The sequence below is a fragment of the Tiliqua scincoides genome, chromosome 2, assembly GCF_035046505.1.
Source record: "Tiliqua scincoides isolate rTilSci1 chromosome 2, rTilSci1.hap2, whole genome shotgun sequence".
NCBI classification, from domain to species: Eukaryota; Metazoa; Chordata; class Lepidosauria; order Squamata; family Scincidae; genus Tiliqua; species Tiliqua scincoides.
The window spans coordinates 166858674-166930762 of NC_089822.1; the positions used below are offsets into that span (position 1 = coordinate 166858674).

Consider the following 72089-nt stretch of genomic DNA (forward strand, 5'->3'; position numbering starts at 1 on the left):
TGATCTTTAAAAGAGGAGCATAATGCCATCAAGGACAGGTTGAACACTATTTCCCAGACTGGCTCTACAATTTGCAGATCAAGTATGATCTCAAGTAGCTGCCTTGAGTCCCTTCAGGGAGAAAGGCGGGGTAAAAATAAAGTATAATAATAATATGATTGCTGCATCTAAACTCTTTCCTGCTGCAAACAAGCAAATGTTGATTGCATATCCGCATCTTCAGCTGCCTAAACAGTGGTATTTAAATACCCCAAAAGGGGAAAACAGTAGTGTAATTCTGGTCTATATGCCGCAATCAAGTTTGCTGCATAAAGCTTGAAGAGAGCCTCAAACACCTCTCATCATAGGTTTCAGAAACTTCATCTTGAAGAGCCTTTCCAACCTGTAACAATGGCAAAACAAAATGGTTTGGTTTGCACCACTCATCCTGCCGAAGGGAGGAGGAAAATGAATAGAACAAGGCCATGTGAACTTGTGAACTATGGTATTTTAAATCCCAAATAATTTCCTCCCTTGTAAAAGCAGAGTACTGCTTCAGCATGGGCTACCACCACACACCAGTAGCAGCTATGCCTATGTATCCCAGAGAAACAAAGTCACTTGCAATGTTTGACAACAGTGTGTACCCACATTGCATATTTCTTAAAATGGCTATTTTCAGCTCAACACTGTCAAAATCAGGTGAACAGAGAACTCCAACATACAGGGATTTCCAAATTAAATTAACAAGCCACTTCACAATTTACACCCATCTCAAGCACCTTTGCAAAAGAATTTTCTTGGAAAGGATTTCAAAACATGATTCTGATGTGTAGGGACTGCTGTGAGATCATTCTTTTTAAGAAATTGCCTAGGTTAAGTGTTTGTGTGCAGTACAAATTTTTGTTGTGCCTGGGAAACTGCATCTGTTACAGATTTTAAGATACAGTTTTGGAGAAGGCTATAAAAGTGATTGTTCAAACATTCAGGACCATGTTAATGGCAACATTAACCCTAAAGCCTTTAGAGTTTTTCTTCAATAAATAGCGGCAGGATTGAGTCAACTTGAAGCTTGGAACAAAGACAGGTGTATTCCTTGCAGGGGGCTTTAAATGTAGTTTGGCCCCAAATCCTGGGAGTGGCAAATTGGGATTTTGTTATTGAGATTTAATTGTTGACTGTGCCAAGGCTATACATAAGCGACACCATCTGGAGCATCATATTTGTAAACAAAATTATGCTTCCTCAATTGAGGCAGCATGAGGGAATGCACCAACCTGCTGCTTCAAAAGCCCATTTACAGCATTGGAATGAATAATTCTAAGGTGTCAAGCACACCCAGCTTGAACATATTAAACAAATTGTATAAGAAATAGTAGAAGAGTATCTAATAGTAAATTAGATATTTGGCAGCTTCCCCCATTAGAAGATAGCATAACAGGCAGAAGGGTTAGATTAGAACACTTTTCTCTCACATGACAATTTTCCATAGGCAGAGGTGTCTAGTGGATAGATGCCTTGTCTGAAGTGGTATAGTCCACTTCAGAAAGTAAAAGTAAAACATGACATTTCTCCTATTATTACATGTGTCTGTGTAAGGCTCAAGTGTTGCCTTGGAATACTTCATCTTGCCTGTCAACTTGAGTTTTATCACTGCCCAAGTACTATAGTTCAAATCTGATTTACACAACAGATAGTCTGCACAATCTTAAAATTTTTATGTTTTATTTTACAGGCTCTGAAATTTTTTAGCATATATAACTCTTCCAATGCAAAAGAACATACCATATAGTACTCAGTGCTCTTTTTAAATGTAGCAATACAACATAATTGTACAGTTGTTAGCACAACTGCAAGGCCCACTATGGCAGGTGTCCTAGTGATGGCCACTGTTCCACATTTTCCCAGAAAAGAATGTTGGGTGAATGATCCTGGATCTGTTCCTCAACCAACTAAAAAAAAAAAACAAAGACAAAAACCACCCCAAAAGTCTGTTCATTCAGTGGGTGGAGAGAGAATGCAGACCTTAGCCGAGCCCAGATATCTGCAAATACATATATGAAGGGGTCAAGGAAGTTTTTCTCTCAAAATCTCACCTAAGGAAGCAAATAACTGTACAGGCAAAGGGGAAAGAAGGGGATGCTTAGGCATCAGTTATGCAGCTCCCACTCTTCTCCCTGATTTGGAGAGGAGAGAAGAAAAAAAGGAGAGAATAAAGTGCAACCAGAAACCTCATCGCAGTAAGAGACAAGGAACTTGAAACAGGTGGTTGAACTCCTGTCTTCAGTCTGGGCATCAGACCAGGTCCTCTGATGTCAGGCTCAGTCATGAAAGCCGGCAGAAGGAATGACCAGGCTGAAGGAATGGCCTGTTTTAACAGGACTGAAGCAGACAGGTGCGTGAAAGGCAACATTGTGTGGAGAAAAACTTAATCTGAGCTGATAAATAGAGCTGCTGTCAGCAAGTCTCTTTGGGGTCAGGAGTTGTCTTAGGACTTCACTGGAGTCTGCTCAGTCAGATTGCGCACATCTTCCAGGAACTGCTTGGGAGTCAAGATGTGGGATGAGCCTGTACAGGAGAAAAGGTGGCAGAGTTACCAGAAGTTGGCAAGCCCAACATAACCCACACACAGAACAGCAATCTCTCTCCCACCCCTTAACAATCACAACCAAGAACGTGCTATACTGAAGTTCTGCAACAGGTCACACTGGCTATCCAATCATGGTCCCGCAGGCAAAACACTGCACCCCACCCTTGGTACTCAAGTTGCCAGTCACTAGTTAGTTCCCACATGTTGGGTTTCCCACTGAGAAATGCTCATCTCTCTAAAGCGTCCATCTGTGTAAACCAGTTCCTGCAGCCAAAACTTACAGATGGATCCAGTAAACAAGATTCTCAGATGAGCTCTAAGATAGTTTGGAGGAGAATTTAACCTAAGAGACCCCGGACAAAACAAGGGACCTAGTGATAGCCAGCAAAGCTGTATTCAGAAAGTTGATATATCAACATAGGTTGACCAAAAATTACAGACATTTTAAACCTGGCTACATACACTCGGTTAGCTTTCTGTCCCATCCCCCAGCAATAATATTGCCTCAGGCCATGAAGTTCACTTTGTAGAAGCGCTGCATCCTCACAGGTATGATGAGAAGGTATGCATTGTCTAATTCCAGACAACTCCACCTGAATTCATTTTCTGCCTCTGGAGCCTTGCCTTTTTGACCCCTCAACTCAGGTGATTGTTCCTCTCTAAGACATGCCATTAAGTAATCCATATTGTTATATATCCCTTCCTCCTCCAATTGGCATTGCTCACACCATTTATTCTTCTAATGGTTCCTACTCCAAAGAGTTGGCTATACCTTAGTCTTCCCACACCAGCTCACTTACCAATTAGCACCTCCCACTTCCCATCAGTGGCTTCTGTGACCTCATAGGCAGACCTCATCTCTGACATGGTAACGCCCCCCAGTACATACAGGATGAGGCGGGGTCCTGTCCGATACTCCGTTGCTGTTTTGGTCTTGTGCCAATGGCCAAAGCGGGCACTGTGGGAAAAAGATGCATTTGAGCACTGGAGACAACATCAAGGGATCTGATTTTTTCTAGGCTGCCTGTACTTAGCATTGCTATCCATGCTGGGTCTGTTGTTCCCAGCCAGACAGACTTCCCACATTCAGGCCTAAGAACAAGTAACACATTCTTCCTAGAAAACTGTATATGGAGAACTTTAAATATAGTACTAGTACAAGGCTTAAGTGTAAAAAGGAACCCCTTTGGTAGCCACCACGGTAGGGCAGTTGGGGTCAAGCAACAGTTTTATTATTCTGAACTCATGTTTTCAGCCTCCCCTGGATGGAATTACACTACGCAGTAAGGATAAGGTCCATAGCCTGCTAGATTCAACTTTGCTACTGGTTGCTCAGGTTGTATCTTGTAGTGCCCTTTAGCAGCTTTGGTTGGTGTGCCAGCTGCACCCCTTCCAAAAAAGAGATGAGCTGGCTAAAGTTATCTATGGCATAGTAACATCCACGCTAGAGCACTGTAATGCATTCTGAACAGGGCTGTCCTTGATGACTGTGTGGAAGCTACAGCTAGTTCAAAAACACAGTAGCCCAATTATTGCAATGATTCATGTGAATACATTATGCACGCAAATCAAGAGTCGCGTGTACATGACAGCAGTGAGGTTGGATGTGACCAAACCCACAAAACAGAATGAGAGCCATTCATCTACCTCCTGCTAACTGGGCAATGAGGAACTTTTAAAAGTGGTGCTTGTCTTGTTTTCAGCAGGGACAGCACAACTTTTCTCATGGCTGTTTGCTGGCGTTTCTTATGTATCTTTTTTAGACTGAGATAGCTTTGGGGTTTATTTAGCTCTGTAAACCACTTTGTGAATTTCCTTCCTTTTTTGAAAAGCAATACATAAATATTCTTAAAAATTGTACTAATAATCTAACAACCACCAGCACCCAACCTTACTGTACACTGTTATGCTTCAGAGACATTATCTGTTTCTCTAACTTCTTCATGCATATTGCCCAAGGATTCTGGATTTCACCATGACTGCTTTCCCCAGTGCCTCAAACACTGTCAGCTCCATTGCAGACTCTGCAGCATCTCATGACAGGACAACCATTTTTAATGTGCACACTTGGAAGAGACTGGAAGAGACATGGCTGTGCTCTCCCACAAGGCTTCAAAGGGTAAACTGTTTCACAAAAGTGATAGAGGACCGGAGACCAAACCTATCCAACTGCAATGCATCCCCTAGATAAGAAAACAAATGTTCCAATACCTTGAGGAGACTTCTGTGACTGCCTCCCCACTGCAGGATGCAGTGCACACCCATTGGCACGGCTACACTGGCACTGGAAAACTGGATAGGATTGGGCCCTAGGTTGCTTCTTGCTCACTTCTGCCTTACTTTAGATTTACTATGAACCTTGGTTCCAAAACAACCTGCATGTTATACAATGCTGGTCATCTGGATCCTTCTTTCTGTACCCCCCTCCCAAAAAGGGGATTTGAAACAAACAACAGAATGTAGATGCAAGCTCCCACCCCTAGCCACTCTAAGGCAAAGAAAGAGAGAGTCTGTTTCACACATGTTGCCACTTTCACTCACCTGACGGCAGCCTGGGAGCAGGGACCTGGGGCTGCGCAAGACACATAGGGCCACAGCTTCTTATCAAGTTTGTCCTCAATGGCATCCTGTGGAGACACATGAAATCCTGTGGAAACCCTTGCTAATTATTCAAAGAGGCATTCTCAAAAGGCTCTCTTATATATAGCATAGGGACAGCAACTGTCCCTATTTATCCCAGCACAGCGCCCCCGGTGACCAATTGCTGGTGTTCCCCTTGTGTTTCTTTTCAGATTACAAGCAGGAAACCATCTTCTTATTCTCTCTGCTGTATAAACTGCTTTGAGGACTTCTGATTTGAAAAAAGTGATCTATAAATGTTCTACATAAGCTACACAACAGAAAAATGAACAAACGGGGGTAGGGAAGAATCAGTTTCCTTTCCTCTTGCTCTGCTGGGGATAAATAAGCTGCATGGCTCATCACAGCCTCCAAAAGACCAAGGAATAAGGTAAGCCAGTCAGCAGTCTCCAGAGAAACATTCAAGGGTGGATTCCACCAGGGAAGTTCCCACACCTTCAGTAAACAGCACAGAGGAGCTGGTCTGACAGCACAGAAAGAGACAAGTGGTAAATAATGAAAGCTATTCTGAACTGGCAATGTTGATTCACCCAAATTTTCCAGAGTGAGGACAAACTCATTGGCTACTCCAAGATCCTTGGGTGGTTCTTTCAAGATTCCTCTGGGGTGAAAGTACAGTCAGAGCCTCTGGCCACCCTCCAAACACTGCTCATATCTGAACCCTGTTCTCACCCAATACACTGCTAGGCAACTCTCTGCTCAGTGGGATGCAGGCTGGTTGTACAACAGGCCTTCACTGAACTACAGCATGGTAATGCATCCTAATAGCAACTTGCAATTTAATCCTTTGTTGACTTTTTACAGTGGGAGCTTAATGCTTTGAGAAGTCCATCTCACAAAACTACATGGGAATTGATTGTGGAGGTGGATGGCTCCTTTGATTGGATTAACTATTGGATAGAAGTGGGTCAACTGACTGTCCCAAAATCCACAAAAGAGCATTACCAACATACATAGCCAGCAAGGGCAGCCTGCACCAAATTTTTTTTATAAAAAGAGTCATTGCACTTGGTTAAACAGGATCACAGAAGTGGGCAAAGAAAAGCCTGCAGCCCAAATCTGGCCCATAAAAGCCTCCAATCTGCAGCTCCCTTTTCATGCTTCTTCTCTCTTTGGGCATCAGTGAACACATGCTGCCTGCTGCCACCAACACAGACAGCATGCAAAGAAGAGTCCAGAGCAAAAACAAACCCAACCTCATGTAGGCCATTCACGCTGAACAGGGTGGCCATCAGAATCCTGGTATGGTGCTGCCCGATAGCTCTCTCCCTGTGTCACTTGCTTACTCATGTTTTGGACAGCTTGGAGGGGCCCCTCTCAGACAACCATCCAACCTCCAGAAGCAGACGAACTTATGAAGTTGCCTTCTGAGTCAGGCCATTGGTTTGGCTAGTTACCAAGAGGTGTCCTTCTCAGCCCTAGAGCTGGAGATGCCAGGGACTGAACCTGGAAGCTTCTGCATGCAATGCTTGTGCTGGACTACTGAGCTACAGTGCATCTCCATGCTCTCCTGCAGTAAGTCACCGAGGTCTTCTGCAGCAGGTGATGCAAGGGACAGCACTCCCTATCTTTACTGACCCCCTTCTCTTGGTTGCCCTCTGTGTACCTCCATGACATCCTTAATAACAGGGCTCCAACGGGAGAGCTGGTAGGTAGACTCCAGTCGCACTTTCCTCACAGGTTTCAGTTGCCCACTAGAATCCTACAAGAAGAGAAACCAGTAAAGAGTGAGGAGTACTAAATAAAGTCAGGGAAAGGGGAAGAGAAAAGGATTCAGGACAGGACTGTCAAAGTATGAAGGGAAATGTGGTGGCTTACCTAATTGGCTCCAGCTGATCATGCCAAATAGACAGGTAAGAAGCAAAGGAGAAAGAACACAGAATAGATTGAGCACAGCGTGAGAGAGAAAGACACACGCACAGCTCTCTCTTCCTCAGGAGAGCCACTTTCAACAGGAAATCCAGAAGTTGCTCCTTCTCATCACTCCCAAGAACTGCCATGACCCTCAGACTGCACTGGTGATAGTCACAGACTTAGATCCAGCAATAAAACAGTGTAAGCAAAACTACCAGCACACTGGGGCTATGACAAAGCATGGGGATGACGTACCTCTGGCATGATAGCTGCACCCAGGCAGTGCATATTGTAGAGGGTCTCTCTCTCCTGCTGTATGTTGGCGTGCTGGATGAGCTTGGTAAGGTTCTCCTCATTGATGCCTATGCCAAAAGAGTGCAGAAAGAGTGGCAATCAAGGACTTTGTATCTGACCCTGGATCAATGGGGGTATCTGCTACTTCCCCCTCCCCAAACAGGTATACATGCCCACCTACAAACGTGCAGCACATGAACACACAAAGTGTGACAAACATTTGGGAATGGGTGAGGGTAGAGAGCTATAATGACAGGCTGCAATGACTTAAAAAAGCCAGCACGCACGTAAGCTTTACTATCACAGTCTCCAACTTGAGGAACTCAAGTCAGGAAGAAGTCGGAGGAGGAAGGAGATGGGTGGCTGATGGAAGGAGGTGGGCGAGGAGAGTGGAGAAGGAAGAGAACTCTACTCTTCTTTTCCACCTTGGATTGGACCTTCACCCCAGCTCCTACAGCTGATGGAAGGTGAGAAAGCAGATAAGCAGTACCGTTCTGGAGGAAGATGCAGAGGAGGATGATGCGAATCTTATCAAACGCTTCCACATTAGGATCCAGGACAGTTGGGACAATAGTCTTCATGGGGTTTTTGACTTTCTCCCCTTCAACATCCGAGCCTGTGGCTAGGTCCTGGGGAAAGAACCACAAACACCCAGAATTCTGCTTGGGTGCTCTCCAAGAGCCACCATCACAACTCCAGATAACAGCATAATTTAACTGACAAAGAGTGGGTTGTACCACAGTACATATGCCTGACCCAAGCAGGGGCTCTGTGGTTTCCCAGACTTTGGCTATCACTCTCGCCTCCAAGGAAACTCTCCAAAGTGCTCACCTGCTCCACACCACACAATTTTTCCACAGTGCCCTTGAAGTGATTCATACAGTCCTCTGCCAAGTGCAGATGCGTGGAATACTACAGGATAAGAGAAGAAGGGTAATTAACAGGGCTTTGCTTATCAGACAGTTATATAGGCTACTTGAACTCCTTCCCTCTGAGTGTGACTCCAATGATCAAGCAGCCCTTTCTGGGGTTGAGTAAAGGGAAGGCAGCACTCTGAGGAACACCCCATAGGAGGCACAGGTACTTAGGTCAAGGCTGTACACTCTAGTCAAAGACCTTCATCCAGTATCCTGTCACCGTCTTTTTGCTCTGATTGCATCACGCCCTTCTGTAGATACCTAAACTAATGTCCTGCCTACTTCTGAGTCCAGCACAACTTCTTGGTCCTTACCTTTGCTGTTGAATCCCACTACACTCCTGCCTGTGACCTTTGCTCCTCTGGTTCCCTTTACCCTCAGCTGCTCAAAGATCCAATTTCCTCAAATGGCTCCAGCCCTTTGGCAGCCCCTTATGCCTGTTCTTTTCCAGAGTACCTGCAAGAGTACCTCTTACATCCTCCTTTTTTGTGAAGCTGTTGGCACCATTTCTTAGTTCCTTCTCTGTACTTGCAACTAAGACTATGTGTACCATGAAATGATTTCATTCTTCCCCGTTTATGCTGCCATCACTTCCTTTCTCTCCATTGCTCTAGCTTAGGAGCCCCTTGGGGCAAGGACCTGCCTTCTTTTCTATTACAAAGCACCAATGCATGCTGATGTTGCTCCAGAAATTAAAAAAAAAAAGTCTGCACCAATCAATGCAAGTGATGCAAATCCATTAAGGTTGCTTATATTAGCTTATTTTGCATAATTTATTCATTTGTCAGAGCTGGAGGCAAAGAACAATACAGGGAAATGAGGTCTCAGTCTCTGAAAATCCTTCTGAGCTTCTTTTATGCCTTTGGAAAATTCAACAGACACTGACTACATTCACTGAAGCCTATCAACACAGCCATGAAAGCAAAAAGCTTGGCCTCTGAAAGAAAGAAAGATTCTCTAGTTGCTGGATTCTGTACCCATATAAAATTATCTGAGGCTTCTGCTCTTGCATGCAATTATGCAGTATATAGCCCCCAAAGTATATAGCAGATTAGCGCTTGTACAAGAAAAGGAGGGCTGCCTGCATGAAACAGCACTGGCTCCACTTCTAACCAGAAAACCATTCAGCTGATGCATACTGATGCAACCACGCAAAGAAAGGCACATGGGACTGGAGGCCCTGCAGGATTAGCTGCCAAGTGCCTAGGGAAAAAACATGCCGCTGGGGTTGGAATGATGGTGAGGCTGCAAAAATTTGTTGCTGCTTGGCTTTATCATCATTATTCATGACTGATTTATTATTAACAGTATTTAATTGTTCTTATGTAAACTGCTTTATGAGGTTTTTTAGAAATCTAAGAAGCAGTATATGAAGACTGAAAATAAATAAAAGGCTCTTATTAGCCAGCATACTCTGAAGACCATACTGTACAGCAACATGGAGTACTCCCCACTTCTAGGCTCAATCGGCCTCTAGAGCCTGTGCTTCCACACACAGCTCCCAAAGGACAAGCAGTCACACCTCCTTGCAACTTTACCTTGTGAAGTTCTTTCTGATACTGGGGCATCTTCTTCAGGATCTGAGATAGGTCCTTGATATTGGCCTGGGGTGCAAACAGAAACAGAGAAATCAATAAGCAGAAGATACCTGACTCAAAAGGCAAATGCCACAAACAAGTGGTGTTGGAAATTTAGACTAAAAGGAATTGCTCTATACACCTTCATCTCTTGCCTAAAGATATGAAGGCTGCAAAATTCTACCCACAATCCTAGCTGCTGAAGTTCAAAGTCAACAAAGTAGCCAAAAATGCTAAGATGTGACATGAAACTGAATGCACAGAGGTTCCAAGGAATGGAAACACCACCTCACAGTGCTGAGCCAGTTGCCCCTATAGCATGCTTGCTTTCATGATCAACAGCAACTCATTTGCTTCTTATGCTGATGGTTGTCTCTTTTTTGCCCTGCCTAACCCTTTTGATTAAAGGCTTCTATTGTAGGGAAGTTTTTTCCTGCCCTGCCTAGAGGCTCTCCTTCCCAGTCTTTCACTTCTATTCCTTCTCCCTTAGCAGTCCCCCCCTTCCAATGTTCCCACCTCCCTCTCCTGCTTAAGTTCCTTGCCTCCGAAAGCAAATAAGTGTTGCTGCTTTGGGAAAGCTCATTCCTCTCACCTACCCTGAAAAGCCAGAGTAGCCTGAAGGCACACAGCACAATTCTACTGCTTGAGCTAAGTTGATTTGCTTCTGTAAGCTGCCTGGATGGGACACTGCCCAGGAAACACACATAAGCTACCCTGAATTTCACACAGTAAGAATGAATTATAAGGAAAAGATAGGTCTTGCAACCTCACCTTGTCAGTGGTAAGTCTCTTGCTCTCACAGAAGGTACGCAGGAGCTCAGTCACTTTCCTGTGAAAGGAAGTCACATCAAGGTCAGCTCTGAAGACCACCATCTGGGCAGGAGGTCTGGTCTAGAGGGTAGAGCCTCCATTAGCCTGAAGATAACATCACAAGGTCGCCAGTGCGACGACACCGGCAGCTCCCTGAACGGCTGAGAATGGTGAGACCTTGAAGCAGCTGACAGGCCGAGCTAAGTGATTCCACCTGCTCTTGGTGTGAGCAAGAAGCGTCTTGGCTGCCTCCACGTGAGATATGGAGCTGCTGTCAGCCTGCGTGGGAGAACTGGAGGCCAGAAGTGAGACCAAACCAGGAAGATCCATTTTGAAATGTTGTTGGTTCTTGAAAGAGAGAACCTCTATGATTGCAAAAATCCCCTTGAGGGATTTAGAAACACCTGCCTATGTAAACCGCCTTGAATAAAGTAAGGAGTAATCCGATGACCAGAAAGGCGGTATATAAATACCTAGTTATTATTAGTTATTATTATCTGGAGAGCTAGGGCCTAACACAGGGGTGCCCAAACCCTGGCCCTGGGGCCACTTGCGGCCCTTGATAACTCCCAATCCAGCCCTCAGGGAGCCCCCAGTCTCCAATGAGCCTCTGGCCTTCCAGAGACTTGCTGGAGCCTGCGCTTGTCTGATGCAACTACTTTCAGCATGATGGCCAACTATTTGACCTCTCATGCGAGCTGTGGGACGAGGCTCCCTCCACTGCTTGCTGTTTCACATCTGTGATGCAGCAGCAGCAGCAAAGAAAAGGCTGCCCTTGCTCTGTGCAAGGCCTTTTATAGGCCTTGAGCTATTGCAAGACCTTCATTCATTCATATAAATTCCATCTCTAATATATTCATTTACGTAAATTTATTTGAATTTGAAATATAACTTAATTCTTTTTTCCCCCGGCCCCCGATATTGTATCAGAGAGATGATGTGGCCCTCCTGCCAAAAGGTTTGGACACCCCTGGCCTAACAGAAGGCACTAACTCAACCAAGATGAAACCATAAGCCCTTGCACTAGAGAACAGTGCTCCATGCAGCCTGGAAGGGTGAGAGGCTTCCAGCAACTGAAGGGATGCCAACAAGGCCATGTTGTTTGCAGTTACTTCCTCTCTCTGCTAAGTTACAAACACTTGCTGCAACTCACTCTCACTTGCCAGGGACACCTATCAATACAATAAAGGCCAATTCAGACATATCAAGGAAACCGGAAGGTTGGGGGAAACGTAGGAGGGCAGGCTCTCACTTGGACACATCGGCAATGTGCATGTGGCGTAGGTGCACCCACAGGTCATCGTCCTCATCCAGCAGTACAACTTTTTCCCGTGAGTCACTGATGCCAGTAGATTCATATCTGGGAAAGTGAGGAAGGGCAAGAACTAAATGTTACCTGCCATCTCAGTGGGGAGGCAGCACCCTTCTGCATATAATGAGTCTCTCTTCCCCTTCCCTCACCTATAAGTGTCGTTCTCAATGTTGAGCAGGTCATAGGCCATAGCCTGGAAGGTGAGCTCATGCAGAAGCGGGGACACCAGGTCATAGCCCCGGTCCACTATCAGAAGCTGAGAGCGAGATTTGTCAGGGCCCTGAGGGTAGTGAGACAAGAAGACGGGGGGGGGGGGGGAAGGATAAACATTAGCCTTTCCTTACAAGGTTGTGCATTGAAAGTGCTGTTGCTTCCCCATGCTAAGTAATCCCTGGCATCTTGTGAATCCTACCCACACCACATACACTGCAGTCTTCTTAAGAAACCCACATGAACCATCACTACAAGCACTACTGCACAAAACCGAGTTAGCACCAGCAGCACTCGAGGAATCAAACATCAACAGAAGGGTGGCACGCTCCAGTCCCCCAGGCCCCTCTTCCTTCTCCTCTCTTCCGATCTGGCCTGCTGCATTAGCTGGCAGTTGCGTGCAACCTCTCTAGTATGCTCGGGTCAGGGGGCACAATCAGAAATGCAATTATTCAAATGCACAAAATCCCTTCCCAGTTGACAGACCACAATCCCATTAGGGCAGAGATGGCTCAGTGACTCAGACATGCTGCACTGCACAAGTTTCAGAGGAAAACAAACAACAGGCTCCTGTGAGCCATAGACGAGACTGTGTGTTCTCTGGGGTGGTGCCATTTTACAAAAGACCTTTTGGACTTGCTTTGACAGAGATAGCTATTTAATGGTCAGTTCATGAAAAGATTTTTTCTGTAACACCAGCAGGTTGAGAACAGGGGAGACTAGCCCCCTCACCCAGTTACTGCTCTTGTTCATAGTACTGAGCCTCACATCCCAACTATGCTCAAAGCTTGCCAGAATGAGCAAAGAAATGGCTCTTTGCACATCTGTGCAAAACTGCTCCCTTCAGCCAGCAGGTGGCAGTAAAAAAATCCTAGGCTCAGCTCACAACTGAGGTAAATTCAGCAGATCTGAGACAGAAAATGGGGGCATTTCTGGTCCCTCTGATGTGGCCAGGTCTTTGGCTGTGTCCCTATTTGCTGTGTATGGCCCAAGTCCCTTGCATAAATTACAGAAGACTAGAGGGAGTGTGGCCCGCTTTTGTGAGACATAGGGCGCAATCCTAACCCCTTATGTCAGTGCTTTCCACCACTGACATAAGAGCAATGCAGCTCTGAGGTAAGGGAACAAACATTCCCTTACTTTGAGGAGTGTTCCATGAGCGACATCCAACTGCAGGATGCAGCACATGTCCCATTGGCACTGCTATGCCAGTGTTGGACAGCACTGACATAAGGGGTCAGGATTGCGCCCATACTGTCCTTAAAAGGTGTACCGTATCTGGGGCCTTGATTTGGCTAAAATGGATAGTAATTAAGGACAGGGCTTGTGGATTTCATTAAGGGCCCTCAACCTTCCTGCCCCCACAATTCAAACACTGATTGTATAACATATCTGCCAGATATTACTGTTTTTGAAGAGGAATTTCTGCTAGTGAAGGAGTTGCATATTTTCCAAAATCAAGGTTACTCTCATTGTCTTCTCAGAGTAACCCATGAGAGAGGAAGCAAAATCTTAGGAAGCACCTCTCCTTGCATCTCTTGTCTGCAGGAGAATAACTGTTTCTTAACATGGCCAGTGTTAAACAGTGATTCCTCCTGCCCACATGAGTGCTTGTAGCATATCCTACGGCAGGGGTGTCAAACATAAGGCCTGGCGGCCAGATGTGGCCCACGGAAGGTTTTTAAATGGCCCTCGGGCTCTCAGCTGCTGAGTAGTGCTGTGGTGTCATTGCTGAAAGGGCAGTCTGCATAATAATTGGGCTCTCCTATATCTTGAAATATGATCAAGATTTGTGTATTTCCTTTTTTGCCATTTTCAGCTAATGTGTTCCTAAGTGGAAAAAAAAGCATTTCTGGTTATGACATAACTTCTTGCCTCATCATTTCCAGCCCTTAGCAGGTGTCAAATGCTATTCAGCCCGCTGCATGAAACGAGTTTGAGACCCCTGCCCTAGGGGGCAGGGAAGGGGTCTGTGTTGCATTATGGGAACATACTATGGCATCATCAGGGGTGAATCACAAATCCTTCCCATGCCCACCCATGCAATTTGGAAATCCTGCGGCGAATGCTGGCTTGGGTGAGTCAGCCTGGACAGCTTCCTCATTTTGACGTTGGTAACCTGCACATCCAGGAGAAAAGCTTGAGCTTAGATGAGTACTGGGCACATCAGAGAGGCTGGCACTAGCTGAAGAAAAGAACTGAGCCAGGCATAACCACCAGCTCACATCTGCTAAGTCCCATCTACCTGACCACAACTAAAGTAGCGTCCAAGGGGCTGATCCTGTATTTGGGCTAGCCAATCAGAAAGGGAAAACCTTAAAGCCCCCCAAATCCCACAAGAGGAGCTAATTAGCTTGAACCAGCACACATTCCATTCCTTCACTAGAAGATGCTACCTATACATTTCTTACTGCTCCTCTGCCCCCCCCCGGAGGTGAACAGAGGTACTGCAACTGAGTAACATTATAACCAGAATCTAGGTCCATATATCTGGGTTATCTGTATCTGGGTACTTGTGTTAGGATATAGTCGCCCCTCATCTTAGGTACAGTTGACTTGTGCAAATTCAACTTCATGCGGTTGGCAAACGGAAAAAAATAGCCGTTTATATAGTAGATGATTCAGCCCACTATTCCACTTACTAAATACATGCCTGGGAGCAAATGTAAGATCAGAGAATGAAGGTGTTGTCTCCTCCTTTGGTTTCAGTTCCTGCCTGCCTCTCATAATTTTTAAAGAGACAGTATGTATATTCTGGATGTAAGAAGTAAGTTTGAGTACAGGTGGAGCCTATTTATATGCATGAGTTTTGTTCCGTGACCCGGAACAAAACTGACCCGGCGTGATTAAGGAAAAAACACGTTGTGCTAAATTCCACAGACTTAAGCAAATACGCTGCAGCCTGACACTTGGGGCTGGAAGGAAACTAAGGCAGCTGTTATCAATCCCCTCCCCTTTGCCTCCCCCTCCTCCGCTCCATACTCAGCCCTCCCCGTTGCCAGCTATCCCCACTTCTTTCACAGATGGGATGCTGAGCTTTTAAGAGTCCAGTCCTATGCATTTCTACTCAGAAGTAAGTTCCATTCTAGTCAATGGGGCTTACTCCCAGGAAAGTGTGGATCGGATTGTAGCCTAAATCTCATGCTTTGCTTGCTGGGAAGACTTGCTTGCTGGGTTGTTTCCCCCCCCCCCCCCGGCAGGCTGGAGCATGGAGAGCCTGCAGCATCTCAGTCTGAAGGGGGGGAATTGGGAAACACTCCCTGGGTTTTTTAAAGCAATCCTCTCTGTTGCTACTGCACCTGCCCGTGTGTGTGTGTGTGTGTGTGTGTGTGTGTGAGAGAGTGAGTGAGTGAGTGAGAGAGAGAGAGAGAGAGAGAGAGAGCACTCCACCTTGCTGCACCTCTGTGGTCTGGCTACAGAGGTTTTCCGCCCTCCCCTTAAGCTTCTCTGCTGCCTCAGGGGCTCCAGGAATGTTACTGTTCCTTGGCAAGGGGAGCCTCTTTCATGGCTCCAGGACTATTTCCCTGTCTGTGCCAGGCGGAGCCTTTTTGCAGTGTTTTGGGCTGCCTTGAAAGGAGCGAGGCACCAGCACAGGGCAAAGGAGGCAAAGGTGTGTTCGACTTTCAGTTCCCCCACACCCACCCCCATTGTTGAGACAAATCCATAGATAAAAAATCCGTGGATAAATAGGTTGCACCTGTATATGCAATTTTAGCTTTCCGCACTGACTCTGGAACATAGCCTTTGCATATGATGAGGGGCAACTGTATATTATTCTTCATTCCGCCTCTTTCCCTTTGATTCTTATTCATTCCTTCATTTCTAATACTCTTCCAATTTTCCCAGTACTTGCCCATTTCTTTCTGTTCAGAGCAAAGGGCTATGGCTGCTCATGCCTCGTGCAATCACATAGAGCAGCAATCTCCAAACTGGAGACTGCTGTGCCTGAAAAAGCCCTCATCGTACCAAGCAGTGCTTACTGTTTTGCCATATCACTACTTATTTTTCTAGATGATCTGTACACAGGGATGCTCTGGGCAGTCACATCTATTGCCCAGTGTCCCAGCAGACTGTGCAGAAAGATATCTAGGCAGACACAACTGCCCAGAGCATACCTGTGAACAGATCGGTTGGAAAAATAAGTAGCGACACAATGGAACGATAAGCGCCACTCATTGGGGCGGGGGGGCTTTTTCCAAACTCCGGATCTGGCCTGTGGGCCTAGGTTCGGAGAGCCCTGACATAGGGTTTTTGCTATAAGGACAAGTATGGACATTAAGAGGTTTGGACTGGCCTGGACTATGGGCTTCTTGGTTGTTCCTTTAGCAATGGCTTCCATTGTCCAAGGACCAGAAAGTAGGAAGGCAGGGAAGGGAGTTCAGTTTGATCCTTCTTTCTCTTTCTGGTATCATTACTTCTTTGCTCTTTTTATTTTGCTTCTTTTATTTTTCCCAAAAACACACTTTCTGCAGCACAAATCTATTTAACACTAAAATGTGAGTAGTCTAACCCCTTTAACTCACATTCTTCTGAAGTACATTTTATAAAATCTCTGTGAGAGGAAAAACTTAACCCTTTCTCAACAAGCTGTTTTTCTAATCAAAAAATTGCTTCGGGATCCTGTATTGTTTTCCCCCCATGAGTCGAAAAGGAGCTGGGGAAAAGAGATTTTGATCAGAAAAAAATAGCCCATGTAGAAACAGTTAAGACATTCTCCCACTTTTTTTGCTGTGATCCTTTTTTTCAGCCTCCTGCTGCAGCGTTTAACTCTCATGAGACTGTTTCTCACACATCATCTAGTTTGGCTCTTATTTAAACTCAGCTCAGCTTGCAACAGACAGCTGGTGAATTCTCCTATAGGCTTCCTCTGCGAAGAGCACATCTTGGTATTGTCTGGCTGCATTCCTACATCCTACATCCAGTTATTCCTACATCCAGTTAGACATACTCTTCCAAGGATTTAAGTACACCTTAAGAAACCTTCCTCTTCTGAACACCTGAAGTGATTCAAGTTCATATCCAGTTGCCCACTCCGGCTTCTGTAATTAGCTAAAGACATACTGTGGCTTCTCTACCCAAATTGGGCATTGCTTACGTTGCTTTTCACCTTTGCTTGAAGGAATGTCACCAGCGTGTTTCTGCTCTAAAAGAGATTTCCCTTTATCTCACCTGAAATCACCACACTTGTACTATATTTACCAGATATGTGTGTGCGTGCGCGCATGCGTGCATGTACACACACACACACACACACACACACACACACACGAAGCAGCTGTCTTTAAGGCCAATAACCCTTCATAAGAACATAAGAAGAGCCCCGCTGGATCAGGCCAAAGGCCCATTTAGTCCAGCTTCCTGTATCTCACAGTGGCCCACCAAATGCTTCAGGGAGCACACAAGACAAGAAGACACAACCTGCATCCTGGTGCCCTCCCCTGCATCTGGCAATCAGAGGCAGCCTTCCTCGAAAACCGAGAGCTTGCACATACCTACTATGACTTGTCACTCATAATGAACTTTTCGTCCAGAAATCTGTCCAATCTCCTCTTAAAGGCATCTAGGCAAGATGCCATCACTAGTTCCGGTGGCAAAGAGTTCCACTAATTCCACACTGGTTAAAAAAATATTTTCTTCTGTCCTAACTCTCCTAACACTCAACTTTAGTTGTGGTAAAGTGGTGGTAGTGGATCAGATGGCTTCAAAGGTGAAAGGGGTTTAAATCCCTTACACCTCTGTAAGCCTTCTGCTCCTCAGTGGGTCTCCTTGGATGTGTGCTAGCAATTTCAATTTTGCAATTTCATTAGCACAAGTCCAAAGAGAAAAAGGGGGCAGGGAGGGTGCAGGAAAGGGGGACAGGATCTAGTGCATGCCGTCACCACCAGATCCATTGCCTCCTGCAGCTCCATTGCCCTGCCATCTTGTCTCATCATGAAGTGCTGGGATTGCTCACCTCTCCCATGGTGGGGTTGTCTGCTTTGAAGGCATTCAGTTTCGCCAATACTGCATGGGCCAACAGGCAGCAGTCTTCAGAGCCACTATAAGAAACGAACGTAAGTTTACTTGTAGGGGCATGGGAAAAAATGGGTACAAGAGTTTGTTGAGGAGTAGTTGCTCCCTTCCCATCTCAGCAATCTTATCTAGCTCCCACACCTATAGTTAAGCAACCTGGTTTTTATCCTCACTTGCTATAGCATAGTAAGTACCTGATGTGAACCCCTACCAAAAAGTAGAATCAGGAATTCCCCCTATTAGCAGGATACCTTCACAGCCCACATACTTCCTCTGATGAATAGTTGAGTAATATCCCCCCACCCAACTTTTCTGCACAGAATATGGCCCTGTCATGCCCCTGGCACATTCCACGTTTGTTTGATGTTGCATTACGAGCTCCCTCCCTCTTCCAGCATATGGTCGGACCATTGCACTAACTTCCTATAGCGAATTGAGGGGTACTCTTTGAGGGTGTCACATAATGTGGCAATCTGTTCCGCCATCCTCTCCAAGTGATTGTTCTTATCTTCCCTGCAGTATGGGCTAAAGAGATGGTGAAAACTCTGGGGATTGTCCAGGGAGTACACCTGGAGGGAGAAGGCAGAAAAATGGAGCGGTTAGCCAAAATTATTAGCCAAAATAAGGAAGGTCTATTGAGCTCACACAGTTTCACTACAGTTTGCCAGACAACTATATCCATTTTAAGAGACTGACAGCCTCAGCTCTTTCTCCAACTCATTCCTTACCTGAGATTCATAAGGAAGGAAGGCAACATTGATTTCCTTGAGTGTTTTGATGGCTTTGGTAATTCTGGACTTTCCAAGCTCATTAAAAAGGTTCTCAGGGCATGCTGAAAGGCAAGGACAGGCAGCAGTATTTACCCTGTCCCCCCTGACCCCCCACCCCAATTCGCCTCATCCATTCTACTGCAGAATAAAATTTTTATGGCAATGAACTCTGATAGCCAAGATGGAAAGCAATGGATTCATGCTTCACATCCTGTCCCACTACTGATCAGATGCTCTCTCTGCTCCTTCCCAACCCAGCCTAGCAAACCCACAAGCAATTTCAGCAAGTTCAAAAGGGGGGTTGACAAGTACAGGGTACTCAAAACTACTGCAATCCAAGCAGAGACATCACTTTCTTGTCAAGCCCAGGCATGGAAGTGGCTCAGGGACAGATTTCCAAGGATATCTTCCAAGGTTTAAGTAGGTGTGTGCACACTCACAGGGGCCAACTTCCATGAAGTACTGCTCTTAATTTCAAAAGAAACTGCAGGATGACACAGTATGAGCTTTGCCTCACAGCCAAAGACTGTAGGGAGATCTAGAGGTTACATCAAGATGCCTTTTGGATTAGCCAAGCATCTCCCTCTGCATGGGGAACATCCTGGTACCTAGGCTAGATCTCTCAATGGGAAGAGTCAGTGTTGCAGTGTGCCTCTACATCCCTCCGTCAGCAACTCTCAGTTCCTAGAGTGCGATTTGCCTCATTTTCTTATTTAGCTGGGAGTAGTCCTTGAACTTACTGTCAGTGAAGAAGACATGCGCAGCCTTGTAGGAGAATGTGGGAGTGCTTTTGAAGTCATTGATCAGAGCACGCACTGACTGCAGGCAGAAAAACAGATAGTTAGCAGCAGCTATATACATACCTGAACTTCTGCCACCAGTTTTTTTCACCTTGGCTGCAGGTCATACTTCAAATTAGGCAACTACCAGGAATCCTTCCATCATAAACAGCTCAGAGAAGAATTATGTTACTCTATGGGAATTATATGGAGCCTGTAGGGAATTCAGAGAATAATATGGAGCCTGTAGGGAACAATGACAGACATTCACTTTCCCCTGACCTGTTCCTTTTAGTTGTACCAGTCAATTTCCTGTTTCTTCAGGGATAGGTACAGGTAAACATGCCACCTGCAGGCAGGAGGAACTCAGCAACCATCACTGGATTTTTTTTTCAATCATCACTTTGTAATGAGAGGCCCCCACCAAATTAGTGCCCGCCCCCACATACTAAAGACCTACCGTCTCAATAGGGCTGAGTAAATAGATAGCTTCCAAGCTGGGAAGGGGTTCTCGGCGCTTGTTAATATCTTCGATAACTGAAGAAAGCAAACACGTATCAGGTGTCTGTATTTGGGGCAGCTGAAAGATAGAGCATGGGTTGTACTCCAACATGCTCTTACTTTGTTCATTCATTTCAAAAACATTATTTGGCAGGAAAATAAAAGAAAAATGGAGGCTAAGCAGGCATGCAGGTCAAGAGCATAAAGGTCATCAGAAGCAGGTTTGCTGAGGTGGTGCTATACAGCAACCTGAGGACCCAATTTAGTTTCCACCATTCATGGAAATAGGGAGGAGGTGTTAGTGCCACAAATAGACGAAGTGGGATGCCTTCAGGATCAGAAGCATCTCCCACTCCGAGGAGAGCCTCTGCTTACAAGAGGTTCTTGCTCAAGCCACTCACTTGTGATTCCCTCAGCCAGGAGGTCCGACATCTTAAAACAGGATGAGACAATGCGCGTGCTGGGATGGTCCATAATGAGTACCTGAAAGAATCAAGAGAGAAGAATGATGAGAATCATGAGTTGAGATTGAAGAGAATCTCTTTTTCCATAAAGGAAGCCATTTTTAACTGCAATGGTGGCAGAAAGGCAAAAGGAGACCACAACATGTTCACCCTTGCTCTTTTCCACTTCCTCTTGTGAACTTCAATTATCGCACCGATATCCCACCCTTGTCCTCCAATTCTATTACAAGCCATTAGATGCAACTCTCTTTCCAGAGCTGAGGAGCTCTGTCCATTTTCATTCCTTACCTCGTCTATCCCATATTCCAAGGCTCAGAGTGCCACCTGAGGTTGCTAACATGGGAGGTGCTTAGATTAAGACTCCCACTCCTTTCCTAAAAATACCACTTCTAAACTGCTGATAGAATAACTTGCTGTAAAAAAAAAATTGTTACCTGGGAGTCACTTGCATTTGAGGAAACTCTGCAGAATCCATCAGTTCAGGCTTAACTGAGTCTTACAAAGCGCATGTGTTCTGCACTTTACATGCATGTGGGGCGCAGGGGTTGGGGGGAAGGATGCAAAGTAAATTCAATGTTTGTGTTCAAATGCAATCTACATTTTAAGCTACTACTAGCTGGGAGACAGAAGCACACATAAGCAGCCCCAGCAGAGCAGTGTCTTTCTCACAACCACGGGGCAGCCATGTTTAGAAAGCCCCAGGACAATAGAGTTCTCTATGTTTTGAGAAGAGACCAGAAGAGACACAAGCCCTACTCAGGCTTTGGCTGAATTGTGGAGGATCAATGTGTAAAGATGGCAAATGGGGGAGGGCTGTTTAGCCATGCCCCTTGCATCAATGTGCTCCTTGGTCACATCCCTCGGTTCAGTGTTTTTCTGAGGAAGGCAAGAACTGAATGTAGGGAGAATTCTGCCCACAACTATAAGCCCTCTGCAGACAAGCACTGCACAGGAACATGGCCAGGGAGCATGTTGGTACAAGGCATGGTTAGCTGGCAGGCTCTTATTTTCCCTCTCCCTGTACTGGTCATCCACCAAGGACTAATTTCCGAATACATCGATAAGAGTCAGCACTCTGTAGGTCACAATAAGCTCTTGCTGAGCCAGCAGAGCAAAGCTAATTCCAATAACCTTTTTGATTTGTCTGCAGCCAGTAATTTCATGGCTGGCCTGGCACATACCTTCTTAAGTCAGAAAAAGTTATGGAACACTCTAAGAACCTTAATTACAATGTAAAGGATACAGAACGCATTGGCTACATAATATTTGTGATACAGTAAGTGTGCAGTTAACTGCGCTCTATGTGGGGCTGCCTCTGAAGACAGTCCGGAAACTGCAACTAGTGCAGAACACGGTGGCCCGTGTGGTTGCTGGGGCTCATAGGTTCAACTCAGTCGGGCCACTGCTTCGGTGGCTACACTGGCTGCCAGTTCGTTTCCGGGCTGAAACGAAGTGCTAGTTATGACTTTTAAAGCCCTATACAGCTCAGGTCCAGGGTATCTGAGGGACCGCCTCCTTCCGTATAATCCAACCCATCCTCTCAGGTCATCAGAGGGGGCCTTTCTGACTGTGCCGCCACTAGTGGAGGTGAGGGGGATGGCGGCAAGAAAGAGGGTCCATTTGTGGAACTTCCTCCCCCGGAATTGAGAACAGCTCCCTCTTTAGAGTCCTTTTGGAGGGGTCTCAAGACCTTTTTATTTAGGGAGGCCTTTCATGCTGACACCAGGGGGCATGGCACTTTTTGAATGGATTTTAATTTGGGATTCAGGTTTTTATTGTGTTTTATTGTTTTTAATGTCTTTATATATGTATATTTTATGTTTTTAATATGTTTTTAGTTGTGAGCTGCCTTGAGTGTCCTCACTGGATAGAAAGGTGGGATATAAATCTCTAAAATAAATAAATAAAACTGTGGATTGAGATCACACAATTGCATAATGGACATGGCAGAGCCCAGTGAAGATGTATATATGTATATTTTTAATAGCAGACTGCAAAGTACAGCTCTGCAGATTATATGAAACCCATGAGCCACATTGTTCCAAGCTGCAGAAATTCTTTGCTTACCTTCCATTCGCCTTCCTTCTTCATGCTGCGTATGACATCATTCAGGATCTCTGAAAAATGAAGGAAAGCTCCAAGTTAAGACTGAGGCACATTCTACTGCAGTAAGAACAAGGGCAGTTCCAGGTAGCCATCATCATATCCTTCACTACCCTAGTAAAAAGGCATGATTGCAGTTCACAGGACAACATGCAAATGCCCACTGCTGGTTTTCAATGCCCTAGGCTGCCGACACAGTCCTGGAACGTGCTGGAATCCCTAGCATGTATTCACTGCTGAAACAGAGACGCCTGCGTTGGCTTGGTCATGTCGTGAGAATGGATGATGGCCGGATCCCAAAGGATCTCCTCTATGGAGAACTCGTGCAAGGAAAGCGCCCTACAGGTAGACCACAGCTGCGATACAAGGACATCTGCAAGAGGGATCTGAAGGCCTTAGGGATGGACCTCAACAAGTGGGAAACCCTGGCCTCTGAGCGGCCCGCTTGGAGGCAGGCTGTGCAGTATGGCCTTTCCCAGTTTGAAGAGACACTTTGCCAACAGTCTGAGGCGAAGAGGCAAAGAAGGAAGGCCCATAGCCAGGGAGACAGACCAGGGACAGACTGCACTTGCTCCCGGTGTGGAAGGGATTGTCACTCCCAGATTGGCCTTTTCAGCCACACTAGACGCTGTGCCAGAACCACCTTTCAGAGCGCGATACCATAGTCTTTCGAGACTGAAGGTTGCCAATACAATACAAGGCTGCCGACACCCACCAACAATTATGGGGTTTTAGTCAACTAGGGCTTTTAGGCACCAGAGTAAGGCAAACTCACTGCTGTTCATTTTCAGGGGTTGGGGGCATAAGAGGAAGATGTGAGGTGAGTGACCTAGCTTTGTTATAGTATCAGTAGATGTAAAAATTTCAAGACTCACATACAGACTTACATAAGAACATAAGAACATAAGAACAGCCCCACTGGATCAGGCCATAGGCCCATCTAGTCCAGCTTCCTGTATCTCACAGCGGCCCACCAAATGCCCCAGGGAGCACACCAGATAAGAAGAGACCTCGTCCTGGTGCTCTCCCCTACATCTGGCATTCTGACTTAACCCATTCCTAAAATCAGGAGGTTGCGCATACACATCATGGCTTGTACCCCATAATGGATTTTTCCTCCAGAAACTCGTCCAATCCCCTTTTAAAGGCGTCTAGGCTAGACGCCAGCACCACATCCTGTGGCAAGGAGTTCCACAGACCGACCACGCGCTGAGTAAAGAAATATTTTCTTTTGTCTGTCCTAACCCGCCCAACACTCAATTTTAGTGGATGTCCCCTGGTTCTGGTATTATGTGAGAGTGTAAAGAGCATCTCCCTATCCACTCTGTCCATCCCCTGCATAATTTTGTATGTCTCAATCATGTCCCCCCTCAAGCGTCTCTTTTCTAGGCTGAAGAGGCCCAAACGCCGTAGCCTTTCCTCATAAGGAAGGTGCCCCAGCCCCGTAATCAGCTTAGTCGCTCTCTTTTGCACCTTTTCCATTTCCACTATGTCTTTTTTGAGATGCGGCGACCAGAACTGGACACAATACTCCAGGTGTGGCCTTACCATCGATTTGTACAACGGCATTATAATATTAGCCGTTTTGTTCTCAATACCCTTCCTAATGATCCCAAGTATAGAATTGGCCTTCTTCACTGCCGCCGCACATTGGGTCGACACTTTCATCGACCTGTCCACCACCACCCCAAGATCTCTCTCCTGATCTGTCACAGACAGCTCAGAACCCATCAGCCTATATCTAAAGTTTTGATTTTTTGCCCCAATGTGCATGACTTTACACTTACTGACATTGAAGCGCATCTGCCATTTTGCTGCCCATTCTGCCAGTCTGGAGAGATCCTTCTGGAGCTCCTCACAATCACCTCTGGTCTTTACCACTCGGAAAAGTTTGGTGTCATCTGCAAACTTAGCCACTTCACTGCTCAACCCTGTCTCCAGGTCATTTATGAAGAGGTTGAAAAGCACCGGTCCCAGGACAGATCCTTGGGGCACACCGCTTTTCACCTCTCTCCATTGTGAAAATTGCCCATTGACACCCACTCTCTGCTTCCTGGCCTCCAACCAGTTCTCAATCCACGAGAGGACCTGTCCTCTAATTCCCTGACTGTGGAGTTTTTTCAGTAGCCTTTGGTGAGGGACCGTGTCAAACGCCTTCTGAAAGTCCAGATATATAATGTCCACGGGTTCTCCCGCATCCACATGCCTGTTGACCTTTTCAAAGAATTCTATAAGGTTCGTGAGGCAAGACTTACCCTTACAGAAGCCATGCTGACTCTCCCTCAGCAAGGCCTGTTTGTCTATGTGTTTTGAGATCCTATCTTTGATGAGGCATTCCACCATCTTACCCGGTATGGATGTTAGGCTGACCGGCCTATAGTTTCCCGGGTCCCCCCTCTTTCCCTTTTTAAAAATAGGCGTGACATTTGCTATCCTCCAATCTTCTGGCACCGTGGCAGTTTTGAGGGACAAGTTGCATACCTTAGTCAAGAGATCTGCAACTTCATTCTTCAATTCCTTAATAACTCTTGGGTGGATGCCATCAGGGCCCGGTGACTTATTGGTCTTTAATTTATCAATGAGGTCTGAAACATCTTCTCTTTTAACCTCTATCTGACTTAACTCATCGGTCAGGAGGGGCCGTTCGGGCAGCGGTATCTGCCCGAGGTCTTCTGCCGTGAAGACAGATGCAAAGAACTCATTTAATTTCTCTGCCATCTCTAAGTCTCCTTTTATCTCCCCTTTCCCTCCCTCACCATCCAGAGGGCCAACCGCTTCTCTGGCGGGTTTCCTGCTTCTAACATATTTGAAGAAGCTTTTATTATTCCCCTTAATGTTGCTGGCCATGCGTTCCTCATAGTCTCGCTTGGCCTCCCCTATCACCTTCTTACATTTCTTTTGCCACAGTTTATGTTCCTTTTTATTCTCTTCATTAGGGCAAGACTTCCATTTACGGAAGGAAGCTTCCTTGCCCTTCACAGCCTCTCTAACTTGGCTGGTTAGCCATGCGGGCACTCTCCTGGATTTAGTGGAACCCTTCTTTCTTTGCGGTATACACCTCTGCTGGGCCTCTATTACTGTTGTTTTAAGCAGCCTCCATGCACTCTGGAGAGACTGGACTCTTTTTACCCTCCCTTTCAACCTCCTCCTAACCAGCCTCCTCATTTGAGGGAAGTCCGCCCGTCGGAAGTCAAGGGTTTTTGTTAGAGATTTGCCTGGTATTCTTCCCCCAACGTGCACGTCAAAACGGATCGCAGCATGATCACTGTTCCCCAATGGCTCAGTAACGTTTACATCTCTAACCAGGTCCTGCGTACCGCACAAAATTAAATCCAGAGTCACCTGTCCTCTGGTGGGCTCCTTGACTAGCTGATCTAAGCCACAGTCATTTAGCACGTCAAGAAATCCGGTTTCCTTATCGTGACCAGAACACAAATTGACCCAGTCAATATGAGGATAATTGAAGTCCCCCATGATTACAACCCTGTCCTTCCTTGTCACCTCCCTGATCTGTTTCCTCATTTCAAGGTCCCCATCAGATTTCTGGTCTGGAGGACGATAGCACGCCCCCAGTATTACATTGCTGCACAAGCCTGGTAATTTAACCCACAGAGATTCTACGGTGGAGTCGGACCCACCTTCAATCTCTACTTTGCTGGATTCTATCCCTTCCCAGACTTGCCCAGCTATTGAGTTCACCATCCGAGGCCCAACTCTAGGTTCCCAAATCTGGGTCTCTAGGTTGAGACCAGCAGCTACCCAGAAGAGAGTCTTCTTGGTAGTGATGCCCCAGCTACATCAGGTTAAAAAGTTCTTATTTTCTCATACTCTGAATGGCTTGTACAATGTTTTTTGAAGAAATGGCTGCTGTTGGAAAATGTTGTTGCAATTGTAAAGTACTGTATTCTTATTATTGGTTTGTAACCCCCTTGAAAATATGTTGTTGAACCAGGGGATATTAATAAGAAATAACTTCCTTACAATGACTTCAGCATTTTAGAGCTGGAACAGAACCGAGGCACATCAATTGCTGTGAAATGATACTGACCCCAATCAGAGTAGCAGCTCATTTCCTACCCTTCAATATTTGTTTAGTAGCACAAACATACATAAAAGCCACAAGAATTATTGGCATATGTCCAAAAACTACAGCTGCTTACCTTTCCAAGAATGGTGCTTCAGGGATGGCAGAGGGAGAGGAGCAAGTTTTGCTGCTAATACTGTTTATTGGCAACAATAATAAATATTGAGGCCACATAATACCCACAGAGGATATGCAAAGTAAGAGCACATCCCCATCAGGTGGAGAAACAACACCTGAACTGCACAGCCAATTCATCTCTGATCGTTTTCCAGACCCACTTATCAGAAGGTCCCTTAGATAACGGTAGACGCTGAGTCATACATTACTAGAGCTGCCTGGTTGCCACCTATCACAGCTTTCCTAATAATGTTTGAATGAACAGGCTCAAATGGGATGGAGTGATCATGCTGGATGTTCCCACACCATACCCAGCGGCACGTCCTAGGCAAAAAATTCACTCTCTGGTTTACAATATGGATTATGGATAGCTCAAGCACATGTGCTATCACTCAGAGAAAAACAGACAGGTCTGTGTCATAACATCCTCTGTCACAAACACTTCTGAAAACAGGTTTTGGATAAACAACTTGCTGGCACAAGTCAGAAAGTATGAGACTTTCTCGTAACTTGCAAGTCTCATATCTCGTAACTTGCAAGATATGACAAAAAATGAAGATTTGTCCTTTGCTTCTTCTGCAGGAAAACCCCAACACTAATCCACCAAATGAACAATGCTAGGATAAGAAACCAGAAATGCTAGATCCCAGTCAGATCTATCTTCTTTAACATCCCAATATCACCCTACTGGGAGGGCAGAAACTAAGAGTTCCATCTCTTAAACTCTCAGGGTACGATCCTAACAGTGCCCTGGGCTGGCACAAGGCCCAGGAGGGTTGCCAATGTGCTGTAAAGCATGTTTGTGCCTCTATGCGAGTCAACTGGGCCGACACAGGGATGCGTGGTGGCCCGCGGAGGCCACATCCAGCCTCAATACTGATGGGATACAGTAGGCTGAGCTCAGCCAGTGCAGGGGTTGGGGGGGGCGTGGGGGGGCAGGAAGGAGGCATTTCGGGGTTTTTAAAGTTCAGAACTCTGAATCCAAGACAAAAAGTAATGTCACTAATCAACTGAAAACAATCTGAAATAGGATAGCTTGCTGTGAAGAACCACAGCATAGAAGCATTTGTTCCTTGATTATACAGGAATGACTATTGCTCATTAAAGTGTTAAATCCTTTGTCATCTGCTGCATACTCAAGATGCTTTAAATGCTCAGTCCACTCAAACCAACACACACACATCATTCATGTGATAATTGGACAGAAGAACCAGTAATACTTGTTTGGAGGGTTGTGACAATAACTGATGGAATCTAAGCTGAAGGATGTAAAAAGCAGCAGCTGACACAGTGACACAGTGAAAATTCTTCAGAGGAATCCACCACCACAGCACCATTTCAGAACAGCAATGAAAACTAAGCAAGGGGGATGAAGCTTGATCAGAGGGACCCTGGATGGCAGCCAGTACAACACCTGCCATTTTACCACAGGAATTGCAATGTGATTGGTTCTGAAGTAGAGACATTGGGCAGCTCTGAAAACATTCAGATCCAATATCCAAACCAAACTGGGCATTAGGCTTACTTTAGCAAACCTGTATAGTGACTAAGATCCCCAGTTAGAAACCAGGAAGTCCCTGGGTCAAGTCTTGCCTCAGTCAGTAGCTCACTATAAGGCCTCTTAGATAAGCCATTATTGTTCAGCCTCAACATCTTGCCAATGTGTTGCCCACTGTATCCTGCCAGAGAGTTTTGGCCTCCACAGGCCTCCTCGGAGTAAGGGAACACTTGTTCCCTTGCCCTGGGGTAAGCTCATGACAGCCAACTGGTATATTCAGACCTGTGCCAGCTATATTGGTGGCGCAACTCTACATGGACCCATGAAGGCAGATTGAACTTGGGAAGGGGATGAGGATTCAGCAGATGCTGCTGCTGCACCTGCCTCCTTCCACATCCCACTCTGCCCTCCTCCCCACCTCCTCTTCTGCTCACCCCTCACCCCACCTCCCTCCCGCCCCCTGTGCAGTCTGGGCATCTGTGGTCCACTGCTGTACAGACTTGGCCATTCACTGCTTCTGGCAGTGGCCAAACCATGCTTTCTGGTGTGTCGCATTTGCGACAGCTGGGAAGTAATGCAACAAACAGCTGTAGGAGGCTTGGCTTGGTGGGCAGAACTCCAGAGTATACTTTTCCATGCTCAAAAAAAGCCCTCCCGTCCACCCTGAGCCTCTTACTGGTGTTGGTTGCGTTGCATCTGGTCTCTCAACCCAGAAGTAACTGGCAATGTCATCGCCAGTTACTTCTGGTGGTACTTTGAAAAGGCTGACCATGTGAAATGGTACCGCAGAGGACAAACATTGAGAAACACTGATATAGACTATTTGAGTTAGGTGTCAATGGGCTGATGTGCATCCAACATGCCTCAGAATGCAGCCCTGACTGTATATAGACTAAGTAGCTGACAATAGCCCAAAGGGGCTGAGAGACTACACCAGAAAGGAAGCCACTTTCTACAAGGCCTGTCAGCATGCAGCATGAAGGCTGGGTAAGTGAATCTGCAGTCCTGTGAAAATGCATTTGGTGACACAAGTACAATTCCTTAGCACTATGCATTCTAAGCTTCTTCTCATTTTGTTACTGTTGTCTATGGCAGGAAGACATTCTGGAGGCGAGGAGGGGGTGTTTCAGAGTGGAGGAGGGATGGTTCAGGCCCAGAAGCAGGCAGGGACAGAGGAGCAAGCCCCTGCCACATCCTCAGCCCTACCCTGGGTCTGAAAGCCCTACATGGAGCTACTTGGTTCTGCACCAGCTAAATAGCCAAGTAGCTCCATTGAGCAGGCTGGGGTACTACATGCAGTAAAGGAACAAATGTTCCCTTATCCTAAGGAGACCTTCCACATGCTCAAATCCAATGCTGGATAAAGCGTGGGACCAGCAGCCCTGCTGTGCCAGTGCTGGATAGGACTGGGCAGCCCATCAGTTATCTGAGCCTCTTTTGGACCTTGACAATACTGGAATTCATGAAACCTGCTACAGGTTCTAGGACAGAACCCCAAAATGTGGGACTTGTCCTCTGCTGCAAACCCCTCTGAACTGCACATTAAGCAGGGCTTGATGTAGAACTGCCAGGATATTGCACTGCTATTTCTAATGATGGATAGCCCCCAAACTCTGCCTCTATCAAAGTAAGCTAATCATAGATGGCACAAATAAGACACCACTTGGGAAAGCACAGAAGGTTCTCACCAGCAGTCATGCCATCATCTCTCTAATCTGCACCTCTGCCCTCAAATTTACCTCCATTATGTGCCTCACTTAGCCTCTCTTATTACTTGGAACTTTGTTCCTAAACAAATTATACCAAAAACCATCAAGGCTGTAGTAAACAATTGTAATTTATCTAGCTAGGCCTGTCATAAAAAAAAAAAGCTGCAGTTGTGAACTGAGGTTTATAAGATTATAGATTTCACTGTCATATTGGATCCGATGATTTTCTGATTATTTTTTTTATCTATACTTTTTGCATAAGAGAAATAGTTTCCTATACATTTATTTTAACTATAATGTTATATGCTAAAGTTAAACAGTATGGTCCTCTATATAAAATAAAGGTTGGCAAGATTGTATGAAATGTGCAGTGTTGGCGAAAGTAACTGCTTATAGTAAAACAAAGAGGCAGAATACAAGATATGGATTTATATTAAGAAAAATGTATTATTTACTGGAAAAAAGGCCATGTGAATATGAACAATGAATATGTACTTAATCTGCTGTATGAATTTGCTGAAGAAGAACTGGAGTTTAAAATGTTATACAGCAATACCCCCCATAATGCAGGTGAACTATTCAGGAGAGCTGAGCGCTGCATGAAATAGTGCAGTAGAATACATTGTTAATCTAATAGGGAGGAATTGGGACCGACTCTGAATTTACTGCTCCCATTAGCTGTCAATCACTCTGGGACTTTAATCAACCAGTATTAAAGGAAGTAGCATTATGGGTGGTATGAATGGTATATAAAATTCTGAGATAATAGAAATAGCCACCGTGGACAACTAAGCACCCCAATGTCCCCAAAAGGGTTGGGGGCTGAAAGTAATAGCACAAAGGCAGCACAAAGAACCATTGGTCATAAGTGAGGGAGACAAACAGCTGACAATGCTTGCTTAAGAACACATACTGAAGCCAAGGTTCTGTCAGCGTCTGCCAAGATCTATCTTTGAAACAGAAAACTGTGTTCTCAGAGAAAGTCTAGCAACCCCCCCCCAATCCCTTGCTTCAGTGAAAAAAGGCAGCCAACTGAAGGAGCACCTAAACATAGGCCAGCAAAAACCATGAGGAGAAACTGAGAAGCAGCCACTGCCTGCTACCCTTGGTCAGAAAATGCCAGAGATGCAAAAGGCCTTAAGAATGCCTGGCATATGAAAAGAACCAGGTATCAATGCCATCTTTCATTGCACATGCAGTGTGGATGAATGAACAGATGTTCATAACGTAGTCAACAACACTGGCAGGAAGTACTGCTGGAGGATCAGCCTCTAGCCCTGAGCAATCCCACAGGAAACACTCAGATAAACCTCTCTGTATCAATCAGTGCCAAAAAATTGGAACTCCATCTAGAACAGATACACACCGCTATTAGCATCTCAATGAGGGCAAGACATGTTGGAGGGTGTAAGTTGATAATGAAGATTTGTGGTTCACGTCAAGTTTCAAACTGGGAATGAAAAATAATAGTTACAGGAAGCTCTGTCTCAAGTTTGAAAGTTTGTCTAGTTGAGTGATTACCAAACTTCCTCAAATTAGTGGCTCCCTTGACCTACTGAACCGTTAGCCGTGGCTCCTCTTTAGAGCTACAATCCTATACACTGTTTAGGACGGTGGGTTTTCTGCAAGGATTTCATGGCTCCCCTGGCTGGTGTTCATGGCTCCTTGGGGAGCAACAGCTCACAATTTGGGAACCACTAGCCTAGTTGATCCAATCCTATCCAATTTTCCTGCACCAATGCTGCCATGCCAATGGGGTATGCACTACATCCTGATGTGTGTGGGGACAGTCATGGAGCCTTCCTCAAGGTAAGGAAATGTTTGTTCTCTTTCCTTAGGATTGCATTGGAGCTAGAACACTGGAATAATGTAGGCCCCCACCCAGTCCCTTTCAAACCTCACAGTGTTACAAGAAGCATTTTCTACAGCAGTCCAAGGACTCAAAGCAGACAATGGCTTCCTAAAAACAGAGAATGCCCTTTGGTGTGAGTGCCTGCTTTGTACTTTGCCGAAACAAAGAGTCAACCTGTCAGCCTTCAAACATAACACACAATAATAGTTCTTAATTCCAGATAACATCTACAGGCATAGGGCGACACCCTGGTAAAGTTTTCAGCATTATCTTACAGGTCATCCATGGCATACTCCTAACTAACCAGTCTTTGTGAACTGAGAGATACAAGGCAACTGCCCAGATGGAGCATGAGAAAATTGTTAGGTCACTGATCCTTCTCTCTGCCAGGCATATGATGTAGTAAAGTCCACTTAGCTTGAAAGATAATTATCATAGAGAACAGTGCCAATCTGGTTCAACTGCTATATCTTATTATACCTGCTTTTCTCATATCTCAGATAACTTCAATGACCAGAGTGTCTGTGTTGACGTTGGTACCCAAGGATAACCCCAATTATAACATTTACAGTCCAAGGACCCTAAAGTCATATTAAAAGCAGTTGTTAAGAACTCCTGCCCATGAAACCTTCATTCACTGTCAGTTTGGACACTGGGCAAATTGCTACACTGAAAAAAGGAGAACTTGAAAAGCTACTTAAATACATGGTTTGGCCTTGGCAATAAAGCTCTGTTTGATGCACAACATATGCATCAAACTTTTATTTAAACTACTGTGAGGGGAACCATGAAATAGACTGGAACTACAGTGGGAGAAGAAGCCTTCTGTATTTCAGGGCCAAACTACATGGTAGGCCCTTATTTCTCTTTCCTTTTCTTTAAACTACTGTGAGGGGAACCATGAAATAGACTGGAACTACAGTGGGGGAAGAAGCATATGGAAACTTTTGCTCTTAGTCTCCGTTATGGCAGCAGCCCCAATCACATGCCCTCCCATGAGATATCCTGTAGTTTTGCTTCCATTTGCTTTTAATAAGCAAACTACTTATTTTAAACTACAAATACAGGTGCAGCCTATTTATCCACAGATTTTTTATCTTCGGGTTTGTCTCAACAAGAACGGGGTGGCGGAACTGAAAGTCACACACACCTTTGCCTCCTTTGCCCTGTGCTGGCGTCTCCATCCATTTCCAGGCAGCCCAAAACACTGCAAAAAGGCTCTGCCTTGCCCAGGCAGAGACATAGCCCTGGAAGAGGTTCCCCTTGCAAAGGAACAGTAACACTCCTGGAGCCCCTGAGCCAGCAAAGAGGCTGAAGAGGGGGCGGAAAACCTCTGTAGCCAGAACACGTGCAGCAAGGTGGAGCACTCACTCACTCACACAGGGGCAGATGTGGTAACAACAGAGGGGATTGCTTTAAAAAACCCAGGGAGTGTTTGCCAAATTCCCCCCCCCCATTGAGATGGTACAGGCAATCACAGACACAAGCTACCCCCCCCCCCAGGGTGCAGGCAATCACAGACACAAGCAAGCCTTCCCACCAAGCAAAGCATGAGATATAGCCTACAATCCTCTCCACTCTTTCCTGGGGGTAAGCCCCATTGACTGGAATGGGGCTTACTTTTGAGTAGAAATGCATAGGGCTGGACTCTTAAAAGATCAGCATCCCATGTGAAAGAAGCTGGCAATGGGGAGGGCTGAGTATGGAGGGGAAGGGATTGAAAACAGCTGCCTTAGTTTCCTTCCATCCGGAAGTGTCAGGCTGTAGTGTATTTGTGTAACTCTATGGAATTTAACACAACACGTATTTTGTTAATCGTGCTGAGTCACAGAACGGAACTAATGTGGAAAATTGGCTTCACTTGTAGTGTGCTGGTGGTCGTGTGACAGGGATCAGAACCATGGCAGATTCTAAGAGTTAAACCAGTGATTTTCAGTCTCTGTGCTGTGGCACATTGGTATGTCATGAATGGTCCACAGGTTTGTGGCGGGAGTTTGGGAGAACAATTACACAGGCCTACAAAACTGAGGGTCAGAAAAGCTTTTCCCAAACTTTATGGTGGTTTGATATGAATTTGGGGTGCCAATTCCAAAAAATGGCATCTGTTTTGCCCTATCACGTCTAGTTTTGGAGATATGGTATAGCCTCATTAGTGAATGGTTCAAGCAGCTTCCTCATGAGGAAGCTGCTTGAACCATTCACTAATGAGGCTATACTATATCTCCAAAACTAGACATGATAGGGCAAAACAGATGCCATTTTTTGAATCGGCACCCCAAATATACCCAGGAATTGGTGTAATGTTTAAGGAAGCAAAATGTGTGTTGGCCTGTGTTAATTTTTAGTAGGGTCATTGAGGGATGTCAGCCCTCCACTGGCAGTGTGGTTCATCTTGACAATTGTCAAAAAACTGTTGGTGTGCCTTGATAATAATGGTGTGCCTTGTCAGTGTGCCATGAGATTAAAAAATGAAAATCACTGAGCTAGGGTAACAACGTTGAGATCTAATCAAATCTCTCATCGCAATGGAGGGCAAACTAACTTACTGCAAGCAAACCCTGAACTTGGATGGAAAACTTTCTTTAAACTGTGGGTATTTTATGTTCCACCCTTCCTTTTGTGGGCTCGGATCAACTCATAGCAGAAACTAGATAGTAGATATTAACCTAACAGTAGTCTTTCTAAAATACTGAAACATCAAAGACCACAACAAACTTAATGAAAGAGCAACATTATCACTCAAGTTGCTAACAGGTCATTGGTACCAAATAATCTAACATGCAAGTTGAAGGTCAGTCTTCTTCAATAAACAAATACAGTGGAGTTGCATCTTATTTTGAGGTTAGATTCTAAAGTCAGTTCCCAAGGCAAAAGTCGCATATAAACAAAAATTACACTTGAAAATCCCTTGAATAGCTTGTGTTTAGGAGACATGTTTGTATTGGAATTGCGGAAGATATTACCGAGGAGATAGGGTGTGGTGTCCACAGTGCCCCTTGCTCTGAGTAAATGCAGGATTAAGGTGGTAGCTGGAGGTGTGCTGCACAGCTGCAACCACTAGAGCATAAGGAGATCCTCAGGTATATAGGGAACACCTGAGGCAGAAAGGGTTTGATAGGTTTTGAAGGAGTGCAGGTTGGAGGTAGGAGAGGAGACTGACTGGGTTTATGGAATTGGGAATCAGATTGTGACTTGGCTTATTGGCAACTCTGATTGATTGGACTGGCTTGCAAGGCCCAGTGGATTGGGATTTGGCAAAACAATGTTGTATGAAAAATACCTAGCATATTATCAAAAACTAGAACAACACTACAAGAGGCATGCAGGAACCGACTGATGGAACAACAAACTCATGTCATCTCACACTCACACTAGGGCATACATTCACTGAGTGGAAAGGCAGGTAGAATCACCCACACCACTGCTTGCTAAGTGTGTATAGTTGAATTCATGTCAGCTGAATGTGCATATGATGCGACTCCACTATAGTTTCAGCTAGCAAAGTCTAACAGCTATGGCTCATTCATTTTCCCAGTTGGATTGTTTTACAAGTAAGTTGTACTCACACAATGAAGCAAGTGGAATCAGGACAAGGAAGCTTAATGCTCCTTTGGTAGTTAATGATTCACTTTCTTTTTAAGTCAAGGTTGTAACTAGTTTCTCATCTGGATTGCCTGTAGCAAGGAAAAATTGCCAGTAGGCAGCCAGGGACAGAGTCCTGCAAATAGCTATCACAGAAGTTAGAACACAGCCCTACTTGGCACAATAGGGAGATAGCAGAAATAAGTTTATTCCTCCTGCTGGGCCCAATCACTGACTTGGGAAGATATCCAGCAGGAGCAGTAAAATGGGAAGGGAGAGAGGGACTACAGAAATGAGGAGCAGCCTGGGCAAATGAAGGGAGGTAGGGGAGATTAATCACCCCAAAAGTATTATTTGCAAGAATATTTTAACCGAACAAATTAAGAAATGGGAACAAAACAAACCATTTTACAGACAACCACAGTAGGAAATCTTGATGGTAATGGCTAGAAATAGGGTTGAAATCATTATATTGCATGAAAGATCTGGCCCTAAAGGGTCCTGTAACACTTTTGCAGCACTTCACACATCCGGTAGGAATGAAAGCAAATCTATACAAAGGATTTGACCATAAGAAGCCCGGAGCACTGGACTTGAATTTGAGAGTTCTAGATTATAGCCTCGCTTTTGCATGAACTCATTCAGTGGCCATCTTTTTCTTAACCTCAGGCCCCCATCTGTAAAATGGCAACAACAGTGTTGTACATCACAATATTGTGGCAAGGGAAATCAACCGAAAGCAGTAAAACATATTTTCACTTATGATGGCTAATCATGCTCCTAGTCATAAATGTGCTGGAATCTGTCTTGCTCATTCCCTAAGGGAGGGTGTAGACTGGGTCATCTTGCTTCTGATTGCCAGGCAACTCTTGCTTCAGAGAGGCCTGAAGAGCTTGCCTCAGTGTTTACAGAGAGGGAATTCCAAACCAGAAGTACAGAGATAATCATTTCCTTATCAGACACATTACACTTCTGTTAAGCCATACATAGTTGCTACATCATGTGTGGTACAACACTGATGACAGAACAATAATATGTGTTTACAACACATTTTACATTTGTTAATTACTAATTGGTGTGCTTAATCAGTTGTTGTTTTTTTTAATACAAGTGAGGAAGCTGGATAAAGGAGTTAAAGGGACTGTGGCCCCAAGAAAGTGCCAGAGCTTGAAAAAACGAGGCTCACTGATGCTGGCCTTTTGTGCATTCGGCAAGGATCAGATCATAACAACATCCTCAAATGCTTTATTTATCAAGAGGGATATGGGGACAGGACAGACACCCTGCACCCCTAGAACACTGTGACATCTGGAATCTAGCATACAAATATTATACCAGCAGAGAAGATGTATTTGGACAAGCTTTACCCTTCTCTCACACAACAGAATTAGCACAAATTGCCAGTGTTATTCTGACCTAAGTCACCCCTGGGAGCTGGGGGATAAGAATAGGCCCTCAGTTTGGCTGTACTTGTCATAAGAGGCGACTAAACAACCACTGGGTAGATGGGACTTGATAGCCTGGGAAGGCAGCTCATCTGAGAGAAGGAAAACTCTGATCCCAAACCTCCACTGCCTTGTGGCTACATCCAGTTATGGAAAAGGCTTCAGGAGTCAACCTCGATGCAAAATCCGGAGCCGGAGTCCCTGAGGCAGTTCATGGCTAAACACAGTCATGTTCTGGCAACTCTTGTGACGCTGCTGGAACCAACCGTATTGGCTTCTGCCTTCCCATTGGACCATTTCAGCAACATGGAGAGGGAGGATTTGCTGCATGGGAAACAGTCTATCCTCCTTATCTACTTTACCCAGGCTTCACGCTCTGGAGAGGACACTCTGTTCCAGAACCACCTTTCAGAGCGCAATAGCATAGTCTTCCGAGACTGAAGGATGCCAATGCAATATGACCTAAGCTTACTATTACTCTGTCATAATGTTGGAATTACAAGCAATCTGATTGGTTTTGTCTCCTCTGCCTCACCTAATATTGGAACTTAACCTGCACAGGGACCTAACCTCTTGCCAAGCAAAAATGTACAGTCCAATCCTTAGCATGTTTACTTGGAAGTAAAATACTGTCAGATAAGAGTGCAAAGAATTGTGGTGTCAGTCTTGAACCAGAAAAAAAAAAGTCACTGATAAACCTTCAAGATTTAGCGTGGGAAGAATTTTCATCCAAATTAACCTCTTTATCTGTGTGGAATTTAACAAGCACCTTGGTATACATGTTTAAGGATGACAAGGCAATTGCAGTTCTAGAATCTGTCTCAGATTCTGGCAACACCATCAAGCTACTCAAACCCACCTGCTCAGGAGCACGTCAGTGGACAGATATACCCAGATTTGGGATAAATTATACCAGATTTGGGATATACTGTCCAACTCTAGATGCTACAAGTGAAGGATGCTTTTTCATTAATTTATTTTTAATGGAGCACCAGACACATATATAGGTTGAGTCTCTGTATCCAGTCTCTGTATCTGGGGTTCCATTCCCAGAACCCACATATATGCCAAAATTGTGTTAAAGGAAATCCATTTAAAAAGCAATGTCCCTTTGCTCTACAATTTAAAAACAGCCTTGCTGACTTTTGTAATGCAGGACAGAGGCATCAGGCAAACAATCAAACATTCTCTCTCCAAAAGCTTAAAAAGACCACTCTGAGTGCAATTCGGGGAAAGAAGGCAAAGAGAAGGTGATAATCACTTTGCATTCTTTCATGTGTCAGGGGGAAGGGAAGGGTCACTTGCTTTGGATTTAAGCTGTTCTAAGTGCCTGGAGAATGATGGATTGTCTGCCAGCTGCCCTCTCCCGCATTAATGAGACTACTGTTAAACAACTTTTCCCCCTTTATTTAAAGGGACCTTCTCATTGCCATGGGTGAAAAATCCGTACATAATTAGGTTACACCTGTATGGCACTCTACACAGAGAAGAAAGACAGGTCTCAAGTCTCAGGGAATATATACAATATACAGGAAGACAACAGAAGGGAAGGGTAACAGGAAGCATATGGTAGTGTTTCAGGTACATGTATTCAAGCTAAGTTTCAGTTCATAATGGGACTAAGGCACTGCGCCAAAGCAAATTAAGAAGTGCTTGGAAAACAACTATTTGGAGGATAAAGTAAATAATATACAGAAGGAGGACAGGCTGAAGAAACCAAATATATTTACATTGAGAATAAGAGGAAGATGATCAGGAAAGGGAACAGATTTGTTAAGTTTTCAAACATCTAAAAAGCACACCAGAAAGAACATCTTCCAGCATACTCACCATAGTTCAGATTGAAAAAGAAACTGGTTTTAAAATGACAACAGCATGAGTTTGGACTAAGTGCTAGGAAATAATAATAATAATAATACCCAAAGTGCAGTTCAACAGCAAAACAAGCAGTTCAGGCTCCTTAAAATGCCTTGTTTCAGCAAGGCTAAAGAGACACATCTCATGCTGCAATCCTAACCACACATTCCTGGGAGTAAGCCCGCTGGACTATAATTGGGCTTACTTCTGAGTAGACAGGCATAGGACTGGGCTCTCAGTCAGAAGAGGACTCCAATGCGCTCTTTGGGATTGCAAGTGTGGAAGCAGGTGGCACTGGGGTACTGGCAGACAGTTCATCCAGATGCCAGCCACAGGTGGGAGGTGGGCGAAGCCTGGCCCTTCTCACCCTGGGGAAGTAGTGTGCACCAATGGCTAGAACAGCAACAAGAGCTGAAGCAGAAAAGCTCGACTCTCATACTGAAACCGCACAGGGGCGCGAGAGGGAGGAGAGGCTGGTCCCAGGGCTGTGCCTGTCGGGGAGACAGACACTTACGGCTGCGACAAGAGAGGCAGGTGTCCGAGCACTGCCCCCCCCCCCCGAAAGGGCTCAGATACCCAGCAGCGATCAGCACATTTCCCTCTGCCGGGCAGGTCCCCCTCTGCTGCCGAGAGGGATGGGAGTGGCGCCGAGGGTCGCCCTTCTCTGCCTCGGAGGCGCACGGATCTGCGGGTCCCCCCAGCCCATACTCACTCTCGCCCACCACCGCCTTCAAGCCAGCGGGCGCCATGGCCGCCCCGTCCCGCTCCGGCTCCTGCTGCCCCAGAAGGCGCCACTTCCGCGTCTGCAGACGGGCGGAGCTGACCTCGGCCCGGGCACCTTCGGAGACCGCCCGCGGGGACACGCCTCTTGCGCACAGGAGGTGGAGGCTCTTGCCTGCTGGCTGGAGCTCCGGGCCCCGCGCTAGCCAGCCTTTCCGCCCCGGGGCAGCCCCCTGGCAAGGGGACACTGTGCCCAGACCTTGAGAAAGCCCTAGTGGCTGTCCGTCCAGCACACCCCACTGGCACATCTGCACCAGCACTGGGAAACTGGATCCTGACAGCCCAATCCTATCCACACTTCCTGGGAGTAAGCCTCACTGTTTCTAATGGGACTTGCTTCTGAGCAGACATGCATAGGATTGGGCTCTCAAGAGTCCTATGAACTTCTCCATAGGCAGAGGCTCAGCTGAAGCTCTTGCATAGGGCCAGCCCATTTGCTCAAAAGGAGGTGGCACTTTGTAGGGCAGCCTGCGCCCTGGCTGCTGGAAACGTGTGGAATGGAAACCCTCAATGTCAAGCGCTTAGGGGCCCAAGCCTGTTCAACTTTCCAGTGCCAATGTCACCACAATGCAGCCCCAAGGGAAGGGAACAAGCATTCCCTTGCCTTGAGGGGGTCTCCATGACTGCCCCCTCACTGCAGTGTGCAGCACATGCTCAGGGCCCACAAGAAGAGGGTAAAGGGGGTAATTTGTACCCAGGCCCAGCATCAGAAAGGCAGCCCAGGAGACAAAGGAGGGGCTCAGCAATCTTATTTTCCTATCTCACTCGGCCCAATCGTATCCAACTTTCCAGCAATGGTGCAGTTGCAATGCAGTCCCAAGTAAGGGAACAAATGCTCCCATACCTTGAGGAGACCTCTGTGATTACCTCCCCATCACAGGATCCTGCACACGCCCCATTGGCACAGCTGCACTGGCACTGGAAAGTTGGATAGGATTTGGCTCTCAGACTTGTTGCCCACAAGATGCTGGGGGCACTTCTGTGGGTGTCCAGCTATTGCCGCAAGCCATATGCACCCGGCCAAGGTGCATATAGTGCATATATTGACACTTTAATATAGTGTCAAATCTGGGAGGAAACTGGACTGCTATAGTAGATCCTAGGCTTATGAATCTGCTAACCATGAAGGAGTGTATCAGGGACAAAGCTGAGGGACTACAACAGCTGCAGAAGTACATTTTGGTCCACACAGGACACTTTCCATTCTAGTGTGAGCCTATTTCTATATCTGAAAGATTGTAGAGATACTTGGGAGTGTGTTTAGTTTTCCGTATTACTGAATCTAGCTGCCAATAACACATGGGAGGCAGTGGCATCACTAGGATCCGCGTCACCCGGTGCGGAATGCCAGCGTGTCACCCCCCATGCAGTGGGTGGGGCAACACCCCAGGTGGTGGGTGTGGTGATATACCGTCACTGCGCCCCCACTGGTACTTGGGTCGTAACTTTTGATAGAACAAAGATAGAACACATTCTGTATGAAATTACGCATTGATTGATATATAACATGATGGTATTATTCTTCCAAATTGTGATTTTAGTGATTTTGGTCACTAGTGGTGTCACCCCGCCCACAGAGTGTCAACTTACTAACACCTTATTGCAGCAGTTCTCAAACTTTTAGCACTGGGACCCACTTTTTAGAATGACAATCTGTCCAAGACCCACCAGAAGTGATGTCATGGTGGAAGTAACATCATCAGATAAATTAAATAAGTATTCAGGAGCCTGCAGAGTAGATTAAGCCCATCAGCAGCCTTTTGACTTCCTGATCTTTTGTAATCTCACCTGGGAAGACCAGCCCCCTTTCAATCAGCAAGGAGGGAGGGAGGAGGAACCAGCTAGGGGTATAAAGCTAGTGCCTGCCACCGCATGAGCCTCTCTGCAGAAGCGCGCATGGCCTCTGGGGAACAAAGTGCCTCGGGAACAAAGTGCCAGGTGAGGCACAGCGAGTTTAGCCTCTGTGCAAGTTCAGCAGCAGGGCGAGGAAGCCAGGGCCCCAGATACTGCCCTTTCTCTACCAGTAGAGAAGGACCATGGGGAGACTTTCGGGGACAATCAAACTTCATCCCAGCCTCAGGCGCGCAGCTACTCAGCTGCCCAGGTGGGAAGTCTCGGGGCTGGAGGAGGTCATCCTGGAGAGGAGGGAAACAATCCCCTAGGGGAGACCCTTTCTCCAGGGGATGGGCCCGTAACCAAATAAACTCAGGATACTCCTTGGCGGGAGGGGGGTCAGGGGCTTCTTGTAGTGGGGGATTCAATTTTCAGAAACATAGAAGGGGGTTTGCGATGGATGTGAGGACCGCATGGCGACTTGCCTGCCTGGTGCGAAGGTTGCGGACATCACTTTTTGTCTAGACAGGCTGGTAGACAGTGCTGGGTAGGAGGTAGCGGTTGTGGTGCATGTCGGAACCAACAATGTGGGCAAGTGTAGCCGGGTGGTCCTGGAGGCCAAATTTAGGCTATTAGGTAGAAAGCTGAAAGCCAGGACCTCAAAGGTAGCATTCTCAGAAATGCTACCTGTTCCACGCGCAGGGCCAGCTAGGCAGGTGGAGATCAGGGGTCTCAATGCGTGGATGAGACGGTGGTGTAGGGAGGAGGGGTTTAGATTCATTAGGCAGTGGGGAACATTTTGGGACAAGCGGGGCCTGTACAAGAGGACGGGCTTCATTTGAACCAGAATGGAACCAGACTGCTGGCGCATAACATTAAAAAGGTGGCAGAGCAGCTTTTAAACTGACCCCTGGGGGAAGGCCGACAGGAGCCGAGGGGCATCCAGTTAGGGACTCCTCGTCCCTATGGGACGAGGATGGGGAGGTTAGAGAACAACAAAGTAAAGACAGAGTCGGAGAAGAAATTGGGAATGGTAGTGTGATGAGATGCGATAGACAGTTTGGCACAATGAGAGGATGCAGGGATAAAGGAACTAATATGCAGCCCATCCTGGGGCATTCCATGTACAAATACTTTTATGCAAATGCCCGAAGTCTCTGAGCAAAGATGGGAGAACTGGAATGTCTGGTGACTAGGGAAAACATTGACAATAGTGGGCATAACGGAAACCTGGTGGAATGTGGAAAATCAGTGCAATGCTGCAATCCTGGGCTTTAAACTCTACAGGAAGGACAGGGAGGGGCGTGTTGGAGGTGGGGTGGCCGTTTATGTTAAGGAAGAGATAGAATCCAGCAAAGTAGAGACTGAAGGTGGGTCCGACTCCACCATAGAATCTCTGTGGGTTACATCACTCCTCCAGACCTGAGGAGTGATGTAATACTGGGGGTGTACTATCGTCCTCCAGACCAGAAACCGGAAGGGGACCTTGAAATGAGGAAACAGAGCAGCTTGGTGACAAGGAGGGACAGGGTTGTAATCATGGGGGACTTCAATTATCCTCACATTGACTGGGTCAATTTGTGTTCTGGTCACGAAAAGGAGACCGGATTCCTTGACATGCTAAATGACTATGCCTTAGAGCAGCTAGTCATGAAGCCCACCAGAGGACAGGTGACTCTGTATTTAATATTGTGTGGTACTCAGGACCTGGTTAGAGATGTCAATGTTACTGAGCCATTGGGGAACAGTGATCATGCTGCGATCCATTTCGACATGCATGTCGGGGGAAGAATACCAGGCAAATCTCTCACAAAAACCCTTGACTTCCGACGAGCGGATTTCCCTCAAATGAGGAGGCTGGTTAGAAGGAGGTTGAAAGGGTTGAACGTAAAAAGAGTCTAATCTCTCCAGAGTGCGTGGAGGCTGCTTAAAACAACAGTAATAGAGGCCCAGCAGAAGTGTATATCGCAAAGGAAGAAGGGCTCAACTAAGTCCAGGAGGGTGCCCACATGGCTAACCAGCCAAGTTAGAGAGGCCATAAAGGGCAAGGAAGCTTCCTTCCATAAATGGAAGTCTTGCCCTAATGAGGAGAATAAAAAGGAACAAACTGTAGCAAAAGAAATGTAAGAAGGTGATACAGGAGGCCAAGAGAGACTATGTGGTGAAGACCAGAAGTGATTGTGAGGAGCTCCAGAAGGACCTCTCCAGACTGGCAGAATGGGCAGCAAAATGGCAGATGCGCTTCAATGTCAGTAAGTGTAAAGTCATGCACATTGGGGCAAAATATCAAAACTTCACACATAGGCTGATGGGTTCTGAGCTGTCTGTGACAGATCAGGAGAGAGATCTTGGGGGGGATGGACAGGTCGATGAAAGTGTCGACCCAATGTGCGGCAGCAGTGAAGAAGGCCAATTTTATGCTTGGTATCATTAGAAAAGGCATTGAGAACAAAATGGCTAATATTATAATGCCATTGTACAAATCTATGGTAAGGCCACACCTGGAGTATTGCGTCCAGTTCTCATCGCCACATCTCAAACAGGACATAATGTAAATAGAAAAGGTGCAAAAGAGAGCGACTAAGATGATTACAGGGCTGGGGCACCTTCCTTATGAGGAAAGGCTACGGCATTTGGGCCTCTTCAGCCTAGCAGAGAGATGCCTGAGGGGGGACATGATTGAGACATACAAAATTACGCATGGGAAGGATAAAGTGGATAGAGAGATGCTCTTTACGCTCTCACACAACATCAGAAGCAGGGGACATCCACTAAAATTGAGTATTGGGAGAGTTAAGACAGACAAAAGAAAATATTTCTTTACTCAGTGTGTGGTTGGTCTGTGGAACTCCTTGCCACAGTATGTGGTGTTGGCATCTGGCCTGGACACCTTTAAAAGGGGATTGGACAAGTTTCTGGATGAAAAATCCATTACAGGTTACAAGCCATGATGTGTATGTGCAACCTCCTGATTTTAGAAATGGGTTATGTCAGAATGCCAGATGCAAGGGAGGGCACCAGGATGAGGTCTCTTGTTATCTGGTGTGCTCCCTGGGGCATTTGGTGGGCCGCTGTGAGATACAGGAAGCTGAACTAGATGGGCCTTTGGCCTGATCCAGTGAGGCTGTTCGTATGTTCTTATGTTCTTAACTTCAGTAGGAAGGCAGTAGCACCGCCAGTGCTGCCACCTTGTTCTGTTACCTTGAGGAGGCCTATGTGATTGTCCCCCCCCCCCCGCACAGCTTGCAGTGCACACCTAGTTGGCATGGCTGCATTGGTGCTCAAAAGTTGGATAGGACTGGGCCCTAATTTTGATGGATAGGATTGGGCCCTAATTTCCAGTTCAATGGGAAGGCGTGCTTTCCCGTTGGACTGTAGTTTCATGTGCGAACTCACTCTAAAGGCATTCTTTTCATACCTGAGTCTCAAAGCCATTTGTGGTTCTGTTGATTTGTAATGCAAACATAAAATACTATGGCGATGCTCACTCCAATGACTAATGCTCCTCTCCTAAAATGATTAGATAATATTGCACATCAATACCATGGAAAGCTTAAAGGCAATTTCATGCTCTAATGGTGCAGGGCTATCACCTGTTAACTGAGTGTACAAGGACACAATCGCTATGAAATCCCTTCAGCAACTCCAAATTATAATGGTGTAGGGTGCAATCCAAACAGCACCTTTTGCCAGCCCAAGTCCCTCGGGCCAGCAGAGGAGGGTCACAAACGTGCCGTAAAGCACATTTTCGCCAATGTGCGGAGGCCAGCATAAGCTTTCCGCGGCTTCGCCCGCGCCGACACAAGTGGCAAAGGTAGGCGTGGGGGCAGGGAGGAGGTGGGAGGGGGCATTTCTGGGCAGGGGGAGGGTGGGCGATGGGTGGCCCCGGGGGCGGGTTTGTGGGGAGCCGGGGGCGGGGCTGGGACTTGGCAGTTATGCCGGATCCCAATGCCCTTCCCGGGGAAGAATGGAGCGGCTTCAAGCTGCTCCACTGTCCTCAGACTTGCGCCACCTGCAGAGGTGGTGCAGGTTCGAGGAGACCCATTGGGGCGAGCAGCCCTTTCCCATGGGTAAAGGGAAAAGCCTCCCCTTGCCTCTGGCTGAGCCGCTACAGCCAACGAACCTGCTTTGGATGCAGTACAAGCCTCCTGGCTTGCCTGCTCCAGTGCAGGTTTGGATTGCACCCTCAGTTTGATGACTGATCAAATTTACATATTTTCTGTTCTTTGTAGCTGATGAGTTCCTAGGTGAGAACAAAGTGCTTATTTCTGGTCATCACCTGCTTAATGACATCACTTTCAGTCCTCAGGAGATGTCATGCATGCTGTTCGACCCACTGTATGAAATTAGTTTGGCACCCCTCTTCTACACAGTTCTCATTGGATGATGGCATCTCTTATCTCTTCATAGGCAGGAATTCATTATGTTGCTGGGGTAAGGATTTATTCGCAGTCCCAGTGCCATACAGACCATGGATGAGACCTACAATAGCAGCTCCAAATGGGAACCCAGCTATCCCTGTGGAGTTGCCTCCTTTGTATTCTTGCAGACTATTGTGTAACCTTGCATATTGAGATAGTCTAATGGGGCTTCTTTCTTTCTAAAATTTATAAAATATAAAATATGAGCCTTGCTCATATATCTCAGAGATGACAGCACAGATTTTTTTTGGCCTAAATTGTGTCAGGAGTTAACCTACTGTAGTGTAAACATAGGACTTTGGATCTACTTTAGCAGCAATTAAAGTTAGTTAATTAATAGATTATAAGTTAAATGACCAGGTACAGTTACACAAAGAAGATGACAGAAGAATTTTCACAAGAGCTTAACTGCAGAGTAGATAACAAGCTCTGAATCTCACCATAAGGTTGGTTTGCCAGAATACTTGATAATGCAGAAATGGGCAGGCTTGCGAAATATCTCATGTCCCAAAACGGAACTGTACACAAACTGTGATTTATGATCTCTCATTCTTGCTCTTAATTCTCCCTTCACTACCAAGAGTTTCTGACTAGTAAACAGAGAAAGAGCTTTATAGATAGATCACTTAATTGAAACTATTATCAAGTTTCCTGAATACTTTGTGATATTTAGTTGGTCCTAATAAAAGCATTATGAATAATTAGTGCTTTCTCATATTTTAGTTGCTGTGATTCTGTTACCATAGACTCGGGCCATCTTCAGGCCATCTAAGAAGGTCTGACTTTAATAGTCTCTTTGAAAAAATTTAATTTTTAAAATTAATTTCCAAAAATAGAAAAACAATTAATGAATATATTCACCTTCTGTCATCACATAAGAATATTACCCCCATACTTTCTGTTCACTGTCCATAGTTCCAGTTCCCCTCTCATATTGTATAGAATAGATTAACCTAAAAATATTTTGCAGTGACCATAAGAAATGTTTTATGAAGAATCACTAAACAGAACTATAGATATATTTTATTTTGAAAAAGCATCAGAGAACAAAAAAATTTATTACAGGTACTTATTTCCCATCATTGGATATTAATATTAACATTACATATGCTTTCCTATGTAGTTGTCAGTTAATACATCAAATGTTGATTACTTTAAATTATTTATCATTATCCTCTGCTCGAGCAGCATGGAGCAGCTCCTAGCTGCTTTGTTCTCCTCGGACTTACTCCTAAGGTGGCGCAGGTTCAAGAAGACACGCTGGGGCTGCGGTGGCTTCACACCACAGGGGAAGAGTTTCCCCTTGCCTCCGGCTGAGCCAATTCTGGCCCCAATCTTGCTCTGGATACTGCGCAGTCCTTCTGGCGTGCCTTTTCCAGCACAGGATAGGATTGTGCTGCACATAAATTAAATTTGATTTTGTTGGGGGGGGGTGAGCTACACAATCGTCTTTGAGCCTGGGTAGCAGATGCCTTAGCTATGTCATTGCCTCATTTTTCACTTTTTTAAATGTCTGGGTGTGACATCACTTCTGGAAGTGACATAACTTCCAGGGCATCATTTTGCACTCAGTACTGGGCTACACTTTCATTAGCTAAGCCACTGTGTTGAAGACTGTGGAGCAGAGGCGCAGTAGGCAGGCTCTGTGCATGACGTTTTCACTGCTGGAAGGCCCCTCCACCTGCTGTGAGCCAGGCCTCTTACCACTGTTTTCAGGGTTGCTCTGTGGTCTCTGATTCAGAAGTAACTGGCAATGACGTAATTGCGTCATGTTTTATCGCCACTTACTTCTGGGTCCATGTGATCATTACATGCCTGGTGTTGCTAAGCTTATGGTTAGGATGAAACTGTCCTGCAATTTAAAGCCCATTTTGAGAGAACATCAAACTCCAATCAAAGTATACACCTGTATTACAGAAGCAAGAAAAATGGACAGCATATTTTATAACGTTCAAAAGAACTATGCAACATCTTACTGAGGCCAGGAGGGCAATAAAAGAACATGGACAGAGGTCAGGCTAATTTCATGGATGGCAGCTTGGCGTTAATACACAGGTTAAGTTATGCTTCTTCAGGAATCTGGTTGGTTTGCTTAGCTTAGAAATTAGCAGGGATGGAAAAACCCAGTGCGGCTTGACTCATGTCGAGTGTCAAGTCTCTGCCCTCTTGACTCAAAACAAGTTGACTTGACTCAAAAAAGTCATAACAGGGGCACTTTCTGAGTATTCAAGTCACCCTTTCACGACTCTAAAGGACTTGAGTCGAGTCCCCCACCTTTAAAAAACCTGCCACAACTCCACAGAGGGAAACAGGGATGCTGCCGGCATGTGTGTGTGTGTGTGTGTGTGTGTTGGAGTTCACTTTAAACACTCCCCTGATGTCCCGCCCATCTGTAAACAGGGCAGGAGGGGGGTGGGAGGGACAGCAAGAGAGCAGGGACAGAAGCAGCAAGAGGGAGGAGGGTCACAAGTAGTAGCTGTGAGGCTTACCAGGACAGCCCAATCCTTGGCAGCTCTACTCAGAAGTAGTCCCATTGCAGCCAGTCATTCAATGAAGCTTCCTCCACCCAAGTAACAATGGAGCGCATCACAGCAGCCATGTGGTGAATTGTAAGGCAAGAACCCCCTTGGCTTCTCCTTCTACACTCCCTCAGCCAAAGAAAATATCAGACTGCCCATCCTTCGTCCAGTGATCATCAAAGGAAAAGAGAGCCTTCTCCCACCTCCCGCCCACCCACCCCCCGCCATGCAAAAGTAAACATTAACCTTTCCCTGGCTTGTAGCTGGAACCTCCCTGTTGCTTGCCTGGTCAGGATGATGGCCCCACAAGGTCTTTCACACTGTGAAAACAGTAAGCAAGCACTCCCAGACACAGAGAGACACAAGTCTGCATGCATGGGAATGAGTGCCGAGTCAGGGGGCCCCTGACTCAAGTGTTTTTCCAAGTTTCACGTGCGACTCACAAGTCCACGAGTCAGCAAAAAACATGCATTCTTGCAACATCCAAGACATCCAAGTTGAGTTCCCAATTCTGGAAATTAACACAGCTGTTTGTGTGCACTTTTATCTCAGTTGCTGTGAAAAATTTCTCTATGCCTGATAGCACAATCCTATCTTGTGCTGGAATAGGCAAGCCAGGAGGCTTGCACTGTATCCAGTGCAAGATAGGGCTGCAAAATGGCTCAGCTGAAGGTAAGGGGAAACTCTTCCCCTTACCCCCAGGTAAGCCACTCCAGCCCCTATAGGTCTCTTTGGACTTGCACCTCCTCCTGAGATCAGGCACTGCTCGGGTATGGGGGCTAGGATCAGGAACACCTCCCTGATGTTCCTCCCTCCCTCCCACCTCCTCCCTGGCCTCCACACAGCCTTATGTTGGCTGAGCTCGGCGGACGCAAGGCTCGCTCCCTCCTTCGACACGAGGCTGAATTCAACCAACTCTCAAGGAGGTGCAAACATGCCTTACGGCATGTTTGTGACCCTCCTCAGTCAGCATAAGGGACTTGCGCCAGCTCAAGGGCGAGTCAGGATTGCGCCCTTAATGGTTGAAGTATGCAGCTCCTTTTCCTTCTGACCTCCCTTTTCCACACTCAGACACCAAGACCACTGCCTGTTCCTATGGAAGAACTTATGGTTTTTGGGTTACCCAAGGTGACAGTACCTCCTTTCCTCTGCTCTTCCTCTCCCGTTCTATCCCCCTCTTCGTTTTCCAAGCCAGGGAATAGGAGGAGCAGAGGCTGTCACAGAAAAGGTGAGGCGGTATTTGCGCACCACCTCAGGTGCTGGGAGTTCTTGGTCCATCCTCCTTTGGCTTCTGTTTCTGCTGCCTAGAGCACTCAACTGGGAGTGGAAAGCTGAGGTACAAATTTGGTCAACAAATGCATCAAACATTTCCTGAAGAGTCCAATATTGGATCCTTTTCTCTGTACATACCCAGGAATGGTAGATGTCTAATGCTGAGAAATGAGGCCAATACAGATTGCTGGGCAAATTGGTAGTGCTCTTTTGCCATGCTGATTGTCGGCTTTGATTTCTGTAGGCCCCGCTGCCTGACTCTTGTGCTGGAGGATGACACAGTCCTGCTGTGCCTGGCCTGCAAAATCTACTGACCAAAGTCCATATTAGGGAAGGGGGCAGGATACAAGAGCCACATTCAGGGCTGCACAGCAATCTAGCTGCATCATATCTTGCACAAACATGTCAAGCAAGTTTCATGGTAATCAGGCTGATTTTCAGGCTCACACATGGTGTGGCGATGGGAGGGATGTAGTCCTGAACCAGTTTGTGCAGGGCTTTCAGTGCTGGGGTATAGTTGGAAGGGCATGGGATGGACTGTCACACCTCCCTCCCCAAGTCCTCCCATCTTTCTATATGCTCTGTTTTCTTACAGCTCAAATGGTTGCCAAAACAGTGACAAATTGCAACTCATCATGAGACTAAGGGATGCAAGTGGTAATTCATGTTCCTGCTACCCCAGATACCAGGAAGCTGTTTCCTCAGATTATCAGAATCACCAGAAATAGAGAATGTTCTTCTGCCTGGGGGGAGAAAATGGATGCCAGCCATTGAGAGAGAGAGAGAGAGAGAGAGAGAGAGTACAACACAAAAATGAAAGCCCAAGTCACACTTTATGTGAACATGCATAAAGGGATCAGCGGCATGAGATAGCACATAAGTTCTTTATTCTTACCTCTTGCTTATATTCAGCATAACATCCAAGGGAGCCTTTAATAATAATAATAATAATAATAATAATAATAATAATAATAATAATAATAATAATAATAAACTTTATTTTTATCCCGCCCTTCTCCCAAAAAGGGACCCGGGGCGGCTAACATATAAAACAGATTAAAACATAATTTCACAAACAGATAAAAACATATTAAAAAACACATTAGCAGAACCCATAAAAACAGTAGTCAGAAGAGTCAGAATAAAAGAGCATAAAACAGCAGTTCTTAGAGGAATCGGGCCTGTAAAAAAGCAACTAAAAGATATATAAAAGATGTTAAAAAGGCCATAACGTCAGAAGGCTTGGTTAAACAACAAGGTCTTCAGGCCTCGCCGAAAGGTCTCGAGGGAGGGAGCCATTCTCAAGTCAAGGGGAAGGGAGTTCCACAACGTTGGTGCCACTACTGAGAAGGCCCTATTTCTTGCCGCCGCCCCACGTACCTCCTTAGGCGGCGGCACTTGTAAAAAGGCCTTCTCTGATGACCTGAGAGGACGAGCCGGATTGTACGGGAGTAGGCGATCTCTAAGATAACCTGGCCCAGAGCAGTATAGGGCTTTAAAGGTCAAAACCAGCACCTTGAATTGGGCCCGGAAATGAATGGGCAGCCAATGTAGCCCCCGGAGAAGCGGGCTGACAGAGTCAAACCGCCTAGCTCCAGTGACCACACGGGCCGCCGCATTCTGCACTAATTGCAGTTTCCGAACCGTCTTCAGGGGCAGCCCCACATAAAGCGCGTTACAATAATCTAACCTCGATGTCACCGTAGCATGGATCACCGTGGCCAGGTCTGCACGATCCAAGTACGGACGCAGCTGGCGCACCAGCCGAAGCTGAGCAAAGGCCCCCCTAGCCACAGCCGCCACCTGGGAATCCAGGAGCAGCTGCGAGTCCAGGTGGACCCCCAAGCTTTATGTGTACAAACAAGATATATAACCAGGGATTAGGCTTTGCCCTTATTCCATAATCATGGATGTGTAGCTCACATGCAGGCCATCTGTATGTGTATAAGCTTTTCCACAAGTTGTGCTGGATGCACCCCTCATCAGTACACCAGTTCCCCCAACTCACCAATCCAAATCACTGCTTCAGTCAACTTTATTTCTAGGTCAGCTCTGTATGGAATTCACTCTTTTGGTGAGTTTTGCCCCCTTTCCAGTGCTTCATGTTCCAGGCTGCAGCTGTTGCTTGTAGACCTCAACATTTAAGAGTCATTGTACCCCTAGTCAAGTGATCTTTCCCTCCAGCTACCGATCTGTAATTGGATCAAAAACTTTTAGAATAGTGGAACCTGGCAGTTTCTAAATACTGATAAGTCCATAGCCTTAAAAAAAGTAATTGTGTTCCTTACAATAAAGTAATACACTTGCAAATTTAGATGTGCAAAACAATATACTTTGAATCAATCATCTTAGCACTTTTCTTGTCATTGATATTATCTCAGTTTAGTCTTTATATAATATAATCTTAATAAGACGTATATTAATAATAACTAAATTAGCTTTCCAATGGCAACCCAAGCTGAAAGACTGAGCCAGAATCAAGAGTATAGTTCAAAGAGGAAGACCAAATTTATGTGACGTTTTGAAAGCCTTTTGCTAATTTTTCCATTTCTGTTCTGTGTTATCCTGCTCCCAGCTGATTTTGAGGTTTAGGTGTAGCAGGGTCTTCACAACCCAAATAGCAAGTATTTTTAGCTAAAAATATCTTGCTATTGTGTTAATCTTCAAGATGTGCATTATCAGTGCTAAGTGTCTACAGTTGGCATGAAATCTGAAACAAGATATGTAGATGACCACAGCTTAGATGGTGGGCAGCCCAATCCACAAAAAATGGCTGCTGCCGTATCCAACATGCCTCAGCAGCCGCTGCCGCCTCCTCAGGAGAAGGGGACTTTCGTCCCGTTCCCCCGGGGTAAAGCAAGTAGTCCTGCAATGCAACTCTATTCTACAACAACTCAAAGGTCAGCATACAATGAAGAACCTCCATGTCAGGCAGGTGGCCCAACACAGAGGCTCAGGATTCGGTGGAGCTTTTTTCCCTCCCACCCCACTCCCTCCCCCAGCACGCCTCCTCCTCGCCCTCTCCCCACCCTCCCTCTGCTTCCTCCCACCCCGGAACACCTTCTCCCCACCCACCCCCACACCCCTACCTACCTCTCTGCTGCCCGGTGGTCTGCACAACCACTAAGCGGTAGAGGTCCAGTGCTCCACTGGCACTAGGGCCTGCAAACGTGCCTTACAGCATGTATGCAACAGTGCGTGCCGGCAGTAAGCTGTGCGCACTCTTTAGGATCGGGCCCTTAGACACATTCACAAGTAGGGGGTCTAACAACACAATCCTACCCTGCACTGGAACAGGCAAGGAAAACTTTTCCCCTTTCCTCCGGGTAAAACACACTGGCCCCTATGGGTCTCCTTTGACTTGCGCCACCTCCTGAGGGGGCACAAGTCCAAGAAGAATGGAGCGTCTTGAAGCCGCTCCTATCTCCCTAGGTACGGAGGTTGGGATATGGCATAACTGCTGGATCCCAGCCCCGCCTCCTGCTCCCCACCTGCCCACCCCACCCACTGCCTGCCCTCCCCCCACCCAGGAAAAGCTCCCTCCCGTCTACCCCAGAGACTTGCACCCACCACCTGGGCAGACGCAAGGCTCACAGAGTAAGCCACCATGGAGGCTGAATTCAGCCACCATGTGTCAGCACATCTCTGTGTGCTGACACAGCTTACTCCCGAGGAGACACAAATGTGCTTTATGACATGTTTGCGACCCTCCTAGGCCGGTGCCTCTGGATTGCGCCCTAAAAGTAATTATTCACACTGACAGCCAAATGGGACCTCTATATATTGATACAACTCTAAATACCAGGTGCTGGTGGCTATCACCTTTATGCCCTGCTGGTGAACACTTCTAGGGACATCTGGACCTGTTACAAATGGCTTGATGGATCTTGGTCTAACTTAGCAAAGCTGTTCCTCCGTTTTTATTATGTTCAAGGTGCCCTCATGCTCACTGGAATCTTTGTTCATCAGTTTCTTTGATGAAAGTCTGACTGGAATATAATAGGTTCTATAAACAATTTTGTACTGCATCTCATTTACATTGCATATCATCACTTGTACTCTGTAAGCAAATATATCTTTTTACTCTGGTCATTCAAGGCTGATACTCTACCTTGCAATTATATGTCATTTTTTTCCTTAACAGAATTTGGCAGCTCTTCCTGCTTATGTCTGAGGCATTTTAGTTTGGGGGAAAAGTCAGTTAGGGGAAGAGAATGAGTGTGACATAATATTATGCATGATGTGGACACAGTGGTTAGAGATACCCACCTCTCATAATACTAAAACCAGGTCCATCCAATGAAATTGATTGTTTGGCTAGAGATTTAGAACAAACAAGGAGATGCATTGCAAGAATTCAATTAGTCTGTGGACTACTGTTGTGCAATCCCTTGAAATCACTCTGCTGTTTGTTTTAATTTATAGAGTTAATGCCTTTCTTTCCCCCCCCCCCCCTATACCTTCTTCCTTTTGATGCTTTGGGATTTTATAGAGTCACATTTGAAAGAGAACCATTACCTGCCTGCAAGGAGGGCCCTTCTTTTTTCCAGGGCCCAAACCAGCACTATGCATGCCAACTTACTACCAGCGTGCACTGTTGCAAACTTGCCTTAAAGCATATTTGTGAGCCTTACCGCCAGCCCAGTGTCAGAGCTGGCCCAGCATGAGCCTGCACTGGGCCAGCTCCAGTGCTGGGCCCGCGGTCCACCGCCCAGTGGCTTACCCAGACCACTGAGCAGTGGAGAGGTGAATGGGGTGTCAGAGAGGTGAGGAGGAGGTGTTCCAGGGCAGGTGGAGGGCAAGGGGAAGGCATGGCGGGGGGGGGGGAAGTAGGACGGGAGGGGGCAGGGCCCGCAGAGCTCAGCTCTACCAGAAACGGAGCCTCCTGTTGGGCAGCGTGGCCCGACATGGGACTCCTTGATTCTAAAGAGCTGTGTTGGCTAAAGAGCTGCCGCAGAATCTAGTAGTCCCATTGCGGGGCTAGTAAGGGAAGTAGCCCTTACTTGTAAGGGGTCTAAAAGCAATTATGCACCCTGACAGCCAAATGGGACCTCTATGTCTTGTCCACCTATCTGAAGGAGCCACCAACAGCTGCCCAGTTGCGCTCAGAATGCCCAGTGGCAGCCCCACATGCCAGGCAGCTTCAGGATTGGGCTGTAAGAGCGCAATCCATGTTGGAGGAAATTAAAAATAGTATCCTTTTGGGGGGGAAGCACAGTAGCTTAAGCAGCAGACCCCCCCCTTTTGGGTATCACCCCAGGGAACCTCCCTCACCCAGCTGACTGCTAATCAATAAAAAAAAGACAAAGAAGCAATGGCTTGTTAAAGTTGCAAAAAAAGAAGTTATTAACTTACAGGAGGTCTGGTCTAGAGGGTAGAGCCTCCATTTGCCTGAAGATAACATCCGCAGGTCGCCAGTTCAAGGCCACCGGCACTGTGAATGGTGAGACTGTGAAGCAGCTGACAAGCTGAGCCGAGTTATTCCACCTGCTCTTTGGTGTGAGCGAAGAAGCGTCTTGGCTGCCCTCCATGTGAGAGATGAAGGAGCTGCTTGTCAGCTTGCGTGGGAGGAAATCGGAGGCCAGAATCTGATACCAGATCAAAAAGATCCATCTGAAATATTGTGGTTCTTGAAAGATAGAACCTTTCTTCAATTGTAAAAAAATCTACGGGGATTTAGAACAGCCTGCCTTTGTAAACCGCCTTGAATAAAGTCTGAGGAGAAATCTGACGACCAAGAAAGGCGGTATATAAATACCTGTATTATTGTTATTGTTATTGTTATTGTTATTGTTATTGTTATTGTTATTGTTATTGTTATTGTTATTATTATTATTATTATTATTATTACAGTTCCATTGAGTGCATATTTACAGCATCTGATTAGGATCAGAGGCTCAGCTTGAGGCATGGTGACCTTTGACCCTAGAGCCACCGGATAGCCCAGAAATACTATAGTATACCCACAATGCTAAAGAGCTGCTTGATTTTAAAAGCATACCATTTGTACAAAAAGCTTAAAAGCCACATTGCTAAAGCATGGAAACACAGAGTGAAAAGCTGCTTGAAAGAATAATTTTGGAAGCTGTTTGTTAGTTTCACTGAAGTTTCACAGAAGCTGGGACTTTGGGGCCTCAAAGGCTGTGTTAATACACTTTGGAATGTAAAAAAGATAGTGCAACTAAGGCAACGAAGAGATAGGCTTCCTCTTGGCAGAAGTACACGTCTTGCCAAGGACATCACTATACTTGCTTGCCAATGCTCACTTATGTTATTCTTCCATGCTTTCAAAGGAAAAGACACGTATAGGTAAAATAGTCTTTGCCCTAAAGTGTAACCAACATATATGGGGACATATATGGGGACATAGTAGTCATTAGAAGTAAGTCTTAAGCAACCTTTGCTGCTTGATTTTAGGAAAGTCTTAAGAACAAAAGCCTTAACATAGCAGGAAGGCTTCACAGGTGTTTCTATGTTGACATTAGCATAGGAGAAAGGCATGTTGAGAGAGATTACAGTCATCTCTTAATGAGGATGGTACAGAGACCTGTCAAAGAAGTCCCTAATTGGATTGATGAATGCGAGTAAGGGTCAGTACTGGGTCAGTACTGGATAAAATGATATTATAGTGTACCCTACTGGTTCTTGAAAACTTTTGGAAATTGTGTAATTTTCGCTAAGTTTTGAGGTGAAACCCCACCTGTATGTAAATCAGAGCCGATCAATGGTTTTGCCCACTTATTACCCACCTATTTTCTATCTTTTATGTAAATGGTATCTTATCTATATCTTATTAGGAATTACCCCCATTTATGATGTCAAATTTTCAGCGAATGGGAAGTCTAGATTTTCAGACAAAGGGCCAAGAGTTCTGGACACAGTCAAACCCAGGTCCATGCTTTGGACAAGAGTCCTGTGGACCAATTGTATACAATTCAAATAAAAGCCTGTGAACCTTCATTCCTGTGTACCGAATCGTTCTGAGTTGCTTATCAGCCGTGCAACAAGCTAATACTTAGAGATAGCAAGGCCCTGGAGCTGCCTCGCCCTGCATGCCTTGTGCTCAAGATGGCCTGGGCATCAGAGCCCTAGTGTGTGCCATCTTAACAGGTCGGTCGTAAGAGGACAAGAGGAAGTGCTCAGAGGAGAAGGGAAGGATAAAGGGTTAGAGCCACACCCCACAAAGATCACAGAGAGAACAGGTAGAAAGGTCAGATTCACTGGGCCATAGCTTGACCCCTTATGGACAGCATCCTGCCCCCTTTGGACAGCAGACAGAGTTGCACCAACTCCAACAATCTAAACCTCCGGGTAGGCTGGCACAAGTCTCCTGTGTCGGCCTATGAGTTTCACGAACATGCTGTAAAGCACATTTGCAAATATTCGTGAGTCAGGTAGGCTGGTGCAAGGACATGCACTGGCCTCCTGGCGCCAGATCTGCTGCCAGACCAGTTTGTGTCAGCCTAGGGAGGCCAGAGTGGGTGGGAGGTTGGAGAGGGTGGTGGGAGGGTGTTTTTGGGTGGAGGGGTCAGTGGGTGGATTGGGCCTGGGAGAGGGTGGGACCTGCCTCAGCAACTTAGGCCAGAACCTAACCCCCCTCCCAACCAGTCCAGCTATTGCTGCTTGAATTTGTAGCAATGATTTCACCCCATTGGGGTGGCTGGTGCACGACATGGGGTAAGGGGATAAATATTATTTTGCTCCGAGTTGTGATCCAACCACCTCGTAACCTGCACTGGATACGCCGCAGGCCATTTGGCCTGCCTGTTCCAGCATAGGTTAGGATTGGGTTGCCTGGTGGCATCTGTATGGAGAACGATATGGTCCTAAGTGAGTCATTATCTCTGTCTCCTTCCCTTCCATTCAGTAGCTGACGCACACCAACGTCAACCCTGAGCTGTCTGTGTTATTCCATAATAAGCCTTGGTAATTGTGTTTCTTTCCGTTACCTTGGAGATGAGTTTTCTTTCACCAACTCTTATCACCATTATGTACAAATTGAACAGTTTTATTAATAAAAGCCCCGTAATGAGACAAACAGCATAGAAACTTTGAAAGGACCTTGGTGTTTCAAGTGCCTCCTCCTAGCCAGACGTTAAGAATGTACTGCATCCAAATTTTGTCTTGATATGGGCTAAAGAAAGCAAAGGAAATGCTGGGTGTATCTGGACACGTTGTTGGGGATAAGTAGGGCAAGGGAGTTAGCAATTCCTCCTGTGCTGTTGCTGTGTATCTGTTCATTCCTGGAACCATCCATCAAAGATGTCATATTTTGAGGAATGAAGAGAGCAGCAAAGTTGTGACAAACCAAGGGATTTTATTTTGGTTAAAATAGGTGAAAAAGTGATAAAAGGGTGGTGATGCTAAACAAATGAGGACTTTGCAATATATATTTTATGACTGAACCTTCTTGCATTAAGCGTGATCAGAGTGAGTTAGCAAGAGGTTACAAAAATTAGGAGGGTCAAACATCTAGGTTTGGAAGTTGACAAACTATTGTCAGTCCAACCATTTGCCACATGAATAGGCAAAATGAGTAGGGTGTGAAGAAGGCACTTATGGCACCTATAGCACAATCACAGGGAACTAGTTACTTTCTCTTAATTAGTGCAATTATTAAACATAGAGTTGGAAAATAGGCGCTGATACTAATTGTAACTGTAAGCCTTGATGACCTTCTACAGCATTTTCAGTTTCCAGACAAACAAAACAACCACAATATGTCTTATGCTCCTACAAACAATGTAGCTGCTTTGAGGGTTTAAGGAATGTGAGGTGTAAGCCTAAGAAGAAGAAATTGTTGGAATATAAGTGCAATGCTGCCTGTGGAGGAAAGTGTGTTGTCCAGATTTCTGAGGCCCTTTACCTTGTCCTCTGTGGTACCTGTAGGGGATGTGTCCTTTACATAACTTCCTTCTCCCATGTCTCTTCCTCTCTCCTCCTGACCATCGAAGGAGCAACATCTAGGCTCCTGAGTTCTGTCCCAGAATGGTGGGCAGCCATTGCTGAAGAGTGTCCCCTTGATTCCACACATTCAACAGCATTCAAGCCTCTCTGTTCCTTAAGTTATAGAAACCTCTGAGGCATCAGAAGAGGCATACAATTGTAAACTGTGAGTAAAGTATTTTCTATTGAAACTTTAACTGCTCCTGTGTATTTATTGATAGCTAACTAGGTAGGTGGTAGAGTTTACTCTCTCTCACAGAGAGAGAGAGAGAGAGAGAGTTGTAGAGGTGTAAAGAGGAGGTCGGTTTGATACTGAAAATACCCCTTTGGTCCCTGCCTGCCCAGGCCCCGGCATCACTCTGTCAGAGTTTGAAGTTCATGCCATCACCACTGCATTCTAGGGTATGCAAGAGGGATTCCCTGGCAAGACTTAGGACTATCAAGGCCCAATCCTAACAGTAGCTAGCACTGTGGAATGAGTGTTCTGGTAGCACTAGGCACTTTCTGGTTGTCCAAATTGCAACATGACAGATTGCATGGGCTGGCCACTGCTGGAAGCAGACTCTGGATGCCTGCCACCCTAGGAAAGATCACATAGGGAGTGGAAAGGCGGTAGCGGATGGGCAGAACAGGGCGGTGAAGGGGGCAGGAAGGACAATGGGACTGAGAAGGTGGCAGGTTCAGCAGTAGCGATGTCCACCAAACCCAAATCCCCTTCCCAGGCTGAATCCAACTTCACAGATCCATGCAGGTTTGTGCCAGTGATATTGCCACCCACTTGACTAGCAGGGGCTTACCTCAGGGCAAGGGAACAAACATTCCTTTGCTACAAGGAGGCCTCTGGAGGTCAAAACTCCCCAATGGGATGCAGTACGTGCCACGTTGGCCCTGGATCATCATTGTGTGGGGAGTTAAGGTGGATTGGCTTGTCAGTTCTTCTGGAAGCTTTTGAGCAAAAATGCAACAGTGATACCTCAACTGGCAACAGATTAATCAGAGAACATTATCTTATCTACCTTCATTTGGCCCAGGGATTTTCAGTCACACTTCATGGCACTGACTCAGAGGAAAGATAATTTTGTGTCTGGTCGGGTTGTGAAAGCTATCCGTGAATTATTTCGAATCTGTTAGGAATGTAGCTGAATCTCTCCAGTGGAGTGGTCATGACAGATGATGTCTTTGCCATTCCACCTAGAGTTAGACTGCTGATTTTCTAATCATCCAATTTGCCAGCTTGGTACTATGTTTATTGCTGATTAATGTTGATTGAGAAACAGCTGTTCTCTCTGGGAGATATGATATTGAGAGTTACTCTGCGGACCTTATAATGCAATCAACTTTACAAGGCCTATGAGACCATGGAAACTGCTCTGCTGGACAGATCTGGCTCAGGGACAAGTGAATGTTAGTTGAACAGATACTTACTTGCAGAATTTAGCATGTTGATGTGGTTGCTTATACCAAGCTTGAAACTCAACTCATACTGACTGACAGCTTCAAAATAAGGTTGAAGCACAGATGGCGAAACTGGGTTCACTGCCTGATGCCACCAATTCTGGTGTTACTCCTGCCCCCTCCAAAATCCAGAAAGATTGTACGTTTAGTTCTTGCTGGGTATTTTGTTTATTGGTCATCTTCTGTGTCTGACAGAAGGGAAATGAAAAAGCCTGGTTCCACCTGCTGAGTTTGTCATGCACTGATCAAGTCCATGCACCTGACCATGGTCAGATGTTTGAGGAGCTGATCTGGGCTTTCCTGCCTTTGTTTAGTGCTAGGGTTCCCAACCCGTGGTCCACAGCACCCTCCCAGGTGGTCTGCGACCTCTCTGGTGAAAAAAGAAAAAAAATGCCCTTCCAGGAAGAAAAATAGCCTCTGCAGCGCCAATCAGAGCATAGCCTTTCTCCGTCTCCTGCCTCCCCCCTCCACCTCCCTTTCCTCCTTGTCTGTGAGTGCCCAGACAAGCGGAAAAAGTGAAGTGCAGGTGCCTTGTAAGGTGCACACGTTTGTGCAGCCTCCTGGCTCAGCTGCATGCAGAGGAGAGGTGCCCTGCCGCTGCTGCCTCCAGCCTGCTGCCTCCGTTCCTTGACCCTGTGCCTTGAGGTGAGCCCTCTCACTGTTAGTCACACTGTGGCTGTGATGAACAGAAATTTCTCCAATCCCCTTTTAAAGGCATCTAGTCTAGACACCATCATCACATCCTGGGGTAAGGAATTCCACAAACTAATGGCAGAGTAGGCAGCTGTTGTTTTGTGGCTGCAACCTACCTATAGGCTTGCTCACACTCTCTTAGCTCCAACCAAAGTACTCCACAGCTAGAGCATCACAGCAATTAGAACAGAAAGTGAAGAGAGGCTTTTCCCCCCCTAAAGACCTTGCAGTGCACACCAAAAGGACTTTTCTTCCTGAGACATGCTGCAGCCATTCTGAGATGTCTCTCTGAGCTGGTGCTTCCTTCACACGTCTCTTCTTCTTCAGGGCCCATCTGCCTAAATTGTGTTGAACACTTTCCTAAAGACTCTGGACTCACAAGTGGGGGGGGGGGGGAGCAGGGCCAGGGCAGTGTAACAAAAGGAACTGTGGAGGGATGTGTGTGCTTTTTGTTTGCTCATTTAACTACCTTGCGTGCCTTGTCTATAATCCCCTTGTGCTTACCCACTCCCTTTTTGAGGTGCTTTTCCACACTTACAAGAGGCAAGGGCTGTGCGTAATGTGGTCTGGTGTGGGGGAAAAGAGACTGGATTGAATTGGGTGTGAGAACCTCAGAGTTGGGGGGAATTATTATGTGTTCCATGTATTCCATGTAAACCCAAGACTTTCACAGCTAGTGAAGCAAATGCAAGCACAACCATCACATTAATTATTAAATAATCTTCTTATGTATTACAAATTTGATCGTATTTTTTGTGTGCGAGGGTGGGGGGGGGTTGCATGTGGTCCCCACCATCTCAAAATTTTGCCTTAGTCCCTGAGCTCCTAAAGGTTGGGAACCACTGGTTTTGTGAGTCAGGACAATTTGAGCTGGTGCCAGAAGAAGTCCTTAAAAGGAGCAGATCATGTTGAACCTGGGTGCAACTTCACTCAGTTACCTGTCTACTGCTGAAGGTCCTCTGGCACCTCCTGGAGGTGAACAAGAAGCTTGCATCTAAGTGAGTACTTTCCTAGGCAGGGCTATCTGAGTCACATCAGGTTTTTATTGTTTTCAGGTGCCTCCAACTCTTAAGACCTGTTTTTATCCAATTGCAAGTGGATTTTTTGTTTGGTTTTAGTCATGTTAAATAAACTCTTATTATTTTTATCAAATTTGTCTGTTCAGATGTGTTTATTCATCTCCCTCCATCCTGGTGGCTTCTAAGGGCTAGCACTATTCAGGGAATAAGAAGTTGCCTTATAAATTTTTCTTAAATCATCTGCTTTGGGAAGAGAGATGAGTGGCTGCACAGTCAAGGTTCTCTGAAGCTGAGCTGTGCATAGCTTGGAGCTTGACCCGGAACTCTGGCAATGGCATGTGATGTCATCACCATGCGTCCAGAGATGACAAGGAGCTGCTGTGCAACCTGCACAGCAAAGTTCATAGAAGGGTCTGCACACAGGTGCGGGCACACCTTAGCAGCAACATTGCCTCACACCCATGGAGAATTATTTGCTCAAGCCTTCTGGCAGACTGAGAAAGAAATTCAGGTTGCTGAGTGTTTCATTCCAGGATGCTAGCCTTGCTGAATTTTGGCAGATGCCCCTGTGCTTAGCTAGCCAGGCAGCTGCTTGGTTCAATTTGGTTCATGTGGAGGTTATTTTGGAGTATTTCCTAGATACAGAATATAGGACTGGCACATAAAGACTTAGGATACGCTAGATAGTCCAACAGCTATGTTAATGCTGCCCCCCCAAAAAACTATGAAGCTATACCAATATTTCAGGATGTTGCACTGATAACATCAGTGGGGACAATGGCACATCTGTTTTAGGCCTGAGAGTTCGTATGTAGTGATCTAGATCTGGAGAAGGTGATATCAGACTCAGAGATAAAATGATCAGTGGGACATTAGAGTTACAGTGTGGGGTGCAGTGGCTAGAGTTCTGGACTCTACTTGTTACCTGCTTTGATACCCTGATGGCAGCAGTGCAATATTATATCCTGAAATGCCATTCTGAGTGGCACAGAATTTGGCAGGAGCACTCACATGCCTGCTCATTGATGGCTATGCACGAACTATGTCAGTCCTGCCACCACAGCTCCAGTTGCACCAACGGAAGCACCATGGACACCAGTGCAACACTATGCCAACATCCCTCTGATACTGGCACAACTAGCATAGGATTGCACCATAGTTTGAAGGAAAAGAAACTCTATCATAACCAAACTCTGGAAAGTGCAGCTCAAGGTCAGAAGAGGGTAACAACCATTTTTTCCTTCTCTCATTTAGTTCTCTTCTTCCCAGTCCTCCCTCTTTGCTACACACACATCCTTTTATATGTCTCTGTACTTTGTTAACAACACAGCCATTTCTCATTGTACACTCCTCTGCCTACAGCGCTCCTCTTCTTACTGAGGGGACCTCGTGCTAGGATGTGTCACCATGGTGTTGACACTGAGAGACCTATGAAAAGCTCTTCCAAATAGATCACAAAGGGGAAGGCTAGGGAAGAAAAAAATATAGTTCCCATTAGCAAATGAAGAAGGAGGTGATATTGACTAGACCTGGAGGGATGTGAGACACTCAGCCCCCAGCAACATTGGCTTGAGATGAAATGACTTGGGTATTTTTATATCAGCATGTCGAGCCACTCATACCCTTCAGAACTGCTACAGAGATACGACATGTACCTTTCATGTCTGGTGGCTGGTGGTTGATTTTAAATTCACTCCCTAGTCCAAAAACAAGAGATAATAGGGAAAAGAACAACACCCTTTTGTTGCTGAGTGAAGAGGCCTGTGAGTAGATGCACTAGAGATAAAGGATGAATGATTTTTCACAAAATTGATTTTTGAGGGGATGTGCCATAAACCACCAAAATGGGTGGAGTGGCAAATGGCAGAAGCCAAAGTATGTACAAAGTTTGTCATAAGTTTGAGGTTTCCATGATCTGGGCACAGAGGTATCGCCTATGATAAATTCATTTCTCATTTATAATAGTGAACATGACCTGTGAATCTTGGCAAAGAACCTTTCCCAAACTTGATGACATTAGATCAGCATGGTGTAGTGAAGAGAGCAGTAATTCCTAAACTGGGTGCCAGGGCACATGAGTACATTGAAAGGGAGGGGGTCCTGAAATTGTGTTACATTAAGCCCACATGTTAGATGCACCCCTCCACCTGTCTATGCCTTTTATCAGATTTGGGAGAATAGGACCAGTGTTGACGCTTCCCTTTCTGCCAAAATCTTGGCAGTGACACAATTTTGAGGGAAGCAGGAAAGAAAAATGCAGCCTACTCCAGTGCTGATCAGCGCAACAAATCCTGCAAGCACCATCATTACCCACAAACCAATGAGCAAGGAGGGGGTGAGTAGCATGTCAGGGGGCTACATTAACTGGACTATTCTGCAATTGAAGGGAGGTGGTCTGACCACCATTCTAGGAACTAGTTGAGGTAGTGTCTCAGTCGTTATGCCGGATCCCAATTGTGTTCCCCGAGCAGCGTGGAGCAGCTCCAAGCTGCTCCATGCTCCTTGGACTTGTGCCACTTCCTGAGATGGCGCAAGTCTGAGGATACCCATAGGGGCCACGGCAGCTTACCTGGGGGTAAAGGGAAGAGTTTCCCCTTGCCTCCGGCTGAGCCACTTCTGGCCCCAATCTTGCGCTGAATACAGTGCAAAATAGGATTGCACTGTAAAAGACATTGAAATGTTGCTGGTTAAGTTGAAGGAATTTGGTTTATTTGCAGGTTTTAAGATAAACAAAAAAATAAAATACTGTCGAAGAACATGAATCTACAAGAACAAGTAAAACTGATTAACAAGACTGGGTTTAAGGTGAAAAAAGCTAAATATCTAGGCATTGTATTGACAAGTGTGAACTGTATGTTATTTCAAAACAATTATGTCAAAGTTTGGAATGAGATCAAAAGAGATTTTGAAAGATCAAAGTTACCTATTTTAGGAAGGATTTCTATAATTAAGATGAATGTAATACTGAAAATGTTGTTTCTCTTCCAGACTATACCAGTTTTACTTTCCGATAAACCATTTAAAGAATGGCAGAAAGATATGACAAAATTTATATGGCAAGGGCAAAAACCAAAAGTAAAACTTGGTTTTACTTGCAGTAAAGACTGCAAAGTCTTTGCAGGACACAAAAGAAAGAGAAGGGCTGCCAGATTTGAAAATTTACTATACATCATGTTTTTTTTGTGGATGAAAGAATGTTTGCTATTGCAAAATAGAAAATTGCTGAATTTAGAAGGATTTAAGATTTAAAGATTTAAGATTCGGTTGGCATGGATATTTGTGGTATGATAAAGTATAAGTAAATGTTGAATTTAAGAAACATGCATTATGGAGGATATGTAACTGATATAAAAACAGGTTTTACAGTAAAATTCCACTATCCAGACTTCACCACAAAAAGCACATTTTGGTTTGACTATAGCACAGGGAGATAAATGGTTATTATATAGAAATCTATTGAGTTTTACACAAGGGCTATGTAAGTTGAAGTCTAGAAAGGAAATAATAAAAGAGAGTGTTGTCAGTGGTCTTTATTTGTACAAATATCAGAAAGATTTAAAATCGATAAAGTTATATGGATTTGAAGAGAAGTCAATTTTGGAAGAACAACTACAATTAGAAGGTCAGATAATCTCTAAGATTTATAAGCTGTGACTGAAATTTGAAACAGAAGATGAACAGGTTAAAGAATGTATAATTCATTGGGCTACAAATGTAGGTCATGAACTTTCAATGGAAAAATGGGAGAAACTATGAACAAAGCATATGAAATTTATTCTAAATGTCAACATCAAGGAATATGTATACAAGATGATTTATAGATGGTATATGACACCAAGTAAGTTAGCGAAGATGTACGGAAATATGTCAAATTAGTGTTGTAAAAAACAGGAGGGATCTATTTACCATATGTGGTGAACGTGTATTAAAGCTAAAAAGTATTGGATACAAATACATGCACAGATGCAGTTGATTTTAAGAACAAATGTGCAAATGAAACCTGAAAACATTTTGCTGGATATGATAGATGAATATGTGGAAAAAAGATTCAAAATTTGATTTTTATATATGATAAGTGTGGCTAGTATACTTTATGCACAGTATTGGAAACTACAGACACTCTATTGATAGACGAATGGTGGACAAAAGTCATGGATTTGGCAGAAATGGACAAACTGATGACCTTACTTAAAGAGAAACCAACAGAAAACTTTATGAAGAACTGAAAACCAGTTATCGACTTTCTGCATGAGAGAGAGAGAGAGAGAGAGAGTATAATAAGTTAATGAGTTGTGAATTTGAAGACTAGATTGTAAGAGATAAAGAACACTATTCCAAAATAACAATTTGAAATGAGCTGTTGGAGATGTAACGTATATATGGGTGAAAATTGAGATTATTAAGATATAAGCCTATTAGTAATTAGAATATTTGACTCCGCCCATGCTACACTTTTAAAGGTTTTCTTATCTGTACTTTTTATGTATTTGTAATGTTGTTTGTTTTTCTTTTCATTTTATTGTGTGTGTTTTTTTCTTTTATTGTAATAAAAAGGACAAAAACTGACCTATGAGACTGATTGTTCTGAGAGCCAATGAGATGTTATTATGATAGAACATGGAACCAACAAGGTGTTAATATGAGTCAACTCTCATTTCCTTGTATCACAATGCAGTTACCCCTGCTAACTGGGTAAAGAGGCACTTTTTCCTCTTACATTTAGGAGGGGGAGAATAACTGTCCCTCTACAACCCAACACAGTGTCTCTAACCAATAAGGGGCACACTTTTTATTTATTTATTTAATTAAATTTGATTTTTGTCATGGGGGGGCTACAAAATCTTTGATCCCAGGTAGTAGGTAGATGCCTTTGCTATCCTACTGTCTGGGGCGAGTTGGCAGAGGATGTGGGTGGCGAGCTACTGGGGTTAGGAGGCGGGTTTTCCCCCCAATTTTCTCATTTTCAAAAGCCCAGATGTGATGTCACTTCCAGTTATGACATTACTTCCAGGGTATATTTTTGAGCTCGGCACCTAGCTACACAATAATTAGCTACACCACTGCTGTACCTCTTTCCATGGTCCGCCTATTGGAAGTACCACTGAAAGTAATTGGCTATGATGTCATCACCAGTTTCTTCCAGATTGGGAGATCAGATGTAACACAACACACAGTGGTAAGAGGCTCAGGGTGGACAGAAGGACTTATCTGAGCACACAAAAGTGCATGCTGGAGCTGTGTTCACCAAGCCAAGCTTTCTCCTACTGCTTGTTCCATTGCATTGCTGGTCTCTCTAGCAGGTGGCTGGGGTCTGGGAGTCCCACGCATACCACTGGACACCACCTCAAGTATCACCAGTGGTACAGGTACCCACCAGCATACCTTTGGTGTTTGGGGGGCAAATGCCCTAGGATGCCATGCCTTTGGAGGTGGCACTACCTTCCTCATCCCATCTGCCACCTTCCTTGGCCCCATATTGAGGCCTTCAGAGAGCCTTAAATGTCACTTTCAGCTTTCAGCTGAAAACCAGAAGTGGGGTTTAAAGACCCTCCAAAGGCCTCTGTACAGAGCTGAGGACCTTCCGGGGGGGGGGGGGAGAGACAATGAATACTACTGGTTGAGAAATGCTGGTCAATGCCTTTCCTGCTGCATACGTACAGGCGACCTGTACAGGCGACCTATACTGTACACTTTTTCAGGAAATATGCTAATATTTGGAGGAGTGGGGAGTGACGTTCTGCTGTGGTGGCAAGGTTATTTAGCAGGTGATTTTCAGTTGTGGTTTTCATTATTGTTTCACACTGCCCTTTTATTATATTGCTGTTTTTGTTTGAGGTTTTTTTTTTTATTGAGCCACATTACAGCCCAATCCTATGCCTGTCTACTCAGAAGCAAGTCCCATTAGAGTCAATAGGGCTTACTCCCAGGTAAGAGGGGATAGGATTGGGCTGTTTGTTGACTCAATAGACAAGAGAAGCAGGATACAATTGCTTAAAACTAAAATAAATAAAGGCTGCAACACTATACACATTCCCTTGAGAGTAAGTCGCTGTTGGGGGAAAGAGACATTGGGAGTAATGCCTAGTTTTTGGAATGCACACACCCTTTCCTGCTTCCCACTTTCCCTTTACCAGACCAGCGGCTAAATGGGGAGGGGAAAGAAACCTTGGAAGTTTTTATCTATTGTCACCATTCCAGGCTGCAGAGACAATGCAGAGAGGGGACACCTGGGAAAATATCCCAGGAGAACACTGAATGCTTCTTACTAACATTCTTATTAAAAATCAAACTCACAGTAGTGTTTGCAGGGCAAAGAGACTTGATAACCCACTGAAGAATTGGGTTGTCAATGCTACTGCCATCAGATCTTCCTGGACCCAAACCACCCTCCTTCCTACCCCCTCACCAACCCATTCTTCCCACCCTACCCTGTTTTGCCCTCCCCCTCCTTGTTCTGCCTCCACCTCAGGCTTACCTGGCTTGGCAGGCCTTCATTTGCCTGAAGATAACATCCGAAGGTCGCCAGTTTGAGGCCGCCGGCACCGTGAACGGTGAGACCTTGAAGCAGCTGACAAGTCAGGCCGAGTTATGCTGAGTTATTCCACCTGCTCTTTGGCCGCTGTCAGCTTGTGTGGGAGGAAAATGGAGGCCAGAATGTGATACCAAATCATTAACGATCCATCTGAAATGTGGTTCTTGAAAGACAGAACCTTCTTCAATTGTAAAAATCCCTATTGGGATTTAGTATTGCCTGCCTATGTAAACCGCCTTGAATTAAAGTCTGAGGAGAAATCTGACGACCAAGAAAGGCAGTATATAAATACCTGTATTATTATTATTATTATTATTATTATTATTATTATTATTATTATTATTATTATTATTATTATCCCCTGATCTGCTGCTGTGCTCTAACTGTGTGTGGCTTCACCAGTTGTCGAAGAAGCCTTTACGACTGCCATAGAGGCTTTTCCTGAAACATAGAGGTTTTTCTATACCCTACTTGGATTTGGCAGAGATTGAATCTGGGGCTTTCTGCACACAGAGATCTGGTTATTTGCATGGACACTTGGTTGTTTTTGAGATTTACCAGTAAATGTCAGAAATGTTTGTGTCACACAGTGGGTTTTTTTGTAGGAACTTAAGAGTACAAGCCAACCATGCTAAATGTCATTCTTTATTGGTGAATGATGGAAATGAGGATGAATTTCCTGAGAGTACTTGTTGGCTTCAGATTTACTAGTGAATGTTGGTATTTCCTGACATTTTTCAGTAATCTTTTAAACTCTGGAGATGATGACAACATAAATGGCAGCATTAATTGAATTGTTCCCATTGTCTGCTATGATACACATTCTATATCATTTCAATTTTAAAAGAAAAAAGAAGAAATAATTTTCTTTTAATGCATTTTCCTGAGCTTTTAAGTACTCCTTAAGAATTTCTTTAAATTAAAGTTTTGCCCCACTTTTGATGTTCTTCATGATGGCTTGATCCTAACAGAAAGTTTTCCAAAGATAAATGTGGGAACCAAAAAAACAACAACAAAAAAACAAAAACTGAGGAGGAACTCCCATTCTTATTTAAATGTGAAAGAATTCAACTCTGCAGTGAAACATGCAGAAACATGTTGCTGTGGATGTATTCAGCAGTGCTAAAAGAACTTGTAATTCCCACCTCAGGTCAAATAAATGGCCAAGAGAGGAGCAGACACCCTTTCTTTTGTCCAGAGCTTGGCACAGCTAAATCCCCTTCTACTCACACAGATGCAGGCAGCATCTGGGAGGGAGCCAATCAGAGCAGCATCCTCAGCCCCTCCTCAATGTTCAGCTCGCCTAGTGTCTCTCCAGCGTTCAGTTCACTTCAGAGCTGATGCCGGGGAGGGTAAGTCCTGGGATGAGCTAGGACATCAAAGGAGCTAGGAGAAAGAGAAGGAGCTGGCACAGAGGTCCACCCCTATGTGTGGTGCAAAGGGCAGTCTGGAGAGAGATTTGGCAGCACTCTGGGAGTCTGTTCTGACACAGGGAGAGAATTCAAGGGAAACTTGCGGAAGAGAAGATTATCGTGGGGATGGGATCAACTCACCCACCCAACCGGTCTGACAGCAGTATCTGCTACGAAATTTCTGAAACCGTAGGAAGCAGTTTAATAACTGTCTTTTTGTCAATCTGGCTTAAGAGTGCAAGGGGAACATAGCCTTCCCCCTGATTTGGCAGCCACCATCTCTATTTCTCCCGGGACAATGCATGTCAAACATCCCTTTGGCTAAGAAGAGACTGATCATCTCTGGAGCTGCAGTCATCTCGCTACTTCCTTGCTACTTTCTCTAGTTTCAGCAAGGTTCCTAAAACTTTCTGGCCACTTACTTAGAGAAACAGACTGCCCATCTCTAGCTGCTGTCTCTGGACGTTCTGGGACTCTGCTTGAACTGAGATGGCTGCTGAGCCTTTACCCTCAGAGGCCCAGCCCAACTGGACAGCAGAGTCCACCCCGTGGCCAAGCGACCCCAGCAGTGCCAGGCCCAGCACAGATGCCCTCCAGATGCAAATGTGGATCTTCAACAGCAGTGAAGAGGACATCTCTCCCCCATTTCTGACTGATGCATGGCTTGTGCCCCTCTTTTATACCCTCATCATGCTGCTTGGTCTGGTGGGGAACTCACTGGTCATCTATGTCATCAGCAAGCACCGCCAGATGCGCACAGCCACCAACTTCTACATTGGTGAGTGAGTCACCCAACCCTTGCCTGCCTCCCCTCTTGTTTCTTCCTAGGCTTGTCCCATGGCCACAGGCCTGCCTCTGACCATGATCATGTCTGACTCGTAATTGGGGCAAAAAGGTAATAAAATTCCTGGTGTTGGATGCTCTTCTGCCCCAACTTCTGGGGTTCATCAATCTCAGTTGGGATTGTTAACTGAAGATTTTATATCTCTGGCACTCACAATCATTTTCACCTTACTGTCAGTGATTTGTAATATAACACCAGTGGGGGGGAAAATTACAATCAAAAACTTATATAGCAGTGAATTTGCCAGACAGGTCTGAAACGTTCTTGGCAATTGTTTTGTTCTTTGCGTGGATCACTGCAATTATATAAGATGCCACTTTCCATGTGCCGTGTGATGAATAAAGTGTTTTCAGATATTGGTGCTGGTAGTTTTATCTCTAAGGCAGTAGTTCTCAAACTTTTAGCACCGGGACCCACTTTTTAGAAGGAGAATCTGTCAGGACCCACCAGAAGTGATGTCATGACTGGAAGTGACATCATCAAGCAGGAAAATTTTTAGCAATCCTAAACTGCAATCCTACCCACACTTACCCAGGAGTAAGTCCCATTTACTACCATTGTTAAAAGTATACACATAGGAGCCTGTTAAAAGTACAGGTCTGTAACATTTCCCCAGATGCAGTCACATACCATGGTAGCATCGTCTAGTATATTAAAAATAAAATATTGAAATGAATGGGGATCTACCTAAAATTGGCTTGTGACCCACTTAGTGGGTCCCTGCCTACAGTTTGAGAAACACTGCTATAAGGATTACTTTGATTATATGTACTGATTTCTCAGAGCGATGACTAAAACCAACCACCTATCTTGGAAACTGGTCTCTACACAGTTATGGACCATAATCACCTAAAGCAGGGGTGCCCAATATGTCGATCGCGTGCTACCAGTCAATCTCGAGGTGAAATGAGTCGATCGCAGGCTTCTCTCCCGTCCACGCATCCCTAGGAGTGAGCCCCTGGCAGGCTTGTGAGCCCACGGAGCGAGCCCAGGGAGGGAGCCCAGGGAGCCAAGGGAGTGAGCCTAGGGAGTGAGCACCTGGCAGGCTCCTCCCTGGGAGAGGAGCCGCTGGCAGGCTTCTCTCCTGTCCACGCATCCCTGGGAGTGAGCCCCATTGACTCTACTGGGGCTGACTTACCTTTCACCTGTTTTTGCACTGGTATGTATGGAGATCTGCCCCCCCAACTTCCATCTGTTTGTTCTGTGTGCAAGCAGTTTTGCACTGGTCTTGCTGTGATGTCTATATAGAGATCTTTCCTCCCCCACACCTTTCCCCTGCTTTTGCACTGGTATGTATGGAGATCTGCCCCCCCCCCCAACTTCCATCTGTTGGTTCTGTGTGCAAGGGGTTTTGCACTGGTCTTGCTGTGATGTCTATACAGAGATCTTCCCTCCCCCACACCTTTC

General features: G+C 45.6%; 2 protein-coding genes across 3 annotated transcripts in view; one reads left to right on the plus strand and one right to left on the minus strand.

Moving 5' to 3' along the window:
• Nucleotides 1-1687: 1687 nt before the first annotated feature.
• Nucleotides 1688-39758, minus strand: STXBP2 (syntaxin binding protein 2). 2 transcript variants are annotated; one of them, XM_066613896.1, is made up of 19 exons: nt 39669-39758; nt 22777-22826; nt 20647-20728; nt 20205-20281; nt 19706-19784; nt 18924-19027; nt 18616-18764; nt 18137-18221; nt 12123-12253; nt 11914-12021; nt 10623-10680; nt 9813-9878; nt 8189-8269; nt 7848-7986; nt 7319-7425; nt 6816-6911; nt 5111-5196; nt 3370-3527; nt 1688-2547 (listed from the first exon to the last, which is right to left on the minus strand). In XM_066613896.1, exons 1-19 carry the CDS (start codon nt 39703-39705, stop codon nt 2468-2470), a joined length of 1773 nt encoding a protein of 590 aa, XP_066469993.1. In that variant the 5' UTR covers nt 39706-39758; the 3' UTR covers nt 1688-2467. The 2 variants fall into 2 exon arrangements, 1 of the variants encoding a protein (XP_066469993.1); XR_010793701.1 differs by lacking the exons at nt 1688-2547; nt 3370-3527 and adding an exon at nt 7028-7041.
• A 30569-nt stretch (nt 39759-70327) lies between these two features.
• Nucleotides 70328-72089, plus strand: part of LOC136638868 (G-protein coupled receptor 54-like) — a 6463-nt gene continuing 4701 nt past the window's right edge. Inside the window, exon 1 of the mRNA XM_066612897.1 lies at nt 70328-70616. Coding sequence (XP_066468994.1) covers nt 70328-70616 — 289 coding nt within the window. The remainder of the gene's footprint in view (nt 70617-72089) is intronic.

Coding starts and splice junctions, on each gene's coding strand:
- STXBP2 (XM_066613896.1), bottom strand. CDS start 39,705: ATGGCGCCCGCTGGCTTGAAGGCGGTGGTGGGCGAGA. Junction 20,282..20,646: donor CCTGGCTGAGGGAATCACAA/GTGAGTGGCTTG, acceptor TGCTTTCTTCAG/TTATCGAAGATATTAACAAG. Junction 18,222..18,615: donor CCCTCAATTCGCTATAGGAA/GTTAGTGCAATG, acceptor CGTTTCTTATAG/TGGCTCTGAAGACTGCTGCC.